Genomic DNA, 72,089 nt, shown 5'->3' on the forward strand with positions numbered 1-72,089 from the left:
AACGCACTGTCTTGGCGAAAGAAAGCGTTTTTGTACAACTTCATATAAATAGCTGTAACTTTTGATAGAAGACTCGGATACACATGTTTATGGCTTTATCTTATAGAACTCAAGGTCTCCGTGCTGGGAAAACAGGTTTTGCAGCTGTTTGAGCTAAGATTTCCAAGTTATTCACATAATGAAAACCTATACTTTGTTTCGGTCGAGTTCCCCATTCAAAATGCATGTAACAGTGAGAAACGCACTGTCTTGGCGAAAGAAAGCGTTTTTGTACAACTTCATAGAAATAGCTGTAACTTTTGATAGAAGACTCGGATACACATGTTTATGGCTTTATCTTATAGAACTCAAGGTCTCCGTGCTGGGAAAACAGGTTTTGCAGCTGTTTGAGCTAAGATTTCCAAGTTATTCACATAATGAAAACTTATACTTTGTTTCGGTCGAGTTCCCCATTCAAATGCATGTAACAGTGAGAAACGCACTGTCTTGGCGAAAGAAAGCGTTTTTGTACAACTTCATAGAAATAGCTGTAACTTTTGATAGAAGACTCGGATACACATGTTTATGGCTTTATCTTATAGAACTCAAGGTCTCCGTGCTGGGAAAACAGGTTTTGCAGCTGTTTGAGCTAAGATTTCCAAGTTATTCACATAATGAAAACCTATACTTTGTTTCGGTCGAGTTCCCCATTCAAAATGCATGTAACAGTGAGAAACGCACTGTCTTGGCGAAAGAAAGCGTTTTTGTACAACTTCATAGAAATAGCTGTAACTTTTGATAGAAGACTCGGATACACATGTTTATGGCTTTATCTTATAGAACTCAAGGTCTCCGTGCTGGGAAAACAGGTTTTGCAGCTGTTTGAGCTAAGATTTCCAAGTTATTCACATAATGAAAACCTATACTTTGTTTCGGTCGAGTTCCCCATTCAAATGCATGTAACAGTGAGAAACGCACTGTCTTGGCGAAAGAAAGCGTTTTTGTACAACTTCATAGAAATAGCTGTAACTTTTGATAGAAGACTCGGATACACATGTTTATGGCTTTATCTTATAGAACTCAAGGTCTCCGTGCTGGGAAAACAGGTTTTGCAGCTGTTTGAGCTAAGATTTCCAAGTTATTCACATAATGAAAACCTATACTTTGTTTCGGTCGGGTTCCCCATTCAAAATGCATGTAACAGTGAGAAACGCACTGTCTTGGCGAAAGAAAGCGTTTTTGTACAACTTCATAGAAATAGCTGTAAATTTTGATAGAAGACTCAGACAAACATGTTTATGGCCTTATATTATAGAACTCAAGGTCTCCGTGCTGGGAAAACAGGTTTTGCAGCTGTTTGAGCTAAGATTTCCAAGTTATTCACATAATGAAAACTTATACTTTGTTTCGGTCGAGTTCCCCATTCAAATGCATGTAACAGTGAGAAACGCACTGTCTTGGCGAAAGAAAGCGTTTTTGTACAACTTCATAGAAATAGCTGTAACTTTTGATAGAAGACTCGGATACACATGTTTATGGCTTTATCTTATAGAACTCAAGGTCTCCGTGCTGGGAAAACAGGTTTTGCAGCTGTTTGAGCTAAGATTTCCAAGTTATTCACATAATGAAAACTTGTACTTTGTTTCGGTCGAGTTCCCCATTCAAATGCATGTAACAGTGAGAAACGCACTGTCTTGGCGAAAGAAAGCGTTTTTGTACAACTTCATAGAAATAGCTGTAACTTTTGATAGAAGACTCGGATACACATGTTTATGGCTTTATCTTATAGAACTCAAGGTCTCCGTGCTGGGCAAAAAGGTTTTGCAGCTGTTTGAGCTAAGATTTCCAAGTTATTCACATAATGAAAACCTATACTTTGTTTCGGTCGAGTTCCCCATTCAAATGCATGTAACAGTGAGAAACGCACTGTCTTGGCGAAAGAAAGCGTTTTTGTACAACTTCATATAAATAGCTGTAACTTTTGATAGAAGACTCGGATACACATGTTTATGGCTTTATCTTATAGAACTCAAGGTCTCCGTGCTGGGAAAACAGGTTTTGCAGCTGTTTGAGCTAAGATTTCCAAGTTATTCACATAATGAAAACCTATACTTTGTTTCGGTCGAGTTCCCCATTCAAAATGCATGTAACAGTGAGAAACGCACTGTCTTGGCGAAAGAAAGCGTTTTTGTACAACTTCATATAAATAGCTGTAACTTTTGATAGAAGACTCGGATACACATGTTTATGGCTTTATCTTATAGAACTCAAGGTCTCCGTGCTGGGAAAACAGGTTTTGCAGCTGTTTGAGCTAAGATTTCCAAGTTATTCACATAATGAAAACCTATACTTTGTTTCGGTCGAGTTCCCCATTCAAAATGCATGTAACAGTGAGAAACGCACTGTCTTGGCGAAAGAAAGCGTTTTTGTACAACTTCATAGAAATAGCTGTAACTTTTGATAGAAGACTCGGATACACATGTTTATGGCTTTATCTTATAGAACTCAAGGTCTCCGTGCTGGGAAAACAGGTTTTGCAGCTGTTTGACCTAAGATTTCCAAGTTATTCACATAATGAAAACCTATACTTTGTTTCGGTCGAGTTCCCCATTCAAATGCATGTAACAGTGAGAAACGCACTGTCTTGGCGAAAGAAAGCGTTTTTGTACAACTTCATAGAAATAGCTGTAACTTTTGATAGAAGACTCAGACAAACATGTTTATGGCCTTATATTATAGAACTCAAGGTCTCCGTGCTGGGAAAACAGGTTTTGCAGCTGTTTGAGCTAAGATTTCCAAGTTATTCACATAATGAAAACTTATACTTTGTTTCGGTCGAGTTCCCCATTCAAATGCATGTAACAGTGAGAAACGCACTGTCTTGGCGAAAGAAAGCGTTTTTGTACAACTTCATAGAAATAGCTGTAACTTTTGATAGAAGACTCGGATACACATGTTTATGGCTTTATCTTATAGAACTCAAGGTCTCCGTGTTGGGAAAACAGGTTTTGCAGCTGTTTGAGCTAAGATTTCCAAGTTATTCACATAATGAAAACTTGTACTTTGTTTCGGTCGAGTTCCCCATTCAAATGCATGTAACAGTGAGAAACGCACTGTCTTGGCGAAAGAAAGCGTTTTTGTACAACTTCATAGAAATAGCTGTAACTTTTGATAGAAGACTCGGATACACATGTTTATGGCTTTATCTTATAGAACTCAAGGTCTCCGTGCTGGGAAAACAGGTTTTGCAGCTGTTTGAGCTAAGATTTCCAAGTTATTCACATAATGAAAACTTGTACTTTGTTTCGGTCGAGTTCCCCATTCAAATGCATGTAACAGTGAGAAACGCACTGTCTTGGCGAAAGAAAGCGTTTTTGTACAACTTCATATAAATAGCTGTAACTTTTGATAGAAGACTCGGATACACATGTTTATGGCTTTATCTTATAGAACTCAAGGTCTCCGTGCTGGGAAAACAGGTTTTGCAGCTGTTTGAGCTAAGATTTCCAAGTTATTCACATAATGAAAACCTATACTTTGTTTCGGTCGAGTTCCCCATTCAAAATGCATGTAACAGTGAGAAACGCACTGTCTTGGCGAAAGAAAGCGTTTTTGTACAACTTCATATAAATAGCTGTAACTTTTGATAGAAGACTCGGATACACATGTTTATGGCTTTATCTTATAGAACTCAAGGTCTCCGTGCTGGGAAAACAGGTTTTGCAGCTGTTTGAGCTAAGATTTCCAAGTTATTCACATAATGAAAACCTATACTTTGTTTCGGTCGAGTTCCCCATTCAAAATGCATGTAACAGTGAGAAACGCACTGTCTTGGCGAAAGAAAGCGTTTTTGTACAACTTCATAGAAATAGCTGTAACTTTTGATAGAAGACTCGGATACACATGTTTATGGCTTTATCTTATAGAACTCAAGGTCTCCGTGCTGGGAAAACAGGTTTTGCAGCTGTTTGACCTAAGATTTCCAAGTTATTCACATAATGAAAACCTATACTTTGTTTCGGTCGAGTTCCCCATTCAAATGCATGTAACAGTGAGAAACGCACTGTCTTGGCGAAAGAAAGCGTTTTTGTACAACTTCATAGAAATAGCTGTAACTTTTGATAGAAGACTCAGACAAACATGTTTATGGCCTTATATTATAGAACTCAAGGTCTCCGTGCTGGGAAAACAGGTTTTGCAGCTGTTTGAGCTAAGATTTCCAAGTTATTCACATAATGAAAACTTATACTTTGTTTCGGTCGAGTTCCCCATTCAAATGCATGTAACAGTGAGAAACGCACTGTCTTGGCGAAAGAAAGCGTTTTTGTACAACTTCATAGAAATAGCTGTAACTTTTGATAGAAGACTCGGATACACATGTTTATGGCTTTATCTTATAGAACTCAAGGTCTCCGTGTTGGGAAAACAGGTTTTGCAGCTGTTTGAGCTAAGATTTCCAAGTTATTCACATAATGAAAACTTGTACTTTGTTTCGGTCGAGTTCCCCATTCAAATGCATGTAACAGTGAGAAACGCACTGTCTTGGCGAAAGAAAGCGTTTTTGTACAACTTCATATAAATAGCTGTAACTTTTGATAGAAGACTCGGATACACATGTTTATGGCTTTATCTTATAGAACTCAAGGTCTCCGTGCTGGGAAAACAGGTTTTGCAGCTGTTTGAGCTAAGATTTCCAAGTTATTCACATAATGAAAACCTATACTTTGTTTCGGTCGAGTTCCCCATTCAAATGCATGTAACAGTGAGAAACGCACTGTCTTGGCGAAAGAAAGCGTTTTTGTACAACTTCATATAAATAGCTGTAACTTTTGATAGAAGACTCGGATACACATGTTTATGGCTTTATCTTATAGAACTCAAGGTCTCCGTGCTGGGAAAACAGGTTTTGCAGCTGTTTGAGCTAAGATTTCCAAGTTATTCACATAATGAAAACCTATACTTTGTTTCGGTCGAGTTCCCCATTCAAAATGCATGTAACAGTGAGAAACGCACTGTCTTGGCGAAAGAAAGCGTTTTTGTACAACTTCATAGAAATAGCTGTAACTTTTGATAGAAGACTCGGATACACATGTTTATGGCTTTATCTTATAGAACTCAAGGTCTCCGTGCTGGGAAAACAGGTTTTGCAGCTGTTTGAGCTAAGATTTCCAAGTTATTCACATAATGAAAACTTATACTTTGTTTCGGTCGAGTTCCCCATTCAAAATGCATGTAACAGTGAGAAACGCACTGTCTTGGCGAAAGAAAGCTATTTTGTACAACTTCATATAAATAGCTGTAACTTTTGATAGAAGACTCGGATACACATGTTTATGGCTTTATCTTATAGAACTCAAGGTCTCCGTGCTGGGAAAACAGGTTTTGCAGCTGTTTGAGCTAAGATTTCCAAGTTATTCACATAATGAAAACCTATACTTTGTTTCGGTCGAGTTCCCCATTCAAATGCATGTAACAGTGAGAAACGCACTGTCTTGGCGAAAGAAAGCGTTTTTGTACAACTTCATATAAATAGCTGTAACTTTTGATAGAAGACTCGGATACACATGTTTATGGCTTTATCTTATAGAACTCAAGGTCTCCGTGCTGGGAAAACAGGTTTTGCAGCTGTTTGAGCTAAGATTTCCAAGTTATTCACATAATGAAAACCTATACTTTGTTTCGGTCGGGTTCCCCATTCAAAATGCATGTAACAGTGAGAAACGCACTGTCTTGGCGAAAGAAAGCGTTTTTGTACAACTTCATAGAAATAGCTGTAACTTTTGATAGAAGACTCAGACAAACATGTTTATGGCCTTATATTATAGAACTCAAGGTCTCCGTGCTGGGAAAACAGGTTTTGCAGCTGTTTGACCTAAGATTTCCAAGTTATTCACATAATGAAAACTTATACTTTGTTTCGGTCGAGTTCCCCATTCAAATGCATGTAACAGTGAGAAACGCACTGTCTTGGCGAAAGAAAGCGTTTTTGTACAACTTCATAGAAATAGCTGTAACTTTTGATAGAAGACTCGGATACACATGTTTATGGCTTTATCTTATAGAACTCAAGGTCTCCGTGCTGGGAAAACAGGTTTTGCAGCTGTTTGAGCTAAGATTTCCAAGTTATTCACATAATGAAAACTTGTACTTTGTTTCGGTCGAGTTCCCCATTCAAATGCATGTAACAGTGAGAAACGCACTGTCTTGGCGAAAGAAAGCGTTTTTGTACAACTTCATAGAAATAGCTGTAACTTTTGATAGAAGACTCGGATACACATGTTTATGGCTTTATCTTATAGAACTCAAGGTCTCCGTGCTGGGAAAACAGGTTTTGCAGCTGTTTGAGCTAAGATTTCCAAGTTATTCACATAATGAAAACTTGTACTTTGTTTCGGTCAAGTTCCCCATTCAAATGCATGTAACAGTGAGAAACGCACTGTCTTGGCGAAAGAAAGCGTTTTTGTACAACTTCATATAAATAGCTGTAACTTTTGATAGAAGACTCGGATACACATGTTTATGGCTTTATCTTATAGAACTCAAGGTCTCCGTGCTGGGAAAACAGGTTTTGCAGCTGTTTGAGCTAAGATTTCCAAGTTATTCACATAATGAAAACCTATACTTTGTTTCGGTCGAGTTCCCCATTCAAAATGCATGTAACAGTGAGAAACGCACTGTCTTGGCGAAAGAAAGCGTTTTTGTACAACTTCATAGAAATAGCTGTAACTTTTGATAGAAGACTCGGATACACATGTTTATGGCTTTATCTTATAGAACTCAAGGTCTCCGTGCTGGGAAAACAGGTTTTGCAGCTGTTTGAGCTAAGATTTCCAAGTTATTCACATAATGAAAACCTATACTTTGTTTCGGTCGAGTTCCCCATTCAAAATGCATGTAACAGTGAGAAACGCACTGTCTTGGCGAAAGAAAGCGTTTTTGTACAACTTCATATAAATAGCTGTAACTTTTGATAGAAGACTCGGATACACATGTTTATGGCTTTATCTTATAGAACTCAAGGTCTCCGTGCTGGGAAAACAGGTTTTGCAGCTGTTTGAGCTAAGATTTCCAAGTTATTCACATAATGAAAACCTATACTTTGTTTCGGTCGAGTTCCCCATTCAAAATGCATGTAACAGTGAGAAACGCACTGTCTTGGCGAAAGAAAGCGTTTTTGTACAACTTCATAGAAATAGCTGTAACTTTTGATAGAAGACTCGGATACACATGTTTATGGCTTTATCTTATAGAACTCAAGGTCTCCGTGCTGGGAAAACAGGTTTTGCAGCTGTTTGACCTAAGATTTCCAAGTTATTCACATAATGAAAACCTATACTTTGTTTCGGTCGAGTTCCCCATTCAAATGCATGTAACAGTGAGAAACGCACTGTCTTGGCGAAAGAAAGCGTTTTTGTACAACTTCATAGAAATAGCTGTAACTTTTGATAGAAGACTCAGACAAACATGTTTATGGCCTTATATTATAGAACTCAAGGTCTCCGTGCTGGGAAAACAGGTTTTGCAGCTGTTTGAGCTAAGATTTCCAAGTTATTCACATAATGAAAACTTATACTTTGTTTCGGTCGAGTTCCCCATTCAAATGCATGTAACAGTGAGAAACGCACTGTCTTGGCGAAAGAAAGCGTTTTTGTACAACTTCATAGAAATAGCTGTAACTTTTGATAGAAGACTCGGATACACATGTTTATGGCTTTATCTTATAGAACTCAAGGTCTCCGTGCTGGGAAAACAGGTTTTGCAGCTGTTTGAGCTAAGATTTCCAAGTTATTCACATAATGAAAACTTGTACTTTGTTTCGGTCGAGTTCCCCATTCAAATGCATGTAACAGTGAGAAACGCACTGTCTTGGCGAAAGAAAGCGTTTTTGTACAACTTCATAGAAATAGCTGTAACTTTTGATAGAAGACTCAGACAAACATGTTTATGGCCTTATATTATAGAACTCAAGGTCTCCGTGCTGGGAAAACAGGTTTTGCAGCTGTTTGACCTAAGATTTCCAAGTTATTCACATAATGAAAACTTATACTTTGTTTCGGTCGAGTTCCCCATTCAAATGCATGTAACAGTGAGAAACGCACTGTCTTGGCGAAAGAAAGCGTTTTTGTACAACTTCATAGAAATAGCTGTAACTTTTGATAGAAGACTCGGATACACATGTTTATGGCTTTATCTTATAGAACTCAAGGTCTCCGTGCTGGGAAAACAGGTTTTGCAGCTGTTTGAGCTAAGATTTCCAAGTTATTCACATAATGAAAACTTGTACTTTGTTTCGGTCGAGTTCCCCATTCAAATGCATGTAACAGTGAGAAACGCACTGTCTTGGCGAAAGAAAGCGTTTTTGTACAACTTCATAGAAATAGCTGTAACTTTTGATAGAAGACTCGGATACACATGTTTATGGCTTTATCTTATAGAACTCAAGGTCTCCGTGCTGGGAAAACAGGTTTTGCAGCTGTTTGAGCTAAGATTTCCAAGTTATTCACATAATGAAAACTTGTACTTTGTTTCGGTCGAGTTCCCCATTCAAATGCATGTAACAGTGAGAAACGCACTGTCTTGGCGAAAGAAAGCGTTTTTGTACAACTTCATATAAATAGCTGTAACTTTTGATAGAAGACTCGGATACACATGTTTATGGCTTTATCTTATAGAACTCAAGGTCTCCGTGCTGGGAAAACAGGTTTTGCAGCTGTTTGAGCTAAGATTTCCAAGTTATTCACATAATGAAAACCTATACTTTGTTTCGGTCGAGTTCCCCATTCAAAATGCATGTAACAGTGAGAAACGCACTGTCTTGGCGAAAGAAAGCGTTTTTGTACAACTTCATAGAAATAGCTGTAACTTTTGATAGAAGACTCGGATACACATGTTTATGGCTTTATCTTATAGAACTCAAGGTCTCCGTGCTGGGAAAACAGGTTTTGCAGCTGTTTGAGCTAAGATTTCCAAGTTATTCACATAATGAAAACCTATACTTTGTTTCGGTCGAGTTCCCCATTCAAAATGCATGTAACAGTGAGAAACGCACTGTCTTGGCGAAAGAAAGCGTTTTTGTACAACTTCATATAAATAGCTGTAACTTTTGATAGAAGACTCGGATACACATGTTTATGGCTTTATCTTATAGAACTCAAGGTCTCCGTGCTGGGAAAACAGGTTTTGCAGCTGTTTGAGCTAAGATTTCCAAGTTATTCACATAATGAAAACCTATACTTTGTTTCGGTCGAGTTCCCCATTCAAAATGCATGTAACAGTGAGAAACGCACTGTCTTGGCGAAAGAAAGCGTTTTTGTACAACTTCATAGAAATAGCTGTAACTTTTGATAGAAGACTCGGATACACATGTTTATGGCTTTATCTTATAGAACTCAAGGTCTCCGTGCTGGGAAAACAGGTTTTGCAGCTGTTTGACCTAAGATTTCCAAGTTATTCACATAATGAAAACCTATACTTTGTTTCGGTCGAGTTCCCCATTCAAATGCATGTAACAGTGAGAAACGCACTGTCTTGGCGAAAGAAAGCGTTTTTGTACAACTTCATAGAAATAGCTGTAACTTTTGATAGAAGACTCAGACAAACATGTTTATGGCCTTATATTATAGAACTCAAGGTCTCCGTGCTGGGAAAACAGGTTTTGCAGCTGTTTGAGCTAAGATTTCCAAGTTATTCACATAATGAAAACTTATACTTTGTTTCGGTCGAGTTCCCCATTCAAATGCATGTAACAGTGAGAAACGCACTGTCTTGGCGAAAGAAAGCGTTTTTGTACAACTTCATAGAAATAGCTGTAACTTTTGATAGAAGACTCGGATACACATGTTTATGGCTTTATCTTATAGAACTCAAGGTCTCCGTGCTGGGAAAACAGGTTTTGCAGCTGTTTGAGCTAAGATTTCCAAGTTATTCACATAATGAAAACTTGTACTTTGTTTCGGTCGAGTTCCCCATTCAAATGCATGTAACAGTGAGAAACGCACTGTCTTGGCGAAAGAAAGCGTTTTTGTACAACTTCATAGAAATAGCTGTAACTTTTGATAGAAGACTCGGATACACATGTTTATGGCTTTATCTTATAGAACTCAAGGTCTCCGTGCTGGGAAAACAGGTTTTGCAGCTGTTTGAGCTAAGATTTCCAAGTTATTCACATAATGAAAACTTGTACTTTGTTTCGGTCGAGTTCCCCATTCAAATGCATGTAACAGTGAGAAACGCACTGTCTTGGCGAAAGAAAGCGTTTTTGTACAACTTCATATAAATAGCTGTAACTTTTGATAGAAGACTCGGATACACATGTTTATGGCTTTATCTTATAGAACTCAAGGTCTCCGTGCTGGGAAAACAGGTTTTGCAGCTGTTTGAGCTAAGATTTCCAAGTTATTCACATAATGAAAACCTATACTTTGTTTCGGTCGAGTTCCCCATTCAAAATGCATGTAACAGTGAGAAACGCACTGTCTTGGCGAAAGAAAGCGTTTTTGTACAACTTCATAGAAATAGCTGTAACTTTTGATAGAAGACTCGGATACACATGTTTATGGCTTTATCTTATAGAACTCAAGGTCTCCGTGCTGGGAAAACAGGTTTTGCAGCTGTTTGAGCTAAGATTTCCAAGTTATTCACATAATGAAAACTTATACTTTGTTTCGGTCGAGTTCCCCATTCAAAATGCATGTAACAGTGAGAAACGCACTGTCTTGGCGAAAGAAAGCTATTTTGTACAACTTCATATAAATAGCTGTAACTTTTGATAGAAGACTCGGATACACATGTTTATGGCTTTATCTTATAGAACTCAAGGTCTCCGTGCTGGGAAAACAGGTTTTGCAGCTGTTTGAGCTAAGATTTCCAAGTTATTCACATAATGAAAACCTATACTTTGTTTCGGTCGAGTTCCCCATTCAAATGCATGTAACAGTGAGAAACGCACTGTCTTGGCGAAAGAAAGCGTTTTTGTACAACTTCATATAAATAGCTGTAACTTTTGATAGAAGACTCGGATACACGTTTATGGCTTTATCTTATAGAACTCAAGGTCTCCGTGCTGGGAAAACAGGTTTTGCAGCTGTTTGAGCTAAGATTTCCAAGTTATTCACATAATGAAAACCTATACTTTGTTTCGGTCGGGTTCCCCATTCAAAATGCATGTAACAGTGAGAAACGCACTGTCTTGGCGAAAGAAAGCGTTTTTGTACAACTTCATAGAAATAGCTGTAACTTTTGATAGAAGACTCAGACAAACATGTTTATGGCCTTATATTATAGAACTCAAGGTCTCCGTGCTGGGAAAACAGGTTTTGCAGCTGTTTGAGCTAAGATTTCCAAGTTATTCACATAATGAAAACTTATACTTTGTTTCGGTCGAGTTCCCCATTCAAATGCATGTAACAGTGAGAAACGCACTGTCTTGGCGAAAGAAAGCGTTTTTGTACAACTTCATAGAAATAGCTGTAACTTTTGATAGAAGACTCGGATACACATGTTTATGGCTTTATCTTATAGAACTCAAGGTCTCCGTGCTGGGAAAACAGGTTTTGCAGCTGTTTGACCTAAGATTTCCAAGTTATTCACATAATGAAAACTTGTACTTTGTTTCGGTCGAGTTCCCCATTCAAATGCATGTAACAGTGAGAAACGCACTGTCTTGGCGAAAGAAAGCGTTTTTGTACAACTTCATAGAAATAGCTGTAACTTTTGATAGAAGACTCGGATACACATGTTTATGGCTTTATCTTATAGAACTCAAGGTCTCCGTGCTGGGAAAACAGGTTTTGCAGCTGTTTGAGCTAAGATTTCCAAGTTATTCACATAATGAAAACTTGTACTTTGTTTCGGTCGAGTTCCCCATTCAAATGCATGTAACAGTGAGAAACGCACTGTCTTGGCGAAAGAAAGCGTTTTTGTACAACTTCATATAAATAGCTGTAACTTTTGATAGAAGACTCGGATACACATGTTTATGGCTTTATCTTATAGAACTCAAGGTCTCCGTGCTGGGAAAACAGGTTTTGCAGCTGTTTGAGCTAAGATTTCCAAGTTATTCACATAATGAAAACCTATACTTTGTTTCGGTCGAGTTCCCCATTCAAAATGCATGTAACAGTGAGAAACGCACTGTCTTGGCGAAAGAAAGCGTTTTTGTACAACTTCATAGAAATAGCTGTAACTTTTGATAGAAGACTCGGATACACATGTTTATGGCTTTATCTTATAGAACTCAAGGTCTCCGTGCTGGGAAAACAGGTTTTGCAGCTGTTTGACCTAAGATTTCCAAGTTATTCACATAATGAAAACCTATACTTTGTTTCGGTCGAGTTCCCCATTCAAATGCATGTAACAGTGAGAAACGCACTGTCTTGGCGAAAGAAAGCGTTTTTGTACAACTTCATAGAAATAGCTGTAACTTTTGATAGAAGACTCAGACAAACATGTTTATGGCCTTATATTATAGAACTCAAGGTCTCCGTGCTGGGAAAACAGGTTTTGCAGCTGTTTGAGCTAAGATTTCCAAGTTATTCACATAATGAAAACTTATACTTTGTTTCGGTCGAGTTCCCCATTCAAATGCATGTAACAGTGAGAAACGCACTGTCTTGGCGAAAGAAAGCGTTTTTGTACAACTTCATAGAAATAGCTGTAACTTTTGATAGAAGACTCGGATACACATGTTTATGGCTTTATCTTATAGAACTCAAGGTCTCCGTGCTGGGAAAACAGGTTTTGCAGCTGTTTGAGCTAAGATTTCCAAGTTATTCACATAATGAAAACTTGTACTTTGTTTCGGTCGAGTTCCCCATTCAAATGCATGTAACAGTGAGAAACGCACTGTCTTGGCGAAAGAAAGCGTTTTTGTACAACTTCATAGAAATAGCTGTAACTTTTGATAGAAGACTCGGATACACATGTTTATGGCTTTATCTTATAGAACTCAAGGTCTCCGTGCTGGGAAAACAGGTTTTGCAGCTGTTTGAGCTAAGATTTCCAAGTTATTCACATAATGAAAACTTGTACTTTGTTTCGGTCGAGTTCCCCATTCAAATGCATGTAACAGTGAGAAACGCACTGTCTTGGCGAAAGAAAGCGTTTTTGTACAACTTCATATAAATAGCTGTAACTTTTGATAGAAGACTCGGATACACATGTTTATGGCTTTATCTTATAGAACTCAAGGTCTCCGTGCTGGGAAAACAGGTTTTGCAGCTGTTTGAGCTAAGATTTCCAAGTTATTCACATAATGAAAACCTATACTTTGTTTCGGTCGAGTTCCCCATTCAAATGCATGTAACAGTGAGAAACGCACTGTCTTGGCGAAAGAAAGCGTTTTTGTACAACTTCATATAAATAGCTGTAACTTTTGATAGAAGACTCGGATACACATGTTTATGGCTTTATCTTATAGAACTCAAGGTCTCCGTGCTGGGAAAACAGGTTTTGCAGCTGTTTGAGCTAAGATTTCCAAGTTATTCACATAATGAAAACCTATACTTTGTTTCGGTCGAGTTCCCCATTCAAAATGCATGTAACAGTGAGAAACGCACTGTCTTGGCGAAAGAAAGCGTTTTTGTACAACTTCATAGAAATAGCTGTAACTTTTGATAGAAGACTCGGATACACATGTTTATGGCTTTATCTTATAGAACTCAAGGTCTCCGTGCTGGGAAAACAGGTTTTGCAGCTGTTTGAGCTAAGATTTCCAAGTTATTCACATAATGAAAACTTATACTTTGTTTCGGTCGAGTTCCCCATTCAAAATGCATGTAACAGTGAGAAACGCACTGTCTTGGCGAAAGAAAGCTATTTTGTACAACTTCATATAAATAGCTGTAACTTTTGATAGAAGACTCGGATACACATGTTTATGGCTTTATCTTATAGAACTCAAGGTCTCCGTGCTGGGAAAACAGGTTTTGCAGCTGTTTGAGCTAAGATTTCCAAGTTATTCACATAATGAAAACCTATACTTTGTTTCGGTCGAGTTCCCCATTCAAATGCATGTAACAGTGAGAAACGCACTGTCTTGGCGAAAGAAAGCGTTTTTGTACAACTTCATATAAATAGCTGTAACTTTTGATAGAAGACTCGGATACACATGTTTATGGCTTTATCTTATAGAACTCAAGGTCTCCGTGCTGGGAAAACAGGTTTTGCAGCTGTTTGAGCTAAGATTTCCAAGTTATTCACATAATGAAAACCTATACTTTGTTTCGGTCGAGTTCCCCATTCAAAATGCATGTAACAGTGAGAAACGCACTGTCTTGGCGAAAGAAAGCGTTTTTGTACAACTTCATAGAAATAGCTGTAACTTTTGATAGAAGACTCGGATACACATGTTTATGGCTTTATCTTATAGAACTCAAGGTCTCCGTGCTGGGAAAACAGGTTTTGCAGCTGTTTGACCTAAGATTTCCAAGTTATTCACATAATGAAAACCTATACTTTGTTTCGGTCGAGTTCCCCATTCAAATGCATGTAACAGTGAGAAACGCACTGTCTTGGCGAAAGAAAGCGTTTTTGTACAACTTCATAGAAATAGCTGTAACTTTTGATAGAAGACTCAGACAAACATGTTTATGGCCTTATATTATAGAACTCAAGGTCTCCGTGCTGGGAAAACAGGTTTTGCAGCTGTTTGAGCTAAGATTTCCAAGTTATTCACATAATGAAAACTTATACTTTGTTTCGGTCGAGTTCCCCATTCAAATGCATGTAACAGTGAGAAACGCACTGTCTTGGCGAAAGAAAGCGTTTTTGTACAACTTCATATAAATAGCTGTAACTTTTGATAGAAGACTCGGATACACATGTTTATGGCTTTATCTTATAGAACTCAAGGTCTCCGTGCTGGGAAAACAGGTTTTGCAGCTGTTTGAGCTAAGATTTCCAAGTTATTCACATAATGAAAACCTATACTTTGTTTCGGTCGAGTTCCCCATTCAAAATGCATGTAACAGTGAGAAACGCACTGTCTTGGCGAAAGAAAGCGTTTTTGTACAACTTCATAGAAATAGCTGTAACTTTTGATAGAAGACTCGGATACACATGTTTATGGCTTTATCTTATAGAACTCAAGGTCTCCGTGCTGGGAAAACAGGTTTTGCAGCTGTTTGAGCTAAGATTTCCAAGTTATTCACATAATGAAAACTTATACTTTGTTTCGGTCGAGTTCCCCATTCAAAATGCATGTAACAGTGAGAAACGCACTGTCTTGGCGAAAGAAAGCTATTTTGTACAACTTCATATAAATAGCTGTAACTTTTGATAGAAGACTCGGATACACATGTTTATGGCTTTATCTTATAGAACTCAAGGTCTCCGTGCTGGGAAAACAGGTTTTGCAGCTGTTTGAGCTAAGATTTCCAAGTTATTCACATAATGAAAACCTATACTTTGTTTCGGTCGAGTTCCCCATTCAAATGCATGTAACAGTGAGAAACGCACTGTCTTGGCGAAAGAAAGCGTTTTTGTACAACTTCATATAAATAGCTGTAACTTTTGATAGAAGACTCGGATACACATGTTTATGGCTTTATCTTATAGAACTCAAGGTCTCCGTGCTGGGAAAACAGGTTTTGCAGCTGTTTGAGCTAAGATTTCCAAGTTATTCACATAATGAAAACCTATACTTTGTTTCGGTCGGGTTCCCCATTCAAAATGCATGTAACAGTGAGAAACGCACTGTCTTGGCGAAAGAAAGCGTTTTTGTACAACTTCATAGAAATAGCTGTAACTTTTGATAGAAGACTCAGACAAACATGTTTATGGCCTTATATTATAGAACTCAAGGTCTCCGTGCTGGGAAAACAGGTTTTGCAGCTGTTTGACCTAAGATTTCCAAGTTATTCACATAATGAAAACTTATACTTTGTTTCGGTCGAGTTCCCCATTCAAATGCATGTAACAGTGAGAAACGCACTGTCTTGGCGAAAGAAAGCGTTTTTGTACAACTTCATAGAAATAGCTGTAACTTTTGATAGAAGACTCGGATACACATGTTTATGGCTTTATCTTATAGAACTCAAGGTCTCCGTGCTGGGAAAACAGGTTTTGCAGCTGTTTGAGCTAAGATTTCCAAGTTATTCACATAATGAAAACTTGTACTTTGTTTCGGTCGAGTTCCCCATTCAAATGCATGTAACAGTGAGAAACGCACTGTCTTGGCGAAAGAAAGCGTTTTTGTACAACTTCATAGAAATAGCTGTAACTTTTGATAGAAGACTCGGATACACATGTTTATGGCTTTATCTTATAGAACTCAAGGTCTCCGTGCTGGGAAAACAGGTTTTGCAGCTGTTTGAGCTAAGATTTCCAAGTTATTCACATAATGAAAACTTGTACTTTGTTTCGGTCGAGTTCCCCATTCAAATGCATGTAACAGTGAGAAACGCACTGTCTTGGCGAAAGAAAGCGTTTTTGTACAACTTCATATAAATAGCTGTAACTTTTGATAGAAGACTCGGATACACATGTTTATGGCTTTATCTTATAGAACTCAAGGTCTCCGTGCTGGGAAAACAGGTTTTGCAGCTGTTTGAGCTAAGATTTCCAAGTTATTCACATAATGAAAACCTATACTTTGTTTCGGTCGAGTTCCCCATTCAAAATGCATGTAACAGTGAGAAACACACTGTCTTGGCGAAAGAAAGCGTTTTTGTACAACTTCATAGAAATAGCTGTAACTTTTGATAGAAGACTCGGATACACATGTTTATGGCTTTATCTTATAGAACTCAAGGTCTCCGTGCTGGGAAAACAGGTTTTGCAGCTGTTTGACCTAAGATTTCCAAGTTATTCACATAATGAAAACCTATACTTTGTTTCGGTCGAGTTCCCCATTCAAATGCATGTAACAGTGAGAAACGCACTGTCTTGGCGAAAGAAAGCGTTTTTGTACAACTTCATAGAAATAGCTGTAAATTTTGATAGAAGACTCAGACAAACATGTTTATGGCCTTATATTATAGAACTCAAGGTCTCCGTGCTGGGAAAACAGGTTTTGCAGCTGTTTGAGCTAAGATTTCCAAGTTATTCACATAATGAAAACTTATACTTTGTTTCGGTCGAGTTCCCCATTCAAATGCATGTAACAGTGAGAAACGCACTGTCTTGGCGAAAGAAAGCGTTTTTGTACAACTTCATAGAAATAGCTGTAACTTTTGATAGAAGACTCGGATACACATGTTTATGGCTTTATCTTATAGAACTCAAGGTCTCCGTGCTGGGAAAACAGGTTTTGCAGCTGTTTGAGCTAAGATTTCCAAGTTATTCACATAATGAAAACTTGTACTTTGTTTCGGTCGAGTTCCCCATTCAAATGCATGTAACAGTGAGAAACGCACTGTCTTGGCGAAAGAAAGCGTTTTTGTACAACTTCATAGAAATAGCTGTAACTTTTGATAGAAGACTCGGATACACATGTTTATGGCTTTATCTTATAGAACTCAAGGTCTCCGTGCTGGGAAAACAGGTTTTGCAGCTGTTTGAGCTAAGATTTCCAAGTTATTCACATAATGAAAACTTGTACTTTGTTTCGGTCGAGTTCCCCATTCAAATGCATGTAACAGTGAGAAACGCACTGTCTTGGCGAAAGAAAGCGTTTTTGTACAACTTCATATAAATAGCTGTAACTTTTGATAGAAGACTCGGATACACATGTTTATGGCTTTATCTTATAGAACTCAAGGTCTCCGTGCTGGGAAAACAGGTTTTGCAGCTGTTTGAGCTAAGATTTCCAAGTTATTCACATAATGAAAACCTATACTTTGTTTCGGTCGAGTTCCCCATTCAAATGCATGTAACAGTGAGAAACGCACTGTCTTGGCGAAAGAAAGCGTTTTTGTACAACTTCATATAAATAGCTGTAACTTTTGATAGAAGACTCGGATACACATGTTTATGGCTTTATCTTATAGAACTCAAGGTCTCCGTGCTGGGAAAACAGGTTTTGCAGCTGTTTGAGCTAAGATTTCCAAGTTATTCACATAATGAAAACCTATACTTTGTTTCGGTCGAGTTCCCCATTCAAATGCATGTAACAGTGAGAAACGCACTGTCTTGGCGAAAGAAAGCGTTTTTGTACAACTTCATATAAATAGCTGTAACTTTTGATAGAAGACTCGGATACACATGTTTATGGCTTTATCTTATAGAACTCAAGGTCTCCGTGCTGGGAAAACAGGTTTTGCAGCTGTTTGAGCTAAGATTTCCAAGTTATTCACATAATGAAAACCTATACTTTGTTTCGGTCGAGTTCCCCATTCAAAATGCATGTAACAGTGAGAAACGCACTGTCTTGGCGAAAGAAAGCGTTTTTGTACAACTTCATAGAAATAGCTGTAACTTTTGATAGAAGACTCGGATACACATGTTTATGGCTTTATCTTATAGAACTCAAGGTCTCCGTGCTGGGAAAACAGGTTTTGCAGCTGTTTGAGCTAAGATTTCCAAGTTATTCACATAATGAAAACTTATACTTTGTTTCGGTCGAGTTCCCCATTCAAAATGCATGTAACAGTGAGAAACGCACTGTCTTGGCGAAAGAAAGCTATTTTGTACAACTTCATATAAATAGCTGTAACTTTTGATAGAAGACTCGGATACACATGTTTATGGCTTTATCTTATAGAACTCAAGGTCTCCGTGCTGGGAAAACAGGTTTTGCAGCTGTTTGAGCTAAGATTTCCAAGTTATTCACATAATGAAAACCTATACTTTGTTTCGGTCGAGTTCCCCATTCAAATGCATGTAACAGTGAGAAACGCACTGTCTTGGCGAAAGAAAGCGTTTTTGTACAACTTCATATAAATAGCTGTAACTTTTGATAGAAGACTCGGATACACATGTTTATGGCTTTATCTTATAGAACTCAAGGTCTCCGTGCTGGGAAAACAGGTTTTGCAGCTGTTTGAGCTAAGATTTCCAAGTTATTCACATAATGAAAACCTATACTTTGTTTCGGTCGGGTTCCCCATTCAAAATGCATGTAACAGTGAGAAACGCACTGTCTTGGCGAAAGAAAGCGTTTTTGTACAACTTCATAGAAATAGCTGTAACTTTTGATAGAAGACTCAGACAAACATGTTTATGGCCTTATATTATAGAACTCAAGGTCTCCGTGCTGGGAAAACAGGTTTTGCAGCTGTTTGACCTAAGATTTCCAAGTTATTCACATAATGAAAACTTATACTTTGTTTCGGTCGAGTTCCCCATTCAAATGCATGTAACAGTGAGAAACGCACTGTCTTGGCGAAAGAAAGCGTTTTTGTACAACTTCATAGAAATAGCTGTAACTTTTGATAGAAGACTCGGATACACATGTTTATGGCTTTATCTTATAGAACTCAAGGTCTCCGTGCTGGGAAAACAGGTTTTGCAGCTGTTTGAGCTAAGATTTCCAAGTTATTCACATAATGAAAACTTGTACTTTGTTTCGGTCGAGTTCCCCATTCAAATGCATGTAACAGTGAGAAACGCACTGTCTTGGCGAAAGAAAGCGTTTTTGTACAACTTCATAGAAATAGCTGTAACTTTTGATAGAAGACTCGGATACACATGTTTATGGCTTTATCTTATAGAACTCAAGGTCTCCGTGCTGGGAAAACAGGTTTTGCAGCTGTTTGAGCTAAGATTTCCAAGTTATTCACATAATGAAAACTTGTACTTTGTTTCGGTCGAGTTCCCCATTCAAATGCATGTAACAGTGAGAAACGCACTGTCTTGGCGAAAGAAAGCGTTTTTGTACAACTTCATATAAATAGCTGTAACTTTTGATAGAAGACTCGGATACACATGTTTATGGCTTTATCTTATAGAACTCAAGGTCTCCGTGCTGGGAAAACAGGTTTTGCAGCTGTTTGAGCTAAGATTTCCAAGTTATTCACATAATGAAAACCTATACTTTGTTTCGGTCGAGTTCCCCATTCAAAATGCATGTAACAGTGAGAAACACACTGTCTTGGCGAAAGAAAGCGTTTTTGTACAACTTCATAGAAATAGCTGTAACTTTTGATAGAAGACTCGGATACACATGTTTATGGCTTTATCTTATAGAACTCAAGGTCTCCGTGCTGGGAAAACAGGTTTTGCAGCTGTTTGACCTAAGATTTCCAAGTTATTCACATAATGAAAACCTATACTTTGTTTCGGTCGAGTTCCCCATTCAAATGCATGTAACAGTGAGAAACGCACTGTCTTGGCGAAAGAAAGCGTTTTTGTACAACTTCATAGAAATAGCTGTAAATTTTGATAGAAGACTCAGACAAACATGTTTATGGCCTTATATTATAGAACTCAAGGTCTCCGTGCTGGGAAAACAGGTTTTGCAGCTGTTTGAGCTAAGATTTCCAAGTTATTCACATAATGAAAACTTATACTTTGTTTCGGTCGAGTTCCCCATTCAAATGCATGTAACAGTGAGAAACGCACTGTCTTGGCGAAAGAAAGCGTTTTTGTACAACTTCATAGAAATAGCTGTAACTTTTGATAGAAGACTCGGATACACATGTTTATGGCTTTATCTTATAGAACTCAAGGTCTCCGTGCTGGGAAAACAGGTTTTGCAGCTGTTTGAGCTAAGATTTCCAAGTTATTCACATAATGAAAACTTGTACTTTGTTTCGGTCGAGTTCCCCATTCAAATGCATGTAACAGTGAGAAACGCACTGTCTTGGCGAAAGAAAGCGTTTTTGTACAACTTCATAGAAATAGCTGTAACTTTTGATAGAAGACTCGGATACACATGTTTATGGCTTTATCTTATAGAACTCAAGGTCTCCGTGCTGGGAAAACAGGTTTTGCAGCTGTTTGAGCTAAGATTTCCAAGTTATTCACATAATGAAAACTTGTACTTTGTTTCGGTCGAGTTCCCCATTCAAATGCATGTAACAGTGAGAAACGCACTGTCTTGGCGAAAGAAAGCGTTTTTGTACAACTTCATATAAATAGCTGTAACTTTTGATAGAAGACTCGGATACACATGTTTATGGCTTTATCTTATAGAACTCAAGGTCTCCGTGCTGGGAAAACAGGTTTTGCAGCTGTTTGAGCTAAGATTTCCAAGTTATTCACATAATGAAAACCTATACTTTGTTTCGGTCGAGTTCCCCATTCAAATGCATGTAACAGTGAGAAACGCACTGTCTTGGCGAAAGAAAGCGTTTTTGTACAACTTCATATAAATAGCTGTAACTTTTGATAGAAGACTCGGATACACATGTTTATGGCTTTATCTTATAGAACTCAAGGTCTCCGTGCTGGGAAAACAGGTTTTGCAGCTGTTTGAGCTAAGATTTCCAAGTTATTCACATAATGAAAACCTATACTTTGTTTCGGTCGAGTTCCCCATTCAAAATGCATGTAACAGTGAGAAACGCACTGTCTTGGCGAAAGAAAGCGTTTTTGTACAACTTCATAGAAATAGCTGTAACTTTTGATAGAAGACTCGGATACACATGTTTATGGCTTTATCTTATAGAACTCAAGGTCTCCGTGCTGGGAAAACAGGTTTTGCAGCTGTTTGAGCTAAGATTTCCAAGTTATTCACATAATGAAAACTTATACTTTGTTTCGGTCGAGTTCCCCATTCAAAATGCATGTAACAGTGAGAAACGCACTGTCTTGGCGAAAGAAAGCTATTTTGTACAACTTCATATAAATAGCTGTAACTTTTGATAGAAGACTCGGATACACATGTTTATGGCTTTATCTTATAGAACTCAAGGTCTCCGTGCTGGGAAAACAGGTTTTGCAGCTGTTTGAGCTAAGATTTCCAAGTTATTCACATAATGAAAACCTATACTTTGTTTCGGTCGAGTTCCCCATTCAAATGCATGTAACAGTGAGAAACGCACTGTCTTGGCGAAAGAAAGCGTTTTTGTACAACTTCATATAAATAGCTGTAACTTTTGATAGAAGACTCGGATACACATGTTTATGGCTTTATCTTATAGAACTCAAGGTCTCCGTGCTGGGAAAACAGGTTTTGCAGCTGTTTGAGCTAAGATTTCCAAGTTATTCACATAATGAAAACCTATACTTTGTTTCGGTCGGGTTCCCCATTCAAAATGCATGTAACAGTGAGAAACGCACTGTCTTGGCGAAAGAAAGCGTTTTTGTACAACTTCATAGAAATAGCTGTAACTTTTGATAGAAGACTCAGACAAACATGTTTATGGCCTTATATTATAGAACTCAAGGTCTCCGTGCTGGGAAAACAGGTTTTGCAGCTGTTTGAGCTAAGATTTCCAAGTTATTCACATAATGAAAACTTATACTTTGTTTCGGTCGAGTTCCCCATTCAAATGCATGTAACAGTGAGAAACGCACTGTCTTGGCGAAAGAAAGCGTTTTTGTACAACTTCATAGAAATAGCTGTAACTTTTGATAGAAGACTCGGATACACATGTTTATGGCTTTATCTTATAGAACTCAAGGTCTCCGTGCTGGGAAAACAGGTTTTGCAGCTGTTTGAGCTAAGATTTCCAAGTTATTCACATAATGAAAACCTATACTTTGTTTCGGTCGGGTTCCCCATTCAAAATGCATGTAACAGTGAGAAACGCACTGTCTTGGCGAAAGAAAGCGTTTTTGTACAACTTCATAGAAATAGCTGTAACTTTTGATAGAAGACTCAGACAAACATGTTTATGGCCTTATATTATAGAACTCAAGGTCTCCGTGCTGGGAAAACAGGTTTTGCAGCTGTTTGACCTAAGATTTCCAAGTTATTCACATAATGAAAACCTATACTTTGTTTCGGTCGAGTTCCCCATTCAAATGCATGTAACAGTGAGAAACGCACTGTCTTGGCGAAAGAAAGCGTTTTTGTACAACTTCATAGAAATAGCTGTAACTTTTGATAGAAGACTCAGACAAACATGTTTATGGCCTTATATTATAGAACTCAAGGTCTCCGTGCTGGGAAAACAGGTTTTGCAGCTGTTTGAGCTAAGATTTCCAAGTTATTCACATAATGAAAACTTATACTTTGTTTCGGTCGAGTTCCCCATTCAAATGCATGTAACAGTGAGAAACGCACTGTCTTGGCGAAAGAAAGCGTTTTTGTACAACTTCATAGAAATAGCTGTAACTTTTGATAGAAGACTCGGATACACATGTTTATGGCTTTATCTTATAGAACTCAAGGTCTCCGTGCTGGGAAAACAGGTTTTGCAGCTGTTTGAGCTAAGATTTCCAAGTTATTCACATAATGAAAACTTGTACTTTGTTTCGGTCGAGTTCCCCATTCAAATGCATGTAACAGTGAGAAACGCACTGTCTTGGCGAAAGAAAGCGTTTTTGTACAACTTCATAGAAATAGCTGTAACTTTTGATAGAAGACTCGGATACACATGTTTATGGCTTTATCTTATAGAACTCAAGGTCTCCGTGCTGGGAAAACAGGTTTTGCAGCTGTTTGAGCTAAGATTTCCAAGTTATTCACATAATGAAAACTTGTACTTTGTTTCGGTCGAGTTCCCCATTCAAATGCATGTAACAGTGAGAAACGCACTGTCTTGGCGAAAGAAAGCGTTTTTGTACAACTTCATATAAATAGCTGTAACTTTTGATAGAAGACTCGGATACACATGTTTATGGCTTTATCTTATAGAACTCAAGGTCTCCGTGCTGGGAAAACAGGTTTTGCAGCTGTTTGAGCTAAGATTTCCAAGTTATTCACATAATGAAAACCTATACTTTGTTTCGGTCGAGTTCCCCATTCAAATGCATGTAACAGTGAGAAACGCACTGTCTTGGCGAAAGAAAGCGTTTTTGTACAACTTCATATAAATAGCTGTAACTTTTGATAGAAGACTCGGATACACATGTTTATGGCTTTATCTTATAGAACTCAAGGTCTCCGTGCTGGGAAAACAGGTTTTGCAGCTGTTTGAGCTAAGATTTCCAAGTTATTCACATAATGAAAACCTATACTTTGTTTCGGTCGAGTTCCCCATTCAAAATGCATGTAACAGTGAGAAACGCACTGTCTTGGCGAAAGAAAGCGTTTTTGTACAACTTCATAGAAATAGCTGTAACTTTTGATAGAAGACTCGGATACACATGTTTATGGCTTTATCTTATAGAACTCAAGGTCTCCGTGCTGGGAAAACAGGTTTTGCAGCTGTTTGAGCTAAGATTTCCAAGTTATTCACATAATGAAAACTTATACTTTGTTTCGGTCGAGTTCCCCATTCAAAATGCATGTAACAGTGAGAAACGCACTGTCTTGGCGAAAGAAAGCTATTTTGTACAACTTCATATAAATAGCTGTAACTTTTGATAGAAGACTCGGATACACATGTTTATGGCTTTATCTTATAGAACTCAAGGTCTCCGTGCTGGGAAAACAGGTTTTGCAGCTGTTTGAGCTAAGATTTCCAAGTTATTCACATAATGAAAACCTATACTTTGTTTCGGTCGAGTTCCCCATTCAAAATGCATGTAACAGTGAGAAACGCACTGTCTTGGCGAAAGAAAGCGTTTTTGTACAACTTCATAGAAATAGCTGTAACTTTTGATAGAAGACTCGGATACACATGTTTATGGCTTTATCTTATAGAACTCAAGGTCTCCGTGCTGGGAAAACAGGTTTTGCAGCTGTTTGAGCTAAGATTTCCAAGTTATTCACATAATGAAAACTTGTACTTTGTTTCGGTCGAGTTCCCCATTCAAATGCATGTAACAGTGAGAAACGCACTGTCTTGGCGAAAGAAAGCGTTTTTGTACAACTTCATAGAAATAGCTGTAACTTTTGATAGAAGACTCGGATACACATGTTTATGGCTTTATCTTATAGAACTCAAGGTCTCCGTGCTGGGAAAACAGGTTTTGCAGCTGTTTGAGCTAAGATTTCCAAGTTATTCACATAATGAAAACTTGTACTTTGTTTCGGTCGAGTTCCCCATTCAAATGCATGTAACAGTGAGAAACGCACTGTCTTGGCGAAAGAAAGCGTTTTTGTACAACTTCATATAAATAGCTGTAACTTTTGATAGAAGACTCGGATACACATGTTTATGGCTTTATCTTATAGAACTCAAGGTCTCCGTGCTGGGAAAACAGGTTTTGCAGCTGTTTGAGCTAAGATTTCCAAGTTATTCACATAATGAAAACCTATACTTTGTTTCGGTCGAGTTCCCCATTCAAATGCATGTAACAGTGAGAAACGCACTGTCTTGGCGAAAGAAAGCGTTTTTGTACAACTTCATATAAATAGCTGTAACTTTTGATAGAAGACTCGGATACACATGTTTATGGCTTTATCTTATAGAACTCAAGGTCTCCGTGCTGGGAAAACAGGTTTTGCAGCTGTTTGAGCTAAGATTTCCAAGTTATTCACATAATGAAAACCTATACTTTGTTTCGGTCGAGTTCCCCATTCAAAATGCATGTAACAGTGAGAAACGCACTGTCTTGGCGAAAGAAAGCGTTTTTGTACAACTTCATAGAAATAGCTGTAACTTTTGATAGAAGACTCGGATACACATGTTTATGGCTTTATCTTATAGAACTCAAGGTCTCCGTGCTGGGAAAACAGGTTTTGCAGCTGTTTGAGCTAAGATTTCCAAGTTATTCACATAATGAAAACTTATACTTTGTTTCGGTCGAGTTCCCCATTCAAAATGCATGTAACAGTGAGAAACGCACTGTCTTGGCGAAAGAAAGCTATTTTGTACAACTTCATATAAATAGCTGTAACTTTTGATAGAAGACTCGGATACACATGTTTATGGCTTTATCTTATAGAACTCAAGGTCTCCGTGCTGGGAAAACAGGTTTTGCAGCTGTTTGAGCTAAGATTTCCAAGTTATTCACATAATGAAAACCTATACTTTGTTTCGGTCGGGTTCCCCATTCAAAATGCATGTAACAGTGAGAAACGCACTGTCTTGGCGAAAGAAAGCGTTTTTGTACAACTTCATAGAAATAGCTGTAACTTTTGATAGAAGACTCAGACAAACATGTTTATGGCCTTATATTATAGAACTCAAGGTCTCCGTGCTGGGAAAACAGGTTTTGCAGCTGTTTGACCTAAGATTTCCAAGTTATTCACATAATGAAAACTTATACTTTGTTTCGGTCGAGTTCCCCATTCAAATGCATGTAACAGTGAGAAACGCACTGTCTTGGCGAAAGAAAGCGTTTTTGTACAACTTCATAGAAATAGCTGTAACTTTTGATAGAAGACTCGGATACACATGTTTATGGCTTTATCTTATAGAACTCAAGGTCTCCGTGCTGGGAAAACAGGTTTTGCAGCTGTTTGAGCTAAGATTTCCAAGTTATTCACATAATGAAAACTTGTACTTTGTTTCGGTCGAGTTCCCCATTCAAATGCATGTAACAGTGAGAAACGCACTGTCTTGGCGAAAGAAAGCGTTTTTGTACAACTTCATAGAAATAGCTGTAACTTTTGATAGAAGACTCGGATACACATGTTTATGGCTTTATCTTATAGAACTCAAGGTCTCCGTGCTGGGAAAACAGGTTTTGCAGCTGTTTGAGCTAAGATTTCCAAGTTATTCACATAATGAAAACTTGTACTTTGTTTCGGTCGAGTTCCCCATTCAAATGCATGTAACAGTGAGAAACGCACTGTCTTGGCGAAAGAAAGCGTTTTTGTACAACTTCATATAAATAGCTGTAACTTTTGATAGAAGACTCGGATACACATGTTTATGGCTTTATCTTATAGAACTCAAGGTCTCCGTGCTGGGAAAACAGGTTTTGCAGCTGTTTGAGCTAAGATTTCCAAGTTATTCACATAATGAAAACCTATACTTTGTTTCGGTCGAGTTCCCCATTCAAAATGCATGTAACAGTGAGAAACGCACTGTCTTGGCGAAAGAAAGCGTTTTTGTACAACTTCATAGAAATAGCTGTAACTTTTGATAGAAGACTCGGATACACATGTTTATGGCTTTATCTTATAGAACTCAAGGTCTCCGTGCTGGGAAAACAGGTTTTGCAGCTGTTTGAGCTAAGATTTCCAAGTTATTCACATAATGAAAACTTATACTTTGTTTCGGTCGAGTTCCCCATTCAAAATGCATGTAACAGTGAGAAACGCACTGTCTTGGCGAAAGAAAGCTATTTTGTACAACTTCATATAAATAGCTGTAACTTTTGATAGAAGACTCGGATACACATGTTTATGGCTTTATCTTATAGAACTCAAGGTCTCCGTGCTGGGAAAACAGGTTTTGCAGCTGTTTGAGCTAAGATTTCCAAGTTATTCACATAATGAAAACCTATACTTTGTTTCGGTCGGGTTCCCCATTCAAAATGCATGTAACAGTGAGAAACGCACTGTCTTGGCGAAAGAAAGCGTTTTTGTACAACTTCATAGAAATAGCTGTAACTTTTGATAGAAGACTCGGATACACATGTTTATGGCTTTATCTTATAGAACTCAAGGTCTTCGTGCTGGGAAAACAGGTTTTGCAGCTGTTTGAGCTAAGATTTCCAAGTTATTCACATAATGAAAACTTATACTTTGTTTCGGTCGAGTTCCCCATTCAAATGCATGTAACAGTGAGAAACGCACTGTCTTGGCGAAAGAAAGCGTTTTTGTACAACTTCATAGAAATAGCTGTAACTTTTGATAGAAGACTCGGATACACATGTTTATGGCTTTATCTTATAGAACTCAAGGTCTCCGTGCTGGGAAAACAGGTTTTGCAGCTGTTTGAGCTAAGATTTCCAAGTTATTCACATAATGAAAACTTGTACTTTGCTTCGGTCGAGTTCCCCATTCAAATGCATGTAACAGTGAGAAACGCACTGTCTTGGCGAAAGAAAGCGTTTTTGTACAACTTCATAGAAATAGCTGTAACTTTTGATAGAAGACTCGGATACACATGTTTATGGCTTTATCTTATAGAACTCAAGGTCTCCGTGCTGGGAAAACAGGTTTTGCAGCTGTTTGAGCTAAGATTTCCAAGTTATTCACATAATGAAAACTTGTACTTTGTTTCGGTCGGGTTCCCCATTCAAATGCATGTAACAGTGAGAAACGCACTGTCTTGGCGAAAGAAAGCGTTTTTGTACAACTTCATAGAAATAGCTGTAACTTTTGATAGAAGACTCGGATACACATGTTTATGGCTTTATCTTATAGAACTCAAGGTCTCCGTGCTGGGAAAACAGGTTTTGCAGCTGTTTGAGCTAAGATTTCCAAGTTATTCACATAATGAAAACTTGTACTTTGTTTCGGTCGAGTTCCCCATTCAAATGCATGTAACAGTGAGAAACGCACTGTCTTGGCGAAAGAAAGCGTTTTTGTACAACTTCATATAAATAGCTGTAACTTTTGATAGAAGACTCGGATACACATGTTTATGGCTTTATCTTATAGAACTCAAGGTCTCCGTGCTGGGAAAACAGGTTTTGCAGCTGTTTGAGCTAAGATTTCCAAGTTATTCACATAATGAAAACCTATACTTTGTTTCGGTCGAGTTCCCCATTCAAAATGCATGTAACAGTGAGAAACGCACTGTCTTGGCGAAAGAAAGCGTTTTTGTACAACTTCATAGAAATAGCTGTAACTTTTGATAGAAGACTCGGATACACATGTTTATGGCTTTATCTTATAGAACTCAAGGTCTCCGTGCTGGGAAAACAGGTTTTGCAGCTGTTTGACCTAAGATTTCCAAGTTATTCACATAATGAAAACCTATACTTTGTTTCGGTCGAGTTCCCCATTCAAATGCATGTAACAGTGAGAAACGCACTGTCTTGGCGAAAGAAAGCGTTTTTGTACAACTTCATAGAAATAGCTGTAACTTTTGATAGAAGACTCAGACAAACATGTTTATGGCCTTATATTATAGAACTCAAGGTCTCCGTGCTGGGAAAACAGGTTTTGCAGCTGTTTGAGCTAAGATTTCCAAGTTATTCACATAATGAAAACTTATACTTTGTTTCGGTCGAGTTCCCCATTCAAATGCATGTAACAGTGAGAAACGCACTGTCTTGGCGAAAGAAAGCGTTTTTGTACAACTTCATAGAAATAGCTGTAACTTTTGATAGAAGACTCGGATACACATGTTTATGGCTTTATCTTATAGAACTCAAGGTCTCCGTGCTGGGAAAACAGGTTTTGCAGCTGTTTGAGCTAAGATTTCCAAGTTATTCACATAATGAAAACTTGTACTTTGTTTCGGTCGAGTTCCCCATTCAAATGCATGTAACAGTGAGAAACGCACTGTCTTGGCGAAAGAAAGCGTTTTTGTACAACTTCATAGAAATAGCTGTAACTTTTGATAGAAGACTCGGATACACATGTTTATGGCTTTATCTTATAGAACTCAAGGTCTCCGTGCTGGGAAAACAGGTTTTGCAGCTGTTTGAGCTAAGATTTCCAAGTTATTCACATAATGAAAACTTGTACTTTGTTTCGGTCGAGTTCCCCATTCAAATGCATGTAACAGTGAGAAACGCACTGTCTTGGCGAAAGAAAGCGTTTTTGTACAACTTCATAGAAATAGCTGTAACTTTTGATAGAAGACTCGGATACACATGTTTATGGCTTTATCTTATAGAACTCAAGGTCTCCGTGCTGGGAAAACAGGTTTTGCAGCTGTTTGAGCTAAGATTTCCAAGTTATTCACATAATGAAAACTTATACTTTGTTTCGGTCGAGTTCCCCATTCAAAATGCATGTAACAGTGAGAAACGCACTGTCTTGGCGAAAGAAAGCTATTTTGTACAACTTCATATAAATAGCTGTAACTTTTGATAGAAGACTCGGATACACATGTTTATGGCTTTATCTTATAGAACTCAAGGTCTCCGTGCTGGGAAAACAGGTTTTGCAGCTGTTTGAGCTAAGATTTCCAAGTTATTCACATAATGAAAACCTATACTTTGTTTCGGTCGAGTTCCCCATTCAAATGCATGTAACAGTGAGAAACGCACTGTCTTGGCGAAAGAAAGCGTTTTTGTACAACTTCATAGAAATAGCTGTAACTTTTGATAGAAGACTCAGACAAACATGTTTATGGCCTTATATTATAGAACTCAAGGTCTCCGTGCTGGGAAAACAGGTTTTGCAGCTGTTTGAGCTAAGATTTCCAAGTTATTCACATAATGAAAACTTATACTTTGTTTCGGTCGAGTTCCCCATTCAAATGCATGTAACAGTGAGAAACGCACTGTCTTGGCGAAAGAAAGCGTTTTTGTACAACTTCATATAAATAGCTGTAACTTTTGATAGAAGACTCGGATACACATGTTTATGGCTTTATCTTATAGAACTCAAGGTCTCCGTGCTGGGAAAACAGGTTTTGCAGCTGTTTGAGCTAAGATTTCCAAGTTATTCACATAATGAAAACCTATACTTTGTTTCGGTCGGGTTCCCCATTCAAAATGCATGTAACAGTGAGAAACGCACTGTCTTGGCGAAAGAAAGCGTTTTTGTACAACTTCATAGAAATAGCTGTAACTTTTGATAGAAGACTCAGACAAACATGTTTATGGCCTTATATTATAGAACTCAAGGTCTCCGTGCTGGGAAAACAGGTTTTGCAGCTGTTTGAGCTAAGATTTCCAAGTTATTCACATAATGAAAACTTATACTTTGTTTCGGTCGAGTTCCCCATTCAAATGCATGTAACAGTGAGAAACGCACTGTCTTGGCGAAAGAAAGCGTTTTTGTACAACTTCATAGAAATAGCTGTAACTTTTGATAGAAGACTCGGATACACATGTTTATGGCTTTATCTTATAGAACTCAAGGTCTCCGTGCTGGGAAAACAGGTTTTGCAGCTGTTTGAGCTAAGATTTCCAAGTTATTCACATAATGAAAACCTATACTTTGTTTCGGTCGGGTTCCCCATTCAAAATGCATGTAACAGTGAGAAACGCACTGTCTTGGCGAAAGAAAGCGTTTTTGTACAACTTCATAGAAATAGCTGTAACTTTTGATAGAAGACTCAGACAAACATGTTTATGGCCTTATATTATAGAACTCAAGGTCTCCGTGCTGGGAAAACAGGTTTTGCAGCTGTTTGACCTAAGATTTCCAAGTTATTCACATAATGAAAACCTATACTTTGTTTCGGTCGGGTTCCCCATTCAAAATGCATGTAACAGTGAGAAACGCACTGTCTTGGCGAAAGAAAGCGTTTTTGTACAACTTCATAGAAATAGCTGTAACTTTTGATAGAAGACTCAGACAAACATGTTTATGGCCTTATATTATAGAACTCAAGGTCTCCGTGCTGGGAAAACAGGTTTTGCAGCTGTTTGACCTAAGATTTCCAAGTTATTCACATAATGAAAACTTATACTTTGTTTCGGTCGAGTTCCCCATTCAAATGCATGTAACAGTGAGAAACGCACTGTCTTGGCGAAAGAAAGCGTTTTTGTACAACTTCATATAAATAGCTGTAACTTTTGATAGAAGACTCGGATACACATGTTTATGGCTTTATCTTATAGAACTCAAGGTCTCCGTGCTGGGAAAACAGGTTTTGCAGCTGTTTGAGCTAAGATTTCCAAGTTATTCACATAATGAAAACCTATACTTTGTTTCGGTCGAGTTCCCCATTCAAAATGCATGTAACAGTGAGAAACGCACTGTCTTGGCGAAAGAAAGCGTTTTTGTACAACTTCATAGAAATAGCTGTAACTTTTGATAGAAGACTCGGATACACATGTTTATGGCTTTATCTTATAGAACTCAAGGTCTCCGTGCTGGGAAAACAGGTTTTGCAGCTGTTTGAGCTAAGATTTCCAAGTTATTCACATAATGAAAACTTATACTTTGTTTCGGTCGAGTTCCCCATTCAAATGCATGTAACAGTGAGAAACGCACTGTCTTGGCGAAAGAAAGCGTTTTTGTACAACTTCATAGAAATAGCTGTAACTTTTGATAGAAGACTCGGATACACATGTTTATGGCTTTATCTTATAGAACTCAAGGTCTCCGTGCTGGGAAAACAGGTTTTGCAGCTGTTTGAGCTAAGATTTCCAAGTTATTCACATAATGAAAACTTGTACTTTGTTTCGGTCGAGTTCCCCATTCAAATGCATGTAACAGTGAGAAACGCACTGTCTTGGCGAAAGAAAGCGTTTTTGTACAACTTCATAGAAATAGCTGTAACTTTTGATAGAAGACTCGGATACACATGTTTATGGCTTTATCTTATAGAACTCAAGGTCTCCGTGCTGGGAAAACAGGTTTTGCAGCTGTTTGAGCTAAGATTTCCAAGTTATTCACATAATGAAAACCTATACTTTGTTTCGGTCGGGTTCCCCATTCAAAATGCATGTAACAGTGAGAAACGCACTGTCTTGGCGAAAGAAAGCGTTTTTGTACAACTTCATAGAAATAGCTGTAACTTTTGATAGAAGACTCAGACAAACATGTTTATGGCCTTATATTATAGAACTCAAGGTCTCCGTGCTGGGAAAACAGGTTTTGCAGCTGTTTGACCTAAGATTTCCAAGTTATTCACATAATGAAAACCTATACTTTGTTTCGGTCGAGTTCCCCATTCAAAATGCATGTAACAGTGAGAAACGCACTGTCTTGGCGAAAGAAAGCGTTTTTGTACAACTTCATAGAAATAGCTGTAACTTTTGATAGAAGACTCGGATACACATGTTTATGGCTTTATCTTATAGAACTCAAGGTCTTCGTGCTGGGAAAACAGGTTTTGCAGCTGTTTGAGCTAAGATTTCCAAGTTATTCACATAATGAAAACTTGTACTTTGTTTCGGTCGAGTTCCCCATTCAAATGCATGTAACAGTGAGAAACGCACTGTCTTGGCGAAAGAAAGCGTTTTTGTACAACTTCATATAAATAGCTGTAACTTTTGATAGAAGACTCGGATACACATGTTTATGGCTTTATCTTATAGAACTCAAGGTCTCCGTGCTGGGAAAACAGGTTTTGCAGCTGTTTGAGCTAAGATTTCCAAGTTATTCACATAATGAAAACCTATACTTTGTTTCGGTCGAGTTCCCCATTCAAATGCATGTAACAGTGAGAAACGCACTGTCTTGGCGAAAGAAAGCGTTTTTGTACAACTTCATATAAATAGCTGTAACTTTTGATAGAAGACTCGGATACACATGTTTATGGCTTTATCTTATAGAACTCAAGGTCTCCGTGCTGGGAAAACAGGTTTTGCAGCTGTTTGAGCTAAGATTTCCAAGTTATTCACATAATGAAAACCTATACTTTGTTTCGGTCGAGTTCCCCATTCAAAATGCATGTAACAGTGAGAAACGCACTGTCTTGGCGAAAGAAAGCGTTTTTGTACAACTTCATAGAAATAGCTGTAACTTTTGATAGAAGACTCGGATACACATGTTTATGGCTTTATCTTATAGAACTCAAGGTCTCCGTGCTGGGAAAACAGGTTTTGCAGCTGTTTGAGCTAAGATTTCCAAGTTATTCACATAATGAAAACCTATACTTTGTTTCGGTCGAGTTCCCCATTCAAATGCATGTAACAGTGAGAAACGCACTGTCTTGGCGAAAGAAAGCGTTTTTGTACAACTTCATATAAATAGCTGTAACTTTTGATAGAAGACTCGGATACACATGTTTATGGCTTTATCTTATAGAACTCAAGGTCTCCGTGCTGGGAAAACAGGTTTTGCAGCTGTTTGAGCTAAGATTTCCAAGTTATTCACATAATGAAAACCTATACTTTGTTTCGGTCGAGTTCCCCATTCAAAATGCATGTAACAGTGAGAAACGCACTGTCTTGGCGAAAGAAAGCGTTTTTGTACAACTTCATAGAAATAGCTGTAACTTTTGATAGAAGACTCGGATACACATGTTTATGGCTTTATCTTATAGAACTCAAGGTCTCCGTGCTGGGAAAACAGGTTTTGCAGCTGTTTGAGCTAAGATTTCCAAGTTATTCACATAATGAAAACTTATACTTTGTTTCGGTCGAGTTCCCCATTCAAAATGCATGTAACAGTGAGAAACGCACTGTCTTGGCGAAAGAAAGCTATTTTGTACAACTTCATATAAATAGCTGTAACTTTTGATAGAAGACTCGGATACACATGTTTATGGCTTTATCTTATAGAACTCAAGGTCTCCGTGCTGGGAAAACAGGTTTTGCAGCTGTTTGAGCTAAGATTTCCAAGTTATTCACATAATGAAAACCTATACTTTGTTTCGGTCGGGTTCCCCATTCAAAATGCATGTAACAGTGAGAAACGCACTGTCTTGGCGAAAGAAAGCGTTTTTGTACAACTTCATAGAAATAGCTGTAACTTTTGATAGAAGACTCAGACAAACATGTTTATGGCCTTATATTATAGAACTCAAGGTCTCCGTGCTGGGAAAACAGGTTTTGCAGCTGTTTGACCTAAGATTTCCAAGTTATTCACATAATGAAAACTTATACTTTGTTTCGGTCGAGTTCCCCATTCAAATGCATGTAACAGTGAGAAACGCACTGTCTTGGCGAAAGAAAGCGTTTTTGTACAACTTCATAGAAATAGCTGTAACTTTTGATAGAAGACTCGGATACACATGTTTATGGCTTTATCTTATAGAACTCAAGGTCTCCGTGCTGGGAAAACAGGTTTTGCAGCTGTTTGAGCTAAGATTTCCAAGTTATTCACATAATGAAAACCTATACTTTGTTTCGGTCGGGTTCCCCATTCAAAATGCATGTAACAGTGAGAAACGCACTGTCTTGGCGAAAGAAAGCGTTTTTGTACAACTTCATAGAAATAGCTGTAACTTTTGATAGAAGACTCAGACAAACATGTTTATGGCCTTATATTATAGAACTCAAGGTCTCCGTGCTGGGAAAACAGGTTTTGCAGCTGTTTGACCTAAGATTTCCAAGTTATTCACATAATGAAAACCTATACTTTGTTTCGGTCGGGTTCCCCATTCAAAATGCATGTAACAGTGAGAAACGCACTGTCTTGGCGAAAGAAAGCGTTTTTGTACAACTTCATAGAAATAGCTGTAACTTTTGATAGAAGACTCAGACAAACATGTTTATGGCCTTATATTATAGAACTCAAGGTCTCCGTGCTGGGAAAACAGGTTTTGCAGCTGTTTGACCTAAGATTTCCAAGTTATTCACATAATGAAAACTTATACTTTGTTTCGGTCGAGTTCCCCATTCAAATGCATGTAACAGTGAGAAACGCACTGTCTTGGCGAAAGAAAGCGTTTTTGTACAACTTCATATAAATAGCTGTAACTTTTGATAGAAGACTCGGATACACATGTTTATGGCTTTATCTTATAGAACTCAAGGTCTCCGTGCTGGGAAAACAGGTTTTGCAGCTGTTTGAGCTAAGATTTCCAAGTTATTCACATAATGAAAACCTATACTTTGTTTCGGTCGAGTTCCCCATTCAAAATGCATGTAACAGTGAGAAACGCACTGTCTTGGCGAAAGAAAGCGTTTTTGTACAACTTCATAGAAATAGCTGTAACTTTTGATAGAAGACTCGGATACACATGTTTATGGCTTTATCTTATAGAACTCAAGGTCTTCGTGCTGGGAAAACAGGTTTTGCAGCTGTTTGAGCTAAGATTTCCAAGTTATTCACATAATGAAAACTTATACTTTGTTTCGGTCGAGTTCCCCATTCAAATGCATGTAACAGTGAGAAACGCACTGTCTTGGCGAAAGAAAGCGTTTTTGTACAACTTCATAGAAATAGCTGTAACTTTTGATAGAAGACTCGGATACACATGTTTATGGCTTTATCTTATAGAACTCAAGGTCTCCGTGCTGGGAAAACAGGTTTTGCAGCTGTTTGAGCTAAGATTTCCAAGTTATTCACATAATGAAAACTTGTACTTTGCTTCGGTCGAGTTCCCCATTCAAATGCATGTAACAGTGAGAAACGCACTGTCTTGGCGAAAGAAAGCGTTTTTGTACAACTTCATAGAAATAGCTGTAACTTTTGATAGAAGACTCGGATACACATGTTTATGGCTTTATCTTATAGAACTCAAGGTCTCCGTGCTGGGAAAACAGGTTTTGCAGCTGTTTGAGCTAAGATTTCCAAGTTATTCACATAATGAAAACTTGTACTTTGTTTCGGTCGGGTTCCCCATTCAAATGCATGTAACAGTGAGAAACGCACTGTCTTGGCGAAAGAAAGCGTTTTTGTACAACTTCATAGAAATAGCTGTAACTTTTGATAGAAGACTCGGATACACATGTTTATGGCTTTATCTTATAGAACTCAAGGTCTCCGTGCTGGGAAAACAGGTTTTGCAGCTGTTTGAGCTAAGATTTCCAAGTTATTCACATAATGAAAACTTGTACTTTGTTTCGGTCGAGTTCCCCATTCAAATGCATGTAACAGTGAGAAACGCACTGTCTTGGCGAAAGAAAGCGTTTTTGTACAACTTCATATAAATAGCTGTAACTTTTGATAGAAGACTCGGATACACATGTTTATGGCTTTATCTTATAGAACTCAAGGTCTCCGTGCTGGGAAAACAGGTTTTGCAGCTGTTTGAGCTAAGATTTCCAAGTTATTCACATAATGAAAACCTATACTTTGTTTCGGTCGAGTTCCCCATTCAAAATGCATGTAACAGTGAGAAACGCACTGTCTTGGCGAAAGAAAGCGTTTTTGTACAACTTCATAGAAATAGCTGTAACTTTTGATAGAAGACTCGGATACACATGTTTATGGCTTTATCTTATAGAACTCAAGGTCTCCGTGCTGGGAAAACAGGTTTTGCAGCTGTTTGACCTAAGATTTCCAAGTTATTCACATAATGAAAACCTATACTTTGTTTCGGTCGAGTTCCCCATTCAAATGCATGTAACAGTGAGAAACGCACTGTCTTGGCGAAAGAAAGCGTTTTTGTACAACTTCATAGAAATAGCTGTAACTTTTGATAGAAGACTCAGACAAACATGTTTATGGCCTTATATTATAGAACTCAAGGTCTCCGTGCTGGGAAAACAGGTTTTGCAGCTGTTTGAGCTAAGATTTCCAAGTTATTCACATAATGAAAACTTATACTTTGTTTCGGTCGAGTTCCCCATTCAAATGCATGTAACAGTGAGAAACGCACTGTCTTGGCGAAAGAAAGCGTTTTTGTACAACTTCATAGAAATAGCTGTAACTTTTGATAGAAGACTCGGATACACATGTTTATGGCTTTATCTTATAGAACTCAAGGTCTCCGTGCTGGGAAAACAGGTTTTGCAGCTGTTTGAGCTAAGATTTCCAAGTTATTCACATAATGAAAACTTGTACTTTGTTTCGGTCGAGTTCCCCATTCAAATGCATGTAACAGTGAGAAACGCACTGTCTTGGCGAAAGAAAGCGTTTTTGTACAACTTCATAGAAATAGCTGTAACTTTTGATAGAAGACTCGGATACACATGTTTATGGCTTTATCTTATAGAACTCAAGGTCTCCGTGCTGGGAAAACAGGTTTTGCAGCTGTTTGAGCTAAGATTTCCAAGTTATTCACATAATGAAAACTTGTACTTTGTTTCGGTCGAGTTCCCCATTCAAATGCATGTAACAGTGAGAAACGCACTGTCTTGGCGAAAGAAAGCGTTTTTGTACAACTTCATAGAAATAGCTGTAACTTTTGATAGAAGACTCGGATACACATGTTTATGGCTTTATCTTATAGAACTCAAGGTCTCCGTGCTGGGAAAACAGGTTTTGCAGCTGTTTGAGCTAAGATTTCCAAGTTATTCACATAATGAAAACTTATACTTTGTTTCGGTCGAGTTCCCCATTCAAAATGCATGTAACAGTGAGAAACGCACTGTCTTGGCGAAAGAAAGCTATTTTGTACAACTTCATATAAATAGCTGTAACTTTTGATAGAAGACTCGGATACACATGTTTATGGCTTTATCTTATAGAACTCAAGGTCTCCGTGCTGGGAAAACAGGTTTTGCAGCTGTTTGAGCTAAGATTTCCAAGTTATTCACATAATGAAAACCTATACTTTGTTTCGGTCGAGTTCCCCATTCAAATGCATGTAACAGTGAGAAACGCACTGTCTTGGCGAAAGAAAGCGTTTTTGTACAACTTCATAGAAATAGCTGTAACTTTTGATAGAAGACTCAGACAAACATGTTTATGGCCTTATATTATAGAACTCAAGGTCTCCGTGCTGGGAAAACAGGTTTTGCAGCTGTTTGAGCTAAGATTTCCAAGTTATTCACATAATGAAAACTTATACTTTGTTTCGGTCGAGTTCCCCATTCAAATGCATGTAACAGTGAGAAACGCACTGTCTTGGCGAAAGAAAGCGTTTTTGTACAACTTCATATAAATAGCTGTAACTTTTGATAGAAGACTCGGATACACATGTTTATGGCTTTATCTTATAGAACTCAAGGTCTCCGTGCTGGGAAAACAGGTTTTGCAGCTGTTTGAGCTAAGATTTCCAAGTTATTCACATAATGAAAACCTATACTTTGTTTCGGTCGGGTTCCCCATTCAAAATGCATGTAACAGTGAGAAACGCACTGTCTTGGCGAAAGAAAGCGTTTTTGTACAACTTCATAGAAATAGCTGTAACTTTTGATAGAAGACTCAGACAAACATGTTTATGGCCTTATATTATAGAACTCAAGGTCTCCGTGCTGGGAAAACAGGTTTTGCAGCTGTTTGAGCTAAGATTTCCAAGTTATTCACATAATGAAAACTTATACTTTGTTTCGGTCGAGTTCCCCATTCAAATGCATGTAACAGTGAGAAACGCACTGTCTTGGCGAAAGAAAGCGTTTTTGTACAACTTCATAGAAATAGCTGTAACTTTTGATAGAAGACTCGGATACACATGTTTATGGCTTTATCTTATAGAACTCAAGGTCTCCGTGCTGGGAAAACAGGTTTTGCAGCTGTTTGAGCTAAGATTTCCAAGTTATTCACATAATGAAAACCTATACTTTGTTTCGGTCGGGTTCCCCATTCAAAATGCATGTAACAGTGAGAAACGCACTGTCTTGGCGAAAGAAAGCGTTTTTGTACAACTTCATAGAAATAGCTGTAACTTTTGATAGAAGACTCAGACAAACATGTTTATGGCCTTATATTATAGAACTCAAGGTCTCCGTGCTGGGAAAACAGGTTTTGCAGCTGTTTGACCTAAGATTTCCAAGTTATTCACATAATGAAAACCTATACTTTGTTTCGGTCGGGTTCCCCATTCAAAATGCATGTAACAGTGAGAAACGCACTGTCTTGGCGAAAGAAAGCGTTTTTGTACAACTTCATAGAAATAGCTGTAACTTTTGATAGAAGACTCAGACAAACATGTTTATGGCCTTATATTATAGAACTCAAGGTCTCCGTGCTGGGAAAACAGGTTTTGCAGCTGTTTGACCTAAGATTTCCAAGTTATTCACATAATGAAAACTTATACTTTGTTTCGGTCGAGTTCCCCATTCAAATGCATGTAACAGTGAGAAACGCACTGTCTTGGCGAAAGAAAGCGTTTTTGTACAACTTCATATAAATAGCTGTAACTTTTGATAGAAGACTCGGATACACATGTTTATGGCTTTATCTTATAGAACTCAAGGTCTCCGTGCTGGGAAAACAGGTTTTGCAGCTGTTTGAGCTAAGATTTCCAAGTTATTCACATAATGAAAACCTATACTTTGTTTCGGTCGAGTTCCCCATTCAAAATGCATGTAACAGTGAGAAACGCACTGTCTTGGCGAAAGAAAGCGTTTTTGTACAACTTCATAGAAATAGCTGTAACTTTTGATAGAAGACTCGGATACACATGTTTATGGCTTTATCTTATAGAACTCAAGGTCTCCGTGCTGGGAAAACAGGTTTTGCAGCTGTTTGAGCTAAGATTTCCAAGTTATTCACATAATGAAAACTTATACTTTGTTTCGGTCGAGTTCCCCATTCAAATGCATGTAACAGTGAGAAACGCACTGTCTTGGCGAAAGAAAGCGTTTTTGTACAACTTCATAGAAATAGCTGTAACTTTTGATAGAAGACTCGGATACACATGTTTATGGCTTTATCTTATAGAACTCAAGGTCTCCGTGCTGGGAAAACAGGTTTTGCAGCTGTTTGAGCTAAGATTTCCAAGTTATTCACATAATGAAAACTTGTACTTTGTTTCGGTCGAGTTCCCCATTCAAATGCATGTAACAGTGAGAAACGCACTGTCTTGGCGAAAGAAAGCGTTTTTGTACAACTTCATAGAAATAGCTGTAACTTTTGATAGAAGACTCGGATACACATGTTTATGGCTTTATCTTATAGAACTCAAGGTCTCCGTGCTGGGAAAACAGGTTTTGCAGCTGTTTGAGCTAAGATTTCCAAGTTATTCACATAATGAAAACTTGTACTTTGTTTCGGTCGAGTTCCCCATTCAAATGCATGTAACAGTGAGAAACGCACTGTCTTGGCGAAAGAAAGCGTTTTTGTACAACTTCATATAAATAGCTGTAACTTTTGATAGAAGACTCGGATACACATGTTTATGGCTTTATCTTATAGAACTCAAGGTCTCCGTGCTGGGAAAACAGGTTTTGCAGCTGTTTGAGCTAAGATTTCCAAGTTATTCACATAATGAAAACCTATACTTTGTTTCGGTCGGGTTCCCCATTCAAAATGCATGTAACAGTGAGAAACGCACTGTCTTGGCGAAAGAAAGCGTTTTTGTACAACTTCATAGAAATAGCTGTAACTTTTGATAGAAGACTCAGACAAACATGTTTATGGCCTTATATTATAGAACTCAAGGTCTCCGTGCTGGGAAAACAGGTTTTGCAGCTGTTTGACCTAAGATTTCCAAGTTATTCACATAATGAAAACCTATACTTTGTTTCGGTCGAGTTCCCCATTCAAAATGCATGTAACAGTGAGAAACGCACTGTCTTGGCGAAAGAAAGCGTTTTTGTACAACTTCATAGAAATAGCTGTAACTTTTGATAGAAGACTCGGATACACATGTTTATGGCTTTATCTTATAGAACTCAAGGTCTTCGTGCTGGGAAAACAGGTTTTGCAGCTGTTTGAGCTAAGATTTCCAAGTTATTCACATAATGAAAACTTGTACTTTGTTTCGGTCGAGTTCCCCATTCAAATGCATGTAACAGTGAGAAACGCACTGTCTTGGCGAAAGAAAGCGTTTTTGTACAACTTCATAGAAATAGCTGTAACTTTTGATAGAAGACTCGGATACACATGTTTATGGCTTTATCTTATAGAACTCAAGGTCTCCGTGCTGGGAAAACAGGTTTTGCAGCTGTTTGAGCTAAGATTTCCAAGTTATTCACATAATGAAAACTTGTACTTTGTTTCGGTCGAGTTCCCCATTCAAATGCATGTAACAGTGAGAAACGCACTGTCTTGGCGAAAGAAAGCGTTTTTGTACAACTTCATATAAATAGCTGTAACTTTTGATAGAAGACTCGGATACACATGTTTATGGCTTTATCTTATAGAACTCAAGGTCTCCGTGCTGGGAAAACAGGTTTTGCAGCTGTTTGAGCTAAGATTTCCAAGTTATTCACATAATGAAAACCTATACTTTGTTTCGGTCGGGTTCCCCATTCAAAATGCATGTAACAGTGAGAAACGCACTGTCTTGGCGAAAGAAAGCGTTTTTGTACAACTTCATAGAAATAGCTGTAACTTTTGATAGAAGACTCGGATACACATGTTTATGGCTTTATCTTATAGAACTCAAGGTCTCCGTGCTGGGAAAACAGGTTTTGCAGCTGTTTGACCTAAGATTTCCAAGTTATTCACATAATGAAAACCTATACTTTGTTTCGGTCGAGTTCCCCATTCAAATGCATGTAACAGTGAGAAACGCACTGTCTTGGCGAAAGAAAGCGTTTTTGTACAACTTCATAGAAATAGCTGTAACTTTTGATAGAAGACTCAGACAAACATGTTTATGGCCTTATATTATAGAACTCAAGGTCTCCGTGCTGGGAAAACAGGTTTTGCAGCTGTTTGAGCTAAGATTTCCAAGTTATTCACATAATGAAAACTTATACTTTGTTTCGGTCGAGTTCCCCATTCAAATGCATGTAACAGTGAGAAACGCACTGTCTTGGCGAAAGAAAGCGTTTTTGTACAACTTCATAGAAATAGCTGTAACTTTTGATAGAAGACTCGGATACACATGTTTATGGCTTTATCTTATAGAACTCAAGGTCTCCGTGCTGGGAAAACAGGTTTTGCAGCTGTTTGAGCTAAGATTTCCAAGTTATTCACATAATGAAAACTTGTACTTTGTTTCGGTCGAGTTCCCCATTCAAATGCATGTAACAGTGAGAAACGCACTGTCTTGGCGAAAGAAAGCGTTTTTGTACAACTTCATAGAAATAGCTGTAACTTTTGATAGAAGACTCGGATACACATGTTTATGGCTTTATCTTATAGAACTCAAGGTCTCCGTGCTGGGAAAACAGGTTTTGCAGCTGTTTGAGCTAAGATTTCCAAGTTATTCACATAATGAAAACTTGTACTTTGTTTCGGTCGAGTTCCCCATTCAAATGCATGTAACAGTGAGAAACGCACTGTCTTGGCGAAAGAAAGCGTTTTTGTACAACTTCATATAAATAGCTGTAACTTTTGATAGAAGACTCGGATACACATGTTTATGGCTTTATCTTATAGAACTCAAGGTCTCCGTGCTGGGAAAACAGGTTTTGCAGCTGTTTGAGCTAAGATTTCCAAGTTATTCACATAATGAAAACCTATACTTTGTTTCGGTCGGGTTCCCCATTCAAAATGCATGTAACAAGTGAGAAACGCACTGTCTTGGCGAAAGAAAGCGTTTTTGTACAACTTCATAGAAATAGCTGTAACTTTTGATAAAAGACTCAGACAAACATGTTTATGGCCTTATATTATAGAACTCAAGGTCTCCGTGCTGGGAAAACAGGTTTTGCAGCTGTTTGACCTAAGATTTCCAAGTTATTCACATAATGAAAACTTATACTTTGTTTCGGTCGAGTTCCCCATTCAAATGCATGTAACAGTGAGAAACGCACTGTCTTGGCGAAAGAAAGCGTTTTTGTACAACTTCATAGAAATAGCTGTAACTTTTGATAGAAGACTCGGATACACATGTTTATGGCTTTATCTTATAGAACTCAAGGTCTCCGTGCTGGGAAAACAGGTTTTGCAGCTGTTTGAGCTAAGATTTCCAAGTTATTCACATAATGAAAACCTATACTTTGTTTCGGTCGGGTTCCCCATTCAAATGCATGTAACAGTGAGAAACGCACTGTCTTGGCGAAAGAAAGCGTTTTTGTACAACTTCATAGAAATAGCTGTAACTTTTGATAGAAGACTCAGACAAACATGTTTATGGCCTTATATTATAGAACTCAAGGTCTCCGTGCTGGGAAAACAGGTTTTGCAGCTGTTTGACCTAAGATTTCCAAGTTATTCACATAATGAAAACCTATACTTTGTTTCGGTCGAGTTCCCCATTCAAATGCATGTAACAGTGAGAAACGCACTGTCTTGGCGAAAGAAAGCGTTTTTGTACAACTTCATAGAAATAGCTGTAACTTTTGATAGAAGACTCGGACAAACATGTTTATGGCCTTATATTATAGAACTCAAGGTCTCCGTGCTGGGAAAACAGGTTTTGCAGCTGTTTGAGCTAAGATTTCCAAGTTATTCACATAATGAAAACCTATACTTTGTTTCGGTCGAGTTCCCCATTCAAAATGCATGTAACAGTGAGAAACGCACTGTCTTGGCGAAAGAAAGCGTTTTTGTACAACTTCATAGAAATAGCTGTAACTTTTGATAGAAGACTCGGATACACATGTTTATGGCTTTATCTTATAGAACTCAAGGTCTCCGTGCTGGGAAAACAGGTTTTGCAGCTGTTTGACCTAAGATTTCCAAGTTATTCACATAATGAAAACTTATACTTTGTTTCGGTCGAGTTCCCCATTCAAATGCATGTAACAGTGAGAAACGCACTGTCTTGGCGAAAGAAAGCGTTTTTGTACAACTTCATATAAATAGCTGTAACTTTTGATAGAAGACTCGGATACACATGTTTATGGCTTTATCTTATAGAACTCAAGGTCTCCGTGCTGGGAAAACAGGTTTTGCAGCTGTTTGAGCTAAGATTTCCAAGTTATTCACATAATGAAAACCTATACTTTGTTTCGGTCGGGTTCCCCATTCAAAATGCATGTAACAGTGAGAAACGCACTGTCTTGGCGAAAGAAAGCGTTTTTGTACAACTTCATAGAAATAGCTGTAACTTTTGATAGAAGACTCAGACAAACATGTTTATGGCCTTATATTATAGAACTCAAGGTCTCCGTGCTGGGAAAACAGGTTTTGCAGCTGTTTGACCTAAGATTTCCAAGTTATTCACATAATGAAAACCTATACTTTGTTTCGGTCGAGTTCCCCATTCAAAATGCATGTAACAGTGAGAAACGCACTGTCTTGGCGAAAGAAAGCGTTTTTGTACAACTTCATAGAAATAGCTGTAACTTTTGATAGAAGACTCGGATACACATGTTTATGGCTTTATCTTATAGAACTCAAGGTCTTCGTGCTGGGAAAACAGGTTTTGCAGCTGTTTGAGCTAAGATTTCCAAGTTATTCACATAATGAAAACTTGTACTTTGTTTCGGTCGAGTTCCCCATTCAAATGCATGTAACAGTGAGAAACGCACTGTCTTGGCGAAAGAAAGCGTTTTTGTACAACTTCATAGAAATAGCTGTAACTTTTGATAGAAGACTCGGATACACATGTTTATGGCTTTATCTTATAGAACTCAAGGTCTCCGTGCTGGGAAAACAGGTTTTGCAGCTGTTTGAGCTAAGATTTCCAAGTTATTCACATAATGAAAACTTGTACTTTGTTTCGGTCGAGTTCCCCATTCAAATGCATGTAACAGTGAGAAACGCACTGTCTTGGCGAAAGAAAGCGTTTTTGTACAACTTCATATAAATAGCTGTAACTTTTGATAGAAGACTCGGATACACATGTTTATGGCTTTATCTTATAGAACTCAAGGTCTCCGTGCTGGGAAAACAGGTTTTGCAGCTGTTTGAGCTAAGATTTCCAAGTTATTCACATAATGAAAACCTATACTTTGTTTCGGTCGGGTTCCCCATTCAAAATGCATGTAACAGTGAGAAACGCACTGTCTTGGCGAAAGAAAGCGTTTTTGTACAACTTCATAGAAATAGCTGTAACTTTTGATAGAAGACTCGGATACACATGTTTATGGCTTTATCTTATAGAACTCAAGGTCTCCGTGCTGGGAAAACAGGTTTTGCAGCTGTTTGACCTAAGATTTCCAAGTTATTCACATAATGAAAACCTATACTTTGTTTCGGTCGGGTTCCCCATTCAAAATGCATGTAACAGTGAGAAACGCACTGTCTTGGCGAAAGAAAGCGTTTTTGTACAACTTCATAGAAATAGCTGTAACTTTTGATAGAAGACTCGGATACACATGTTTATGGCTTTATCTTATAGAACTCAAGGTCTCCGTGCTGGGAAAACAGGTTTTGCAGCTGTTTGACCTAAGATTTCCAAGTTATTCACATAATGAAAACCTATACTTTGTTTCGGTCGAGTTCCCCATTCAAATGCATGTAACAGTGAGAAACGCACTGTCTTGGCGAAAGAAAGCGTTTTTGTACAACTTCATAGAAATAGCTGTAACTTTTGATAGAAGACTCAGACAAACATGTTTATGGCCTTATATTATAGAACTCAAGGTCTCCGTGCTGGGAAAACAGGTTTTGCAGCTGTTTGAGCTAAGATTTCCAAGTTATTCACATAATGAAAACTTATACTTTGTTTCGGTCGAGTTCCCCATTCAAATGCATGTAACAGTGAGAAACGCACTGTCTTGGCGAAAGAAAGCGTTTTTGTACAACTTCATAGAAATAGCTGTAACTTTTGATAGAAGACTCGGATACACATGTTTATGGCTTTATCTTATAGAACTCAAGGTCTCCGTGCTGGGAAAACAGGTTTTGCAGCTGTTTGAGCTAAGATTTCCAAGTTATTCACATAATGAAAACCTATACTTTGTTTCGGTCGGGTTCCCCATTCAAATGCATGTAACAGTGAGAAACGCACTGTCTTGGCGAAAGAAAGCGTTTTTGTACAACTTCATAGAAATAGCTGTAACTTTTGATAGAAGACTCAGACAAACATGTTTATGGCCTTATATTATAGAACTCAAGGTCTCCGTGCTGGGAAAACAGGTTTTGCAGCTGTTTGACCTAAGATTTCCAAGTTATTCACATAATGAAAACCTATACTTTGTTTCGGTCGAGTTCCCCATTCAAATGCATGTAACAGTGAGAAACGCACTGTCTTGGCGAAAGAAAGCGTTTTTGTACAACTTCATAGAAATAGCTGTAACTTTTGATAGAAGACTCGGACAAACATGTTTATGGCCTTATATTATAGAACTCAAGGTCTCCGTGCTGGGAAAACAGGTTTTGCAGCTGTTTGAGCTAAGATTTCCAAGTTATTCACATAATGAAAACCTATACTTTGTTTCGGTCGAGTTCCCCATTCAAAATGCATGTAACAGTGAGAAACGCACTGTCTTGGCGAAAGAAAGCGTTTTTGTACAACTTCATAGAAATAGCTGTAACTTTTGATAGAAGACTCGGATACACATGTTTATGGCTTTATCTTATAGAACTCAAGGTCTCCGTGCTGGGAAAACAGGTTTTGCAGCTGTTTGACCTAAGATTTCCAAGTTATTCACATAATGAAAACTTATACTTTGTTTCGGTCGAGTTCCCCATTCAAATGCATGTAACAGTGAGAAACGCACTGTCTTGGCGAAAGAAAGCGTTTTTGTACAACTTCATATAAATAGCTGTAACTTTTGATAGAAGACTCGGATACACATGTTTATGGCTTTATCTTATAGAACTCAAGGTCTCCGTGCTGGGAAAACAGGTTTTGCAGCTGTTTGAGCTAAGATTTCCAAGTTATTCACATAATGAAAACCTATACTTTGTTTCGGTCGGGTTCCCCATTCAAAATGCATGTAACAGTGAGAAACGCACTGTCTTGGCGAAAGAAAGCGTTTTTGTACAACTTCATAGAAATAGCTGTAACTTTTGATAGAAGACTCAGACAAACATGTTTATGGCCTTATATTATAGAACTCAAGGTCTCCGTGCTGGGAAAACAGGTTTTGCAGCTGTTTGACCTAAGATTTCCAAGTTATTCACATAATGAAAACCTATACTTTGTTTCGGTCGAGTTCCCCATTCAAAATGCATGTAACAGTGAGAAACGCACTGTCTTGGCGAAAGAAAGCGTTTTTGTACAACTTCATAGAAATAGCTGTAACTTTTGATAGAAGACTCGGATACACATGTTTATGGCTTTATCTTATAGAACTCAAGGTCTTCGTGCTGGGAAAACAGGTTTTGCAGCTGTTTGAGCTAAGATTTCCAAGTTATTCACATAATGAAAACTTGTACTTTGTTTCGGTCGAGTTCCCCATTCAAATGCATGTAACAGTGAGAAACGCACTGTCTTGGCGAAAGAAAGCGTTTTTGTACAACTTCATAGAAATAGCTGTAACTTTTGATAGAAGACTCGGATACACATGTTTATGGCTTTATCTTATAGAACTCAAGGTCTCCGTGCTGGGAAAACAGGTTTTGCAGCTGTTTGAGCTAAGATTTCCAAGTTATTCACATAATGAAAACTTGTACTTTGTTTCGGTCGAGTTCCCCATTCAAATGCATGTAACAGTGAGAAACGCACTGTCTTGGCGAAAGAAAGCGTTTTTGTACAACTTCATATAAATAGCTGTAACTTTTGATAGAAGACTCGGATACACATGTTTATGGCTTTATCTTATAGAACTCAAGGTCTCCGTGCTGGGAAAACAGGTTTTGCAGCTGTTTGAGCTAAGATTTCCAAGTTATTCACATAATGAAAACCTATACTTTGTTTCGGTCGGGTTCCCCATTCAAAATGCATGTAACAGTGAGAAACGCACTGTCTTGGCGAAAGAAAGCGTTTTTGTACAACTTCATAGAAATAGCTGTAACTTTTGATAGAAGACTCGGATACACATGTTTATGGCTTTATCTTATAGAACTCAAGGTCTCCGTGCTGGGAAAACAGGTTTTGCAGCTGTTTGACCTAAGATTTCCAAGTTATTCACATAATGAAAACCTATACTTTGTTTCGGTCGGGTTCCCCATTCAAAATGCATGTAACAGTGAGAAACGCACTGTCTTGGCGAAAGAAAGCGTTTTTGTACAACTTCATAGAAATAGCTGTAACTTTTGATAGAAGACTCGGATACACATGTTTATGGCTTTATCTTATAGAACTCAAGGTCTCCGTGCTGGGAAAACAGGTTTTGCAGCTGTTTGACCTAAGATTTCCAAGTTATTCACATAATGAAAACCTATACTTTGTTTCGGTCGAGTTCCCCATTCAAATGCATGTAACAGTGAGAAACGCACTGTCTTGGCGAAAGAAAGCGTTTTTGTACAACTTCATAGAAATAGCTGTAACTTTTGATAGAAGACTCAGACAAACATGTTTATGGCCTTATATTATAGAACTCAAGGTCTCCGTGCTGGGAAAACAGGTTTTGCAGCTGTTTGAGCTAAGATTTCCAAGTTATTCACATAATGAAAACTTATACTTTGTTTCGGTCGAGTTCCCCATTCAAATGCATGTAACAGTGAGAAACGCACTGTCTTGGCGAAAGAAAGCGTTTTTGTACAACTTCATAGAAATAGCTGTAACTTTTGATAGAAGACTCGGATACACATGTTTATGGCTTTATCTTATAGAACTCAAGGTCTCCGTGCTGGGAAAACAGGTTTTGCAGCTGTTTGAGCTAAGATTTCCAAGTTATTCACATAATGAAAACTTGTACTTTGTTTCGGTCGAGTTCCCCATTCAAATGCATGTAACAGTGAGAAACGCACTGTCTTGGCGAAAGAAAGCGTTTTTGTACAACTTCATAGAAATAGCTGTAACTTTTGATAGAAGACTCGGATACACATGTTTATGGCTTTATCTTATAGAACTCAAGGTCTCCGTGCTGGGAAAACAGGTTTTGCAGCTGTTTGAGCTAAGATTTCCAAGTTATTCACATAATGAAAACTTGTACTTTGTTTCGGTCGAGTTCCCCATTCAAATGCATGTAACAGTGAGAAACGCACTGTCTTGGCGAAAGAAAGCGTTTTTGTACAACTTCATATAAATAGCTGTAACTTTTGATAGAAGACTCGGATACACATGTTTATGGCTTTATCTTATAGAACTCAAGGTCTCCGTGCTGGGAAAACAGGTTTTGCAGCTGTTTGAGCTAAGATTTCCAAGTTATTCACATAATGAAAACCTATACTTTGTTTCGGTCGGGTTCCCCATTCAAAATGCATGTAACAAGTGAGAAACGCACTGTCTTGGCGAAAGAAAGCGTTTTTGTACAACTTCATAGAAATAGCTGTAACTTTTGATAAAAGACTCAGACAAACATGTTTATGGCCTTATATTATAGAACTCAAGGTCTCCGTGCTGGGAAAACAGGTTTTGCAGCTGTTTGACCTAAGATTTCCAAGTTATTCACATAATGAAAACTTATACTTTGTTTCGGTCGAGTTCCCCATTCAAATGCATGTAACAGTGAGAAACGCACTGTCTTGGCGAAAGAAAGCGTTTTTGTACAACTTCATAGAAATAGCTGTAACTTTTGATAGAAGACTCGGATACACATGTTTATGGCTTTATCTTATAGAACTCAAGGTCTCCGTGCTGGGAAAACAGGTTTTGCAGCTGTTTGAGCTAAGATTTCCAAGTTATTCACATAATGAAAACCTATACTTTGTTTCGGTCGGGTTCCCCATTCAAATGCATGTAACAGTGAGAAACGCACTGTCTTGGCGAAAGAAAGCGTTTTTGTACAACTTCATAGAAATAGCTGTAACTTTTGATAGAAGACTCAGACAAACATGTTTATGGCCTTATATTATAGAACTCAAGGTCTCCGTGCTGGGAAAACAGGTTTTGCAGCTGTTTGACCTAAGATTTCCAAGTTATTCACATAATGAAAACCTATACTTTGTTTCGGTCGAGTTCCCCATTCAAATGCATGTAACAGTGAGAAACGCACTGTCTTGGCGAAAGAAAGCGTTTTTGTACAACTTCATAGAAATAGCTGTAACTTTTGATAGAAGACTCGGACAAACATGTTTATGGCCTTATATTATAGAACTCAAGGTCTCCGTGCTGGGAAAACAGGTTTTGCAGCTGTTTGAGCTAAGATTTCCAAGTTATTCACATAATGAAAACCTATACTTTGTTTCGGTCGAGTTCCCCATTCAAAATGCATGTAACAGTGAGAAACGCACTGTCTTGGCGAAAGAAAGCGTTTTTGTACAACTTCATAGAAATAGCTGTAACTTTTGATAGAAGACTCGGATACACATGTTTATGGCTTTATCTTATAGAACTCAAGGTCTCCGTGCTGGGAAAACAGGTTTTGCAGCTGTTTGACCTAAGATTTCCAAGTTATTCACATAATGAAAACTTATACTTTGTTTCGGTCGAGTTCCCCATTCAAATGCATGTAACAGTGAGAAACGCACTGTCTTGGCGAAAGAAAGCGTTTTTGTACAACTTCATAGAAATAGCTGTAACTTTTGATAGAAGACTCGGATACACATGTTTATGGCTTTATCTTATAGAACTCAAGGTCTCCGTGCTGGGAAAACAGGTTTTGCAGCTGTTTGAGCTAAGATTTCCAAGTTATTCACATAATGAAAACCTATATTTTGTTTCGGTCGGGTTCCCCATTCAAAATGCATGTAACAGTGAGAAACGCACTGTCTTGGCGAAAGAAAGCGTTTTTGTACAACTTCATAGAAATAGCTGTAACTTTTGATAGAAGACTCAGACAAACATGTTTATGGCCTTATATTATAGAACTCAAGGTCTCCGTGCTGGGAAAACAGGTTTTGCAGCTGTTTGACCTAAGATTTCCAAGTTATTCACATAATGAAAACTTATACTTTGTTTCGGTCGAGTTCCCCATTCAAATGCATGTAACAGTGAGAAACGCACTGTCTTGGCGAAAGAAAGCGTTTTTGTACAACTTCATAGAAATAGCTGTAACTTTTGATAGAAGACTCGGATACACATGTTTATGGCTTTATCTTATAGAACTCAAGGTCTCCGTGCTGGGAAAACAGGTTTTGCAGCTGTTTGAGCTAAGATTTCCAAGTTATTCACATAATGAAAACCTATACTTTGTTTCGGTCGGGTTCCCCATTCAAATGCATGTAACAGTGAGAAACGCACTGTCTTGGCGAAAGAAAGCGTTTTTGTACAACTTCATAGAAATAGCTGTAACTTTTGATAGAAGACTCAGACAAACATGTTTATGGCCTTATATTATAGAACTCAAGGTCTCCGTGCTGGGAAAACAGGTTTTGCAGCTGTTTGACCTAAGATTTCCAAGTTATTCACATAATGAAAACCTATACTTTGTTTCGGTCGAGTTCCCCATTCAAATGCATGTAACAGTGAGAAACGCACTGTCTTGGCGAAAGAAAGCGTTTTTGTACAACTTCATAGAAATAGCTGTAACTTTTGATAGAAGACTCAGACAAACATGTTTATGGCCTTATATTATAGAACTCAAGGTCTCCGTGCTGGGAAAACAGGTTTTGCAGCTGTTTGAGCTAAGATTTCCAAGTTATTCACATAATGAAAACCTATACTTTGTTTCGGTCGAGTTCCCCATTCAAAATGCATGTAACAGTGAGAAACGCACTGTCTTGGCGAAACAAAGCGTTTTTGTACAACTTCATAGAAATAGCTGTAACTTTTGATAGAAGACTCAGACAAACATGTTTATGGCCTTATATTATAGAACTCAAGGTCTCCGTGCTGGGAAAACAGGTTTTGCAGCTGTTTGACCTAAGATTTCCAAGTTATTCACATAATGAAAACTTATACTTTGTTTCGGTCGAGTTCCCCATTCAAATGCATGTAACAGTGAGAAACGCACTGTCTTGGCGAAAGAAAGCGTTTTTGTACAACTTCATATAAATAGCTGTAACTTTTGATAGAAGACTCGGATACACATGTTTATGGCTTTATCTTATAGAACTCAAGGTCTCCGTGCTGGGAAAACAGGTTTTGCAGCTGTTTGAGCTAAGATTTCCAAGTTATTCACATAATGAAAACCTATACTTTGTTTCGGTCGAGTTCCCCATTCAAAATGCATGTAACAGTGAGAAACGCACTGTCTTGGCGAAAGAAAGCGTTTTTGTACAACTTCATAGAAATAGCTGTAACTTTTGATAGAAGACTCGGATACACATGTTTATGGCTTTATCTTATAGAACTCAAGGTCTCCGTGCTGGGAAAACAGGTTTTGCAGCTGTTTGAGCTAAGATTTCCAAGTTATTCACATAATGAAAACTTATACTTTGTTTCGGTCGAGTTCCCCATTCAAATGCATGTAACAGTGAGAAACGCACTGTCTTGGCGAAAGAAAGCGTTTTTGTACAACTTCATAGAAATAGCTGTAACTTTTGATAGAAGACTCGGATACACATGTTTATGGCTTTATCTTATAGAACTCAAGGTCTCCGTGCTGGGAAAACAGGTTTTGCAGCTGTTTGAGCTAAGATTTCCAAGTTATTCACATAATGAAAACTTGTACTTTGTTTCGGTCGAGTTCCCCATTCAAATGCATGTAACAGTGAGAAACGCACTGTCTTGGCGAAAGAAAGCGTTTTTGTACAACTTCATAGAAATAGCTGTAACTTTTGATAGAAGACTCGGATACACATGTTTATGGCTTTATCTTATAGAACTCAAGGTCTCCGTGCTGGGAAAACAGGTTTTGCAGCTGTTTGAGCTAAGATTTCCAAGTTATTCACATAATGAAAACTTGTACTTTGTTTCGGTCGAGTTCCCCATTCAAATGCATGTAACAGTGAGAAACGCACTGTCTTGGCGAAAGAAAGCGTTTTTGTACAACTTCATATAAATAGCTGTAACTTTTGATAGAAGACTCGGATACACATGTTTATGGCTTTATCTTATAGAACTCAAGGTCTCCGTGCTGGGAAAACAGGTTTTGCAGCTGTTTGAGCTAAGATTTCCAAGTTATTCACATAATGAAAACCTATACTTTGTTTCGGTCGGGTTCCCCATTCAAAATGCATGTAACAGTGAGAAACGCACTGTCTTGGCGAAAGAAAGCGTTTTTGTACAACTTCATAGAAATAGCTGTAACTTTTGATAGAAGACTCAGACAAACATGTTTATGGCCTTATATTATAGAACTCAAGGTCTCCGTGCTGGGAAAACAGGTTTTGCAGCTGTTTGACCTAAGATTTCCAAGTTATTCACATAATGAAAACCTATACTTTGTTTCGGTCGAGTTCCCCATTCAAAATGCATGTAACAGTGAGAAACGCACTGTCTTGGCGAAAGAAAGCGTTTTTGTACAACTTCATAGAAATAGCTGTAACTTTTGATAGAAGACTCGGATACACATGTTTATGGCTTTATCTTATAGAACTCAAGGTCTTCGTGCTGGGAAAACAGGTTTTGCAGCTGTTTGAGCTAAGATTTCCAAGTTATTCACATAATGAAAACTTGTACTTTGTTTCGGTCGAGTTCCCCATTCAAATGCATGTAACAGTGAGAAACGCACTGTCTTGGCGAAAGAAAGCGTTTTTGTACAACTTCATAGAAATAGCTGTAACTTTTGATAGAAGACTCGGATACACATGTTTATGGCTTTATCTTATAGAACTCAAGGTCTCCGTGCTGGGAAAACAGGTTTTGCAGCTGTTTGAGCTAAGATTTCCAAGTTATTCACATAATGAAAACCTATACTTTGTTTCGGTCGAGTTCCCCATTCAAATGCATGTAACAGTGAGAAACGCACTGTCTTGGCGAAAGAAAGCGTTTTTGTACAACTTCATATAAATAGCTGTAACTTTTGATAGAAGACTCAGACAAACATGTTTATGGCCTTATATTATAGAACTCAAGGTCTCCGTGCTGGGAAAACAGGTTTTGCAGCTGTTTGACCTAAGATTTCCAAGTTATTCACATAATGAAAACTTATACTTTGTTTCGGTCGAGTTCCCCATTCAAATGCATGTAACAGTGAGAAACGCACTGTCTTGGCGAAAGAAAGCGTTTTTGTACAACTTCATATAAATAGCTGTAACTTTTGATAGAAGACTCGGATACACATGTTTATGGCTTTATCTTATAGAACTCAAGGTCTCCGTGCTGGGAAAACAGGTTTTGCAGCTGTTTGAGCTAAGATTTCCAAGTTATTCACATAATGAAAACCTATACTTTGTTTCGGTCGAGTTCCCCATTCAAAATGCATGTAACAGTGAGAAACGCACTGTCTTGGCGAAAGAAAGCGTTTTTGTACAACTTCATAGAAATAGCTGTAACTTTTGATAGAAGACTCGGATACACATGTTTATGGCTTTATCTTATAGAACTCAAGGTCTCCGTGCTGGGAAAACAGGTTTTGCAGCTGTTTGAGCTAAGATTTCCAAGTTATTCACATAATGAAAACTTATACTTTGTTTCGGTCGAGTTCCCCATTCAAATGCATGTAACAGTGAGAAACGCACTGTCTTGGCGAAAGAAAGCGTTTTTGTACAACTTCATATAAATAGCTGTAACTTTTGATAGAAGACTCGGATACACATGTTTATGGCTTTATCTTATAGAACTCAAGGTCTCCGTGCTGGGAAAACAGGTTTTGCAGCTGTTTGAGCTAAGATTTCCAAGTTATTCACATAATGAAAACTTGTACTTTGTTTCGGTCGAGTTCCCCATTCAAATGCATGTAACAGTGAGAAACGCACTGTCTTGGCGAAAGAAAGCGTTTTTGTACAACTTCATAGAAATAGCTGTAACTTTTGATAGAAGACTCGGATACACATGTTTATGGCTTTATCTTATAGAACTCAAGGTCTCCGTGCTGGGAAAACAGGTTTTGCAGCTGTTTGAGCTAAGATTTCCAAGTTATTCACATAATGAAAACTTGTACTTTGTTTCGGTCGAGTTCCCCATTCAAATGCATGTAACAGTGAGAAACGCACTGTCTTGGCGAAAGAAAGCGTTTTTGTACAACTTCATATAAATAGCTGTAACTTTTGATAGAAGACTCGGATACACATGTTTATGGCTTTATCTTATAGAACTCAAGGTCTCCGTGCTGGGAAAACAGGTTTTGCAGCTGTTTGAGCTAAGATTTCCAAGTTATTCACATAATGAAAACCTATACTTTGTTTCGGTCGGGTTCCCCATTCAAAATGCATGTAACAGTGAGAAACGCACTGTCTTGGCGAAAGAAAGCGTTTTTGTACAACTTCATAGAAATAGCTGTAACTTTTGATAGAAGACTCAGACAAACATGTTTATGGCCTTATATTATAGAACTCAAGGTCTCCGTGCTGGGAAAACAGGTTTTGCAGCTGTTTGACCTAAGATTTCCAAGTTATTCACATAATGAAAACCTATACTTTGTTTCGGTCGAGTTCCCCATTCAAAATGCATGTAACAGTGAGAAACGCACTGTCTTGGCGAAAGAAAGCGTTTTTGTACAACTTCATAGAAATAGCTGTAACTTTTGATAGAAGACTCGGATACACATGTTTATGGCTTTATCTTATAGAACTCAAGGTCTTCGTGCTGGGAAAACAGGTTTTGCAGCTGTTTGAGCTAAGATTTCCAAGTTATTCACATAATGAAAACTTGTACTTTGTTTCGGTCGAGTTCCCCATTCAAATGCATGTAACAGTGAGAAACGCACTGTCTTGGCGAAAGAAAGCGTTTTTGTACAACTTCATAGAAATAGCTGTAACTTTTGATAGAAGACTCGGATACACATGTTTATGGCTTTATCTTATAGAACTCAAGGTCTCCGTGCTGGGAAAACAGGTTTTGCAGCTGTTTGAGCTAAGATTTCCAAGTTATTCACATAATGAAAACTTGTACTTTGTTTCGGTCGAGTTCCCCATTCAAATGCATGTAACAGTGAGAAACGCACTGTCTTGGCGAAAGAAAGCGTTTTTGTACAACTTCATATAAATAGCTGTAACTTTTGATAGAAGACTCGGATACACATGTTTATGGCTTTATCTTATAGAACTCAAGGTCTCCGTGCTGGGAAAACAGGTTTTGCAGCTGTTTGAGCTAAGATTTCCAAGTTATTCACATAATGAAAACCTATACTTTGTTTCGGTCGGGTTCCCCATTCAAAATGCATGTAACAGTGAGAAACGCACTGTCTTGGCGAAAGAAAGCGTTTTTGTACAACTTCATAGAAATAGCTGTAACTTTTGATAGAAGACTCGGATACACATGTTTATGGCTTTATCTTATAGAACTCAAGGTCTCCGTGCTGGGAAAACAGGTTTTGCAGCTGTTTGAGCTAAGATTTCCAAGTTATTCACATAATGAAAACCTATACTTTGTTTCGGTCGGGTTCCCCATTCAAAATGCATGTAACAGTGAGAAACGCACTGTCTTGGCGAAAGAAAGCGTTTTTGTACAACTTCATAGAAATAGCTGTAACTTTTGATAGAAGACTCGGATACACATGTTTATGGCTTTATCTTATAGAACTCAAGGTCTCCGTGCTGGGAAAACAGGTTTTGCAGCTGTTTGACCTAAGATTTCCAAGTTATTCACATAATGAAAACCTATACTTTGTTTCGGTCGAGTTCCCCATTCAAATGCATGTAACAGTGAGAAACGCACTGTCTTGGCGAAAGAAAGCGTTTTTGTACAACTTCATAGAAATAGCTGTAACTTTTGATAGAAGACTCAGACAAACATGTTTATGGCCTTATATTATAGAACTCAAGGTCTCCGTGCTGGGAAAACAGGTTTTGCAGCTGTTTGAGCTAAGATTTCCAAGTTATTCACATAATGAAAACTTATACTTTGTTTCGGTCGAGTTCCCCATTCAAATGCATGTAACAGTGAGAAACGCACTGTCTTGGCGAAAGAAAGCGTTTTTGTACAACTTCATAGAAATAGCTGTAACTTTTGATAGAAGACTCGGATACACATGTTTATGGCTTTATCTTATAGAACTCAAGGTCTTCGTGCTGGGAAAACAGGTTTTGCAGCTGTTTGAGCTAAGATTTCCAAGTTATTCACATAATGAAAACTTGTACTTTGTTTCGGTCGAGTTCCCCATTCAAATGCATGTAACAGTGAGAAACGCACTGTCTTGGCGAAAGAAAGCGTTTTTGTACAACTTCATAGAAATAGCTGTAACTTTTGATAGAAGACTCGGATACACATGTTTATGGCTTTATCTTATAGAACTCAAGGTCTCCGTGCTGGGAAAACAGGTTTTGCAGCTGTTTGAGCTAAGATTTCCAAGTTATTCACATAATGAAAACTTGTACTTTGTTTCGGTCGAGTTCCCCATTCAAATGCATGTAACAGTGAGAAACGCACTGTCTTGGCGAAAGAAAGCGTTTTTGTACAACTTCATAGAAATAGCTGTAACTTTTGATAGAAGACTCGGATACACATGTTTATGGCTTTATCTTATAGAACTCAAGGTCTCCGTGCTGGGAAAACAGGTTTTGCAGCTGTTTGAGCTAAGATTTCCAAGTTATTCACATAATGAAAACTTGTACTTTGTTTCGGTCGAGTTCCCCATTCAAATGCATGTAACAGTGAGAAACGCACTGTCTTGGCGAAAGAAAGCGTTTTTGTACAACTTCATAGAAATAGCTGTAACTTTTGATAGAAGACTCGGATACACATGTTTATGGCTTTATCTTATAGAACTCAAGGTCTCCGTGCTGGGAAAACAGGTTTTGCAGCTGTTTGAGCTAAGATTTCCAAGTTATTCACATAATGAAAACCTATACTTTGTTTCGGTCGGGTTCCCCATTCAAAATGCATGTAACAAGTGAGAAACGCACTGTCTTGGCGAAAGAAAGCGTTTTTGTACAACTTCATAGAAATAGCTGTAACTTTTGATAAAAGACTCAGACAAACATGTTTATGGCCTTATATTATAGAACTCAAGGTCTCCGTGCTGGGAAAACAGGTTTTGCAGCTGTTTGACCTAAGATTTCCAAGTTATTCACATAATGAAAACTTATACTTTGTTTCGGTCGAGTTCCCCATTCAAATGCATGTAACAGTGAGAAACGCACTGTCTTGGCGAAAGAAAGCGTTTTTGTACAACTTCATAGAAATAGCTGTAACTTTTGATAGAAGACTCGGATACACATGTTTATGGCTTTATCTTATAGAACTCAAGGTCTCCGTGCTGGGAAAACAGGTTTTGCAGCTGTTTGAGCTAAGATTTCCAAGTTATTCACATAATGAAAACCTATACTTTGTTTCGGTCGGGTTCCCCATTCAAATGCATGTAACAGTGAGAAACGCACTGTCTTGGCGAAAGAAAGCGTTTTTGTACAACTTCATAGAAATAGCTGTAACTTTTGATAGAAGACTCAGACAAACATGTTTATGGCCTTATATTATAGAACTCAAGGTCTCCGTGCTGGGAAAACAGGTTTTGCAGCTGTTTGACCTAAGATTTCCAAGTTATTCACATAATGAAAACCTATACTTTGTTTCGGTCGAGTTCCCCATTCAAAATGCATGTAACAGTGAGAAACGCACTGTCTTGGCGAAAGAAAGCGTTTTTGTACAACTTCATAGAAATAGCTGTAACTTTTGATAGAAGACTCGGATACACATGTTTATGGCTTTATCTTATAGAACTCAAGGTCTTCGTGCTGGGAAAACAGGTTTTGCAGCTGTTTGAGCTAAGATTTCCAAGTTATTCACATAATGAAAACTTGTACTTTGTTTCGGTCGAGTTCCCCATTCAAATGCATGTAACAGTGAGAAACGCACTGTCTTGGCGAAAGAAAGCGTTTTTGTACAACTTCATAGAAATAGCTGTAACTTTTGATAGAAGACTCGGATACACATGTTTATGGCTTTATCTTATAGAACTCAAGGTCTCCGTGCTGGGAAAACAGGTTTTGCAGCTGTTTGAGCTAAGATTTCCAAGTTATTCACATAATGAAAACCTATACTTTGTTTCGGTCGAGTTCCCCATTCAAATGCATGTAACAGTGAGAAACGCACTGTCTTGGCGAAAGAAAGCGTTTTTGTACAACTTCATATAAATAGCTGTAACTTTTGATAGAAGACTCAGACAAACATGTTTATGGCCTTATATTATAGAACTCAAGGTCTCCGTGCTGGGAAAACAGGTTTTGCAGCTGTTTGACCTAAGATTTCCAAGTTATTCACATAATGAAAACTTATACTTTGTTTCGGTCGAGTTCCCCATTCAAATGCATGTAACAGTGAGAAACGCACTGTCTTGGCGAAAGAAAGCGTTTTTGTACAACTTCATATAAATAGCTGTAACTTTTGATAGAAGACTCGGATACACATGTTTATGGCTTTATCTTATAGAACTCAAGGTCTCCGTGCTGGGAAAACAGGTTTTGCAGCTGTTTGAGCTAAGATTTCCAAGTTATTCACATAATGAAAACCTATACTTTGTTTCGGTCGAGTTCCCCATTCAAAATGCATGTAACAGTGAGAAACGCACTGTCTTGGCGAAAGAAAGCGTTTTTGTACAACTTCATAGAAATAGCTGTAACTTTTGATAGAAGACTCGGATACACATGTTTATGGCTTTATCTTATAGAACTCAAGGTCTCCGTGCTGGGAAAACAGGTTTTGCAGCTGTTTGAGCTAAGATTTCCAAGTTATTCACATAATGAAAACTTATACTTTGTTTCGGTCGAGTTCCCCATTCAAATGCATGTAACAGTGAGAAACGCACTGTCTTGGCGAAAGAAAGCGTTTTTGTACAACTTCATATAAATAGCTGTAACTTTTGATAGAAGACTCGGATACACATGTTTATGGCTTTATCTTATAGAACTCAAGGTCTCCGTGCTGGGAAAACAGGTTTTGCAGCTGTTTGAGCTAAGATTTCCAAGTTATTCACATAATGAAAACTTGTACTTTGTTTCGGTCGAGTTCCCCATTCAAATGCATGTAACAGTGAGAAACGCACTGTCTTGGCGAAAGAAAGCGTTTTTGTACAACTTCATAGAAATAGCTGTAACTTTTGATAGAAGACTCGGATACACATGTTTATGGCTTTATCTTATAGAACTCAAGGTCTCCGTGCTGGGAAAACAGGTTTTGCAGCTGTTTGAGCTAAGATTTCCAAGTTATTCACATAATGAAAACTTGTACTTTGTTTCGGTCGAGTTCCCCATTCAAATGCATGTAACAGTGAGAAACGCACTGTCTTGGCGAAAGAAAGCGTTTTTGTACAACTTCATATAAATAGCTGTAACTTTTGATAGAAGACTCGGATACACATGTTTATGGCTTTATCTTATAGAACTCAAGGTCTCCGTGCTGGGAAAACAGGTTTTGCAGCTGTTTGAGCTAAGATTTCCAAGTTATTCACATAATGAAAACTTGTACTTTGTTTCGGTCGAGTTCCCCATTCAAATGCATGTAACAGTGAGAAACGCACTGTCTTGGCGAAAGAAAGCGTTTTTGTACAACTTCATAGAAATAGCTGTAACTTTTGATAGAAGACTCGGATACACATGTTTATGGCTTTATCTTATAGAACTCAAGGTCTCCGTGCTGGGAAAACAGGTTTTGCAGCTGTTTGAGCTAAGATTTCCAAGTTATTCACATAATGAAAACCTATACTTTGTTTCGGTCGGGTTCCCCATTCAAAATGCATGTAACAGTGAGAAACGCACTGTCTTGGCGAAAGAAAGCGTTTTTGTACAACTTCATAGAAATAGCTGTAACTTTTGATAGAAGACTCAGACAAACATGTTTATGGCCTTATATTATAGAACTCAAGGTCTCCGTGCTGGGAAAACAGGTTTTGCAGCTGTTTGACCTAAGATTTCCAAGTTATTCACATAATGAAAACCTATACTTTGTTTCGGTCGAGTTCCCCATTCAAAATGCATGTAACAGTGAGAAACGCACTGTCTTGGCGAAAGAAAGCGTTTTTGTACAACTTCATAGAAATAGCTGTAACTTTTGATAGAAGACTCGGATACACATGTTTATGGCTTTATCTTATAGAACTCAAGGTCTTCGTGCTGGGAAAACAGGTTTTGCAGCTGTTTGAGCTAAGATTTCCAAGTTATTCACATAATGAAAACTTGTACTTTGTTTCGGTCGAGTTCCCCATTCAAATGCATGTAACAGTGAGAAACGCACTGTCTTGGCGAAAGAAAGCGTTTTTGTACAACTTCATAGAAATAGCTGTAACTTTTGATAGAAGACTCGGATACACATGTTTATGGCTTTATCTTATAGAACTCAAGGTCTCCGTGCTGGGAAAACAGGTTTTGCAGCTGTTTGAGCTAAGATTTCCAAGTTATTCACATAATGAAAACCTATACTTTGTTTCGGTCGAGTTCCCCATTCAAATGCATGTAACAGTGAGAAACGCACTGTCTTGGCGAAAGAAAGCGTTTTTGTACAACTTCATATAAATAGCTGTAACTTTTGATAGAAGACTCAGACAAACATGTTTATGGCCTTATATTATAGAACTCAAGGTCTCCGTGCTGGGAAAACAGGTTTTGCAGCTGTTTGACCTAAGATTTCCAAGTTATTCACATAATGAAAACTTATACTTTGTTTCGGTCGAGTTCCCCATTCAAATGCATGTAACAGTGAGAAACGCACTGTCTTGGCGAAAGAAAGCGTTTTTGTACAACTTCATATAAATAGCTGTAACTTTTGATAGAAGACTCGGATACACATGTTTATGGCTTTATCTTATAGAACTCAAGGTCTCCGTGCTGGGAAAACAGGTTTTGCAGCTGTTTGAGCTAAGATTTCCAAGTTATTCACATAATGAAAACCTATACTTTGTTTCGGTCGAGTTCCCCATTCAAAATGCATGTAACAGTGAGAAACGCACTGTCTTGGCGAAAGAAAGCGTTTTTGTACAACTTCATAGAAATAGCTGTAACTTTTGATAGAAGACTCGGATACACATGTTTATGGCTTTATCTTATAGAACTCAAGGTCTCCGTGCTGGGAAAACAGGTTTTGCAGCTGTTTGAGCTAAGATTTCCAAGTTATTCACATAATGAAAACTTATACTTTGTTTCGGTCGAGTTCCCCATTCAAATGCATGTAACAGTGAGAAACGCACTGTCTTGGCGAAAGAAAGCGTTTTTGTACAACTTCATATAAATAGCTGTAACTTTTGATAGAAGACTCGGATACACATGTTTATGGCTTTATCTTATAGAACTCAAGGTCTCCGTGCTGGGAAAACAGGTTTTGCAGCTGTTTGAGCTAAGATTTCCAAGTTATTCACATAATGAAAACTTGTACTTTGTTTCGGTCGAGTTCCCCATTCAAATGCATGTAACAGTGAGAAACGCACTGTCTTGGCGAAAGAAAGCGTTTTTGTACAACTTCATAGAAATAGCTGTAACTTTTGATAGAAGACTCGGATACACATGTTTATGGCTTTATCTTATAGAACTCAAGGTCTCCGTGCTGGGAAAACAGGTTTTGCAGCTGTTTGAGCTAAGATTTCCAAGTTATTCACATAATGAAAACTTGTACTTTGTTTCGGTCGAGTTCCCCATTCAAATGCATGTAACAGTGAGAAACGCACTGTCTTGGCGAAAGAAAGCGTTTTTGTACAACTTCATATAAATAGCTGTAACTTTTGATAGAAGACTCGGATACACATGTTTATGGCTTTATCTTATAGAACTCAAGGTCTCCGTGCTGGGAAAACAGGTTTTGCAGCTGTTTGAGCTAAGATTTCCAAGTTATTCACATAATGAAAACCTATACTTTGTTTCGGTCGGGTTCCCCATTCAAAATGCATGTAACAGTGAGAAACGCACTGTCTTGGCGAAAGAAAGCGTTTTTGTACAACTTCATAGAAATAGCTGTAACTTTTGATAGAAGACTCAGACAAACATGTTTATGGCCTTATATTATAGAACTCAAGGTCTCCGTGCTGGGAAAACAGGTTTTGCAGCTGTTTGACCTAAGATTTCCAAGTTATTCACATAATGAAAACCTATACTTTGTTTCGGTCGAGTTCCCCATTCAAAATGCATGTAACAGTGAGAAACGCACTGTCTTGGCGAAAGAAAGCGTTTTTGTACAACTTCATAGAAATAGCTGTAACTTTTGATAGAAGACTCGGATACACATGTTTATGGCTTTATCTTATAGAACTCAAGGTCTTCGTGCTGGGAAAACAGGTTTTGCAGCTGTTTGAGCTAAGATTTCCAAGTTATTCACATAATGAAAACTTGTACTTTGTTTCGGTCGAGTTCCCCATTCAAATGCATGTAACAGTGAGAAACGCACTGTCTTGGCGAAAGAAAGCGTTTTTGTACAACTTCATAGAAATAGCTGTAACTTTTGATAGAAGACTCGGATACACATGTTTATGGCTTTATCTTATAGAACTCAAGGTCTCCGTGCTGGGAAAACAGGTTTTGCAGCTGTTTGAGCTAAGATTTCCAAGTTATTCACATAATGAAAACTTGTACTTTGTTTCGGTCGAGTTCCCCATTCAAATGCATGTAACAGTGAGAAACGCACTGTCTTGGCGAAAGAAAGCGTTTTTGTACAACTTCATATAAATAGCTGTAACTTTTGATAGAAGACTCGGATACACATGTTTATGGCTTTATCTTATAGAACTCAAGGTCTCCGTGCTGGGAAAACAGGTTTTGCAGCTGTTTGAGCTAAGATTTCCAAGTTATTCACATAATGAAAACCTATACTTTGTTTCGGTCGGGTTCCCCATTCAAAATGCATGTAACAGTGAGAAACGCACTGTCTTGGCGAAAGAAAGCGTTTTTGTACAACTTCATAGAAATAGCTGTAACTTTTGATAGAAGACTCGGATACACATGTTTATGGCTTTATCTTATAGAACTCAAGGTCTCCGTGCTGGGAAAACAGGTTTTGCAGCTGTTTGAGCTAAGATTTCCAAGTTATTCACATAATGAAAACCTATACTTTGTTTCGGTCGGGTTCCCCATTCAAAATGCATGTAACAGTGAGAAACGCACTGTCTTGGCGAAAGAAAGCGTTTTTGTACAACTTCATAGAAATAGCTGTAACTTTTGATAGAAGACTCGGATACACATGTTTATGGCTTTATCTTATAGAACTCAAGGTCTCCGTGCTGGGAAAACAGGTTTTGCAGCTGTTTGACCTAAGATTTCCAAGTTATTCACATAATGAAAACCTATACTTTGTTTCGGTCGAGTTCCCCATTCAAATGCATGTAACAGTGAGAAACGCACTGTCTTGGCGAAAGAAAGCGTTTTTGTACAACTTCATAGAAATAGCTGTAACTTTTGATAGAAGACTCAGACAAACATGTTTATGGCCTTATATTATAGAACTCAAGGTCTCCGTGCTGGGAAAACAGGTTTTGCAGCTGTTTGAGCTAAGATTTCCAAGTTATTCACATAATGAAAACTTATACTTTGTTTCGGTCGAGTTCCCCATTCAAATGCATGTAACAGTGAGAAACGCACTGTCTTGGCGAAAGAAAGCGTTTTTGTACAACTTCATAGAAATAGCTGTAACTTTTGATAGAAGACTCGGATACACATGTTTATGGCTTTATCTTATAGAACTCAAGGTCTTCGTGCTGGGAAAACAGGTTTTGCAGCTGTTTGAGCTAAGATTTCCAAGTTATTCACATAATGAAAACTTGTACTTTGTTTCGGTCGAGTTCCCCATTCAAATGCATGTAACAGTGAGAAACGCACTGTCTTGGCGAAAGAAAGCGTTTTTGTACAACTTCATAGAAATAGCTGTAACTTTTGATAGAAGACTCGGATACACATGTTTATGGCTTTATCTTATAGAACTCAAGGTCTCCGTGCTGGGAAAACAGGTTTTGCAGCTGTTTGAGCTAAGATTTCCAAGTTATTCACATAATGAAAACTTGTACTTTGTTTCGGTCGAGTTCCCCATTCAAATGCATGTAACAGTGAGAAACGCACTGTCTTGGCGAAAGAAAGCGTTTTTGTACAACTTCATAGAAATAGCTGTAACTTTTGATAGAAGACTCGGATACACATGTTTATGGCTTTATCTTATAGAACTCAAGGTCTCCGTGCTGGGAAAACAGGTTTTGCAGCTGTTTGAGCTAAGATTTCCAAGTTATTCACATAATGAAAACTTGTACTTTGTTTCGGTCGAGTTCCCCATTCAAATGCATGTAACAGTGAGAAACGCACTGTCTTGGCGAAAGAAAGCGTTTTTGTACAACTTCATAGAAATAGCTGTAACTTTTGATAGAAGACTCGGATACACATGTTTATGGCTTTATCTTATAGAACTCAAGGTCTCCGTGCTGGGAAAACAGGTTTTGCAGCTGTTTGAGCTAAGATTTCCAAGTTATTCACATAATGAAAACCTATACTTTGTTTCGGTCGGGTTCCCCATTCAAAATGCATGTAACAAGTGAGAAACGCACTGTCTTGGCGAAAGAAAGCGTTTTTGTACAACTTCATAGAAATAGCTGTAACTTTTGATAAAAGACTCAGACAAACATGTTTATGGCCTTATATTATAGAACTCAAGGTCTCCGTGCTGGGAAAACAGGTTTTGCAGCTGTTTGACCTAAGATTTCCAAGTTATTCACATAATGAAAACTTATACTTTGTTTCGGTCGAGTTCCCCATTCAAATGCATGTAACAGTGAGAAACGCACTGTCTTGGCGAAAGAAAGCGTTTTTGTACAACTTCATAGAAATAGCTGTAACTTTTGATAGAAGACTCGGATACACATGTTTATGGCTTTATCTTATAGAACTCAAGGTCTCCGTGCTGGGAAAACAGGTTTTGCAGCTGTTTGAGCTAAGATTTCCAAGTTATTCACATAATGAAAACCTATACTTTGTTTCGGTCGGGTTCCCCATTCAAATGCATGTAACAGTGAGAAACGCACTGTCTTGGCGAAAGAAAGCGTTTTTGTACAACTTCATAGAAATAGCTGTAACTTTTGATAGAAGACTCAGACAAACATGTTTATGGCCTTATATTATAGAACTCAAGGTCTCCGTGCTGGGAAAACAGGTTTTGCAGCTGTTTGACCTAAGATTTCCAAGTTATTCACATAATGAAAACCTATACTTTGTTTCGGTCGAGTTCCCCATTCAAATGCATGTAACAGTGAGAAACGCACTGTCTTGGCGAAAGAAAGCGTTTTTGTACAACTTCATAGAAATAGCTGTAACTTTTGATAGAAGACTCGGACAAACATGTTTATGGCCTTATATTATAGAACTCAAGGTCTCCGTGCTGGGAAAACAGGTTTTGCAGCTGTTTGAGCTAAGATTTCCAAGTTATTCACATAATGAAAACCTATACTTTGTTTCGGTCGAGTTCCCCATTCAAAATGCATGTAACAGTGAGAAACGCACTGTCTTGGCGAAAGAAAGCGTTTTTGTACAACTTCATAGAAATAGCTGTAACTTTTGATAGAAGACTCGGATACACATGTTTATGGCTTTATCTTATAGAACTCAAGGTCTCCGTGCTGGGAAAACAGGTTTTGCAGCTGTTTGAGCTAAGATTTCCAAGTTATTCACATAATGAAAACTTATACTTTGTTTCGGTCGAGTTCCCCATTCAAATGCATGTAACAGTGAGAAACGCACTGTCTTGGCGAAAGAAAGCGTTTTTGTACAACTTCATAGAAATAGCTGTAACTTTTGATAGAAGACTCGGATACACATGTTTATGGCTTTATCTTATAGAACTCAAGGTCTCCGTGCTGGGAAAACAGGTTTTGCAGCTGTTTGAGCTAAGATTTCCAAGTTATTCACATAATGAAAACCTATATTTTGTTTCGGTCGGGTTCCCCATTCAAAATGCATGTAACAGTGAGAAACGCACTGTCTTGGCGAAAGAAAGCGTTTTTGTACAACTTCATAGAAATAGCTGTAACTTTTGATAGAAGACTCAGACAAACATGTTTATGGCCTTATATTATAGAACTCAAGGTCTCCGTGCTGGGAAAACAGGTTTTGCAGCTGTTTGACCTAAGATTTCCAAGTTATTCACATAATGAAAACTTATACTTTGTTTCGGTCGAGTTCCCCATTCAAATGCATGTAACAGTGAGAAACGCACTGTCTTGGCGAAAGAAAGCGTTTTTGTACAACTTCATAGAAATAGCTGTAACTTTTGATAGAAGACTCGGATACACATGTTTATGGCTTTATCTTATAGAACTCAAGGTCTCCGTGCTGGGAAAACAGGTTTTGCAGCTGTTTGAGCTAAGATTTCCAAGTTATTCACATAATGAAAACCTATACTTTGTTTCGGTCGGGTTCCCCATTCAAATGCATGTAACAGTGAGAAACGCACTGTCTTGGCGAAAGAAAGCGTTTTTGTACAACTTCATAGAAATAGCTGTAACTTTTGATAGAAGACTCAGACAAACATGTTTATGGCCTTATATTATAGAACTCAAGGTCTCCGTGCTGGGAAAACAGGTTTTGCAGCTGTTTGACCTAAGATTTCCAAGTTATTCACATAATGAAAACCTATACTTTGTTTCGGTCGAGTTCCCCATTCAAATGCATGTAACAGTGAGAAACGCACTGTCTTGGCGAAAGAAAGCGTTTTTGTACAACTTCATAGAAATAGCTGTAACTTTTGATAGAAGACTCAGACAAACATGTTTATGGCCTTATATTATAGAACTCAAGGTCTCCGTGCTGGGAAAACAGGTTTTGCAGCTGTTTGAGCTAAGATTTCCAAGTTATTCACATAATGAAAACCTATACTTTGTTTCGGTCGAGTTCCCCATTCAAAATGCATGTAACAGTGAGAAACGCACTGTCTTGGCGAAAGAAAGCGTTTTTGTACAACTTCATAGAAATAGCTGTAACTTTTGATAGAAGACTCAGACAAACATGTTTATGGCCTTATATTATAGAACTCAAGGTCTCCGTGCTGGGAAAACAGGTTTTGCAGCTGTTTGACCTAAGATTTCCAAGTTATTCACATAATGAAAACTTATACTTTGTTTCGGTCGAGTTCCCCATTCAAATGCATGTAACAGTGAGAAACGCACTGTCTTGGCGAAAGAAAGCGTTTTTGTACAACTTCATATAAATAGCTGTAACTTTTGATAGAAGACTCGGATACACATGTTTATGGCTTTATCTTATAGAACTCAAGGTCTCCGTGCTGGGAAAACAGGTTTTGCAGCTGTTTGAGCTAAGATTTCCAAGTTATTCACATAATGAAAACCTATACTTTGTTTCGGTCGAGTTCCCCATTCAAAATGCATGTAACAGTGAGAAACGCACTGTCTTGGCGAAAGAAAGCGTTTTTGTACAACTTCATAGAAATAGCTGTAACTTTTGATAGAAGACTCGGATACACATGTTTATGGCTTTATCTTATAGAACTCAAGGTCTCCGTGCTGGGAAAACAGGTTTTGCAGCTGTTTGAGCTAAGATTTCCAAGTTATTCACATAATGAAAACTTATACTTTGTTTCGGTCGAGTTCCCCATTCAAATGCATGTAACAGTGAGAAACGCACTGTCTTGGCGAAAGAAAGCGTTTTTGTACAACTTCATAGAAATAGCTGTAACTTTTGATAGAAGACTCGGATACACATGTTTATGGCTTTATCTTATAGAACTCAAGGTCTCCGTGCTGGGAAAACAGGTTTTGCAGCTGTTTGAGCTAAGATTTCCAAGTTATTCACATAATGAAAACTTGTACTTTGTTTCGGTCGAGTTCCCCATTCAAATGCATGTAACAGTGAGAAACGCACTGTCTTGGCGAAAGAAAGCGTTTTTGTACAACTTCATAGAAATAGCTGTAACTTTTGATAGAAGACTCGGATACACATGTTTATGGCTTTATCTTATAGAACTCAAGGTCTCCGTGCTGGGAAAACAGGTTTTGCAGCTGTTTGAGCTAAGATTTCCAAGTTATTCACATAATGAAAACCTATACTTTGTTTCGGTCGGGTTCCCCATTCAAAATGCATGTAACAGTGAGAAACGCACTGTCTTGGCGAAAGAAAGCGTTTTTGTACAACTTCATAGAAATAGCTGTAACTTTTGATAGAAGACTCAGACAAACATGTTTATGGCCTTATATTATAGAACTCAAGGTCTCCGTGCTGGGAAAACAGGTTTTGCAGCTGTTTGACCTAAGATTTCCAAGTTATTCACATAATGAAAACCTATACTTTGTTTCGGTCGAGTTCCCCATTCAAAATGCATGTAACAGTGAGAAACGCACTGTCTTGGCGAAAGAAAGCGTTTTTGTACAACTTCATAGAAATAGCTGTAACTTTTGATAGAAGACTCGGATACACATGTTTATGGCTTTATCTTATAGAACTCAAGGTCTTCGTGCTGGGAAAACAGGTTTTGCAGCTGTTTGAGCTAAGATTTCCAAGTTATTCACATAATGAAAACTTGTACTTTGTTTCGGTCGAGTTCCCCATTCAAATGCATGTAACAGTGAGAAACGCACTGTCTTGGCGAAAGAAAGCGTTTTTGTACAACTTCATAGAAATAGCTGTAACTTTTGATAGAAGACTCGGATACACATGTTTATGGCTTTATCTTATAGAACTCAAGGTCTCCGTGCTGGGAAAACAGGTTTTGCAGCTGTTTGAGCTAAGATTTCCAAGTTATTCACATAATGAAAACTTGTACTTTGTTTCGGTCGAGTTCCCCATTCAAATGCATGTAACAGTGAGAAACGCACTGTCTTGGCGAAAGAAAGCGTTTTTGTACAACTTCATATAAATAGCTGTAACTTTTGATAGAAGACTCGGATACACATGTTTATGGCTTTATCTTATAGAACTCAAGGTCTCCGTGCTGGGAAAACAGGTTTTGCAGCTGTTTGAGCTAAGATTTCCAAGTTATTCACATAATGAAAACCTATACTTTGTTTCGGTCGGGTTCCCCATTCAAAATGCATGTAACAGTGAGAAACGCACTGTCTTGGCGAAAGAAAGCGTTTTTGTACAACTTCATAGAAATAGCTGTAACTTTTGATAGAAGACTCGGATACACATGTTTATGGCTTTATCTTATAGAACTCAAGGTCTCCGTGCTGGGAAAACAGGTTTTGCAGCTGTTTGAGCTAAGATTTCCAAGTTATTCACATAATGAAAACCTATACTTTGTTTCGGTCGGGTTCCCCATTCAAAATGCATGTAACAGTGAGAAACGCACTGTCTTGGCGAAAGAAAGCGTTTTTGTACAACTTCATAGAAATAGCTGTAACTTTTGATAGAAGACTCGGATACACATGTTTATGGCTTTATCTTATAGAACTCAAGGTCTCCGTGCTGGGAAAACAGGTTTTGCAGCTGTTTGACCTAAGATTTCCAAGTTATTCACATAATGAAAACCTATACTTTGTTTCGGTCGAGTTCCCCATTCAAATGCATGTAACAGTGAGAAACGCACTGTCTTGGCGAAAGAAAGCGTTTTTGTACAACTTCATAGAAATAGCTGTAACTTTTGATAGAAGACTCAGACAAACATGTTTATGGCCTTATATTATAGAACTCAAGGTCTCCATGCTGGGAAAACAGGTTTTGCAGCTGTTTGAGCTAAGATTTCCAAGTTATTCACATAATGAAAACTTATACTTTGTTTCGGTCGAGTTCCCCATTCAAATGCATGTAACAGTGAGAAACGCACTGTCTTGGCGAAAGAAAGCGTTTTTGTACAACTTCATAGAAATAGCTGTAACTTTTGATAGAAGACTCGGATACACATGTTTATGGCTTTATCTTATAGAACTCAAGGTCTCCGTGCTGGGAAAACAGGTTTTGCAGCTGTTTGAGCTAAGATTTCCAAGTTATTCACATAATGAAAACTTGTACTTTGTTTCGGTCGAGTTCCCCATTCAAATGCATGTAACAGTGAGAAACGCACTGTCTTGGCGAAAGAAAGCGTTTTTGTACAACTTCATAGAAATAGCTGTAACTTTTGATAGAAGACTCGGATACACATGTTTATGGCTTTATCTTATAGAACTCAAGGTCTCCGTGCTGGGAAAACAGGTTTTGCAGCTGTTTGAGCTAAGATTTCCAAGTTATTCACATAATGAAAACTTGTACTTTGTTTCGGTCGAGTTCCCCATTCAAATGCATGTAACAGTGAGAAACGCACTGTCTTGGCGAAAGAAAGCGTTTTTGTACAACTTCATATAAATAGCTGTAACTTTTGATAGAAGACTCGGATACACATGTTTATGGCTTTATCTTATAGAACTCAAGGTCTCCGTGCTGGGAAAACAGGTTTTGCAGCTGTTTGAGCTAAGATTTCCAAGTTATTCACATAATGAAAACCTATACTTTGTTTCGGTCGGGTTCCCCATTCAAAATGCATGTAACAAGTGAGAAACGCACTGTCTTGGCGAAAGAAAGCGTTTTTGTACAACTTCATAGAAATAGCTGTAACTTTTGATAAAAGACTCAGACAAACATGTTTATGGCCTTATATTATAGAACTCAAGGTCTCCGTGCTGGGAAAACAGGTTTTGCAGCTGTTTGACCTAAGATTTCCAAGTTATTCACATAATGAAAACTTATACTTTGTTTCGGTCGAGTTCCCCATTCAAATGCATGTAACAGTGAGAAACGCACTGTCTTGGCGAAAGAAAGCGTTTTTGTACAACTTCATAGAAATAGCTGTAACTTTTGATAGAAGACTCGGATACACATGTTTATGGCTTTATCTTATAGAACTCAAGGTCTCCGTGCTGGGAAAACAGGTTTTGCAGCTGTTTGAGCTAAGATTTCCAAGTTATTCACATAATGAAAACCTATACTTTGTTTCGGTCGGGTTCCCCATTCAAATGCATGTAACAGTGAGAAACGCACTGTCTTGGCGAAAGAAAGCGTTTTTGTACAACTTCATAGAAATAGCTGTAACTTTTGATAGAAGACTCAGACAAACATGTTTATGGCCTTATATTATAGAACTCAAGGTCTCCGTGCTGGGAAAACAGGTTTTGCAGCTGTTTGACCTAAGATTTCC

Source organism: Rhamphochromis longiceps, linkage group LG2 (genome assembly GCF_057381845.1).
Source record: "Rhamphochromis longiceps isolate RC_006_pf linkage group LG2, R_longiceps_female_GT1.1, whole genome shotgun sequence".
Classification (NCBI taxonomy): Eukaryota; Metazoa; Chordata; class Actinopteri; order Cichliformes; family Cichlidae; genus Rhamphochromis; species Rhamphochromis longiceps.